This window comes from Triticum aestivum, chromosome 2D (genome assembly GCF_018294505.1).
Source record: "Triticum aestivum cultivar Chinese Spring chromosome 2D, IWGSC CS RefSeq v2.1, whole genome shotgun sequence".
In the NCBI taxonomy this organism is placed as follows: Eukaryota; Viridiplantae; Streptophyta; class Magnoliopsida; order Poales; family Poaceae; genus Triticum; species Triticum aestivum.
In genome coordinates, this window is record NC_057799.1 from 302,205,677 (window position 1) to 302,277,765 (window position 72,089).

At 44.6% G+C, this 72,089-nt stretch overlaps 1 long non-coding RNA gene across 5 annotated transcripts in view; it reads right to left on the reverse strand.

Annotated features, from left to right (window-relative positions):
- Nucleotides 1-70,035: 70,035 nt before the first annotated feature.
- Nucleotides 70,036-72,089, reverse strand: part of LOC123052839 (uncharacterized) — a 3,642-nt gene continuing 1,588 nt past the window's right edge. For 4 of the 5 annotated variants that reach the window (XR_006425119.1, XR_006425120.1, XR_006425118.1 and 1 more), the window contains 2 exons: nt 71,771-72,089; nt 70,036-71,535 (listed from right to left, as the gene is read on the reverse strand). The exon at nt 71,771-72,089 is cut by the window's right edge. This is a non-coding gene — a long non-coding RNA (uncharacterized lncRNA). The remainder of the gene's footprint in view (nt 71,536-71,770) is intronic. The other variant, XR_006425117.1, reaches the window with a different exon arrangement.

Consider the following 72,089-nt stretch of genomic DNA (forward strand, 5'->3'; position numbering starts at 1 on the left):
ATAGATCTGAAAATAAAAGCAAATAAAAATAGATCGCGAAGGCAAATATATTAAAGAAGAGACCTGGGGGCCGTAGATTTCACTAGTGGCTTCTCCTGAGAAAAATAGCAAACGGTGGGTAAACGAATTACTGTTGGGCAATTGATATAACTTCAAATAATCATGACGATATCCAGGCAATGATCATTATATAGGCATCACGTCCAAGATTAGTAGACCGACTCCTGCCTGCATCTACTACTATTACTCCACACATCGACCGCTATCCAGCATGCATCTAGTGTATTAAGTTCATGGAGAAACGGAGTAATGCAATAAGAACGATGACATGATGTAGACAAGATCTATTTACGTAGAAATAGTACCCATCTTGTTATCCTTAATACCAACGATACATACGTGTCGGTTCCCCTTTTGTCACTGGGATCAAGCACCGTAAGATCGAACCCATCACAAAGCACCTCTTCCCATTGCAAGATAAATAGATCAAGTTGGCCAAACAAAACCCAAATATCAGAGAAGAAATACGAGCCTTGATAAGTCTCCAACGTATCTATAATTTTTTATTGTTCCATGCTATTATATTATCTATCTTGGATGTCTTATATGCATTTATATGCTATTTAATATGATTTTTGGACTAACCTATTAACCTAGAGCCCAGTGCCAGTTTCTTCCTTTTCCTTGTTTTTGAGTTTCGCAGAAATGGAATATCAAACGGAGTCCAATTGACCTGAAAATTTACGGAGATTATTTTTGGAAAATATAAAAAATACTAGAACGAAAAGATACCGGAGAAGAGTCCCGAGGCCATCACAAGAGTGGAGGGCGCCCCACTAGGGCGCTCCCCCCATCCTTGTCATCGGCTTATGGGCCCCCTGACTTGTTCCCGATGCCAACGCCTCTTATAAATCCCAAAAACCCCAGAACCGAACCAAGATCGGGAGTTCCGCCGCCGCAAGCCTCTGTAGCCACCAAGAACCAATCGGGACCCTGTTCCAGCACCCTGCCGGAGGGGGAAATCAACACCGGTGGCCATCTTCATCATCCAGGTGGTCTCCATGAAGAGGAGGGAGTAGTTCACCCTCGGGGCTGAGGGTATGTACCAATAGCTATTTTTTTGATCTCTCTCTCTCTCTCGTGTTCTTGATATGACACGATCTTGATGTACCGTGAGCTTTGCTATTATAGTTGGATCTTATGATGTTTCTCCCCCTCTATGTTCTTGTAATGGATTGAGTTTTCCCTTTGAAGTTATCTTATCGGATTGAGTCTTTAAGGATTTGAGAACAGTTGATGTATGTCTTGCATGTGCTTATCTATGGTGACAATGGGATATTCACGTGATCTATTTGATGTATGTTTTGGTGATCAACTTGTGGGTTATGTGACCTTGTGAACTTATGCATAGGGGTTGGCACACGTTTTCGTCTTGACTGCCCGGTAGAAACTTTGGGGCACTCTTTGAAGTTCTTTGTGTTGGTTTGAATATATGAATCTGAGAGTGTGTGATGCATATCCTATAATCAAACCTGTGGATACTTGTGGTGACATTGGAGTATCTAGGTGACATTAGGGTTTTGGTTGATGTGTGTCTTAAGGTGTTATTTTAGTACGAACTCTAGGGCTGTTTGTGACACTTATAGGAATGGCCCAATAGATCGATCAGAAAGAATAACTTTGAGGTGGTTTCGTACCCTAAAATAATCTCTTCGTTTATTCTCCGTTATTAGTGACTTTGGAGTGACTCTTTGTTGCATGTTCAGGGATTGTTATATGGTCTTATTATGTTATCATTGTTGAGAGAACTTGCACTAGTGAAAGTATGAACCATAAGCCTTGTTTCCAAGCATTGCAATACCGTTTTTCCCACTTTCGTTACTAGTTACCTTGCTGTTTTTATATTTTTAGATTACAAAAACCTATATGTACTCTCCATATTGCACTTGTATCACCATCTCTTCGCCGAACTAGTGCACCTATACAATTTACCATTGTATTGGGTGTGTTGGGGACACAAGAGACTCTTTGTTATTTGGTTTCAGGGTTGTTTGAGAGAAACCATCTTCATCCTACGCCTCCCACAGATTGTTAAACCTTAGTTCATCCACTTGAGGGAAATTTGCTACTGTCCTACAAAACTCTGCACTTGGAGGCCCAACAACGTCTACTAGGATAAAGTTGCGTAGTAGACATCAAGTTCTTTTCTGGCGCTGTTGCCGGGGAGGCTAGGTAAGCGGCCTAACACCCCGTCAACTAAGCTCTTTTCTGGCGCCGTTGTCGGGGAGGTTAGTGCTTGAAGGTATATCTTTAGATCTTGCAATCGAATCTTTTAGTTTCTTTTTTTATCACTAGTTTATTCTATAAAAGAAAATTGAAAAATGGAATGGAAGTTCGTATGCTTCATCTTTATAATGTCTTTCGTGAAAATAAGGATTCCGATAATTGTGCCAAAGTGTTAGAAGAACAATGCATTAAAATGTTTGGCACTAAATCTTTGAATGATAAGCATGATCGCAATGTTGTTAGTATGAATTCCTTGAATATCCCTGATGCTAATGATATGCGAAGCCACAAGCTTGTGGAAGCTATGTTTGATGAAGATAATATTTTTAGTCCCCCAAGTTTTGATGGGCAAATTTATTATGATGATAGCGTGCCTCCTATTTATGGTGATTATATTGATGAAAGTGGGTTTGGAAGAGTGTCAACTTTAGGAAGTAGTGATCCCACTATTTTGGAGGGTGTTGAATCTTATTGTGATAATTATGAAAGTGGATTTGGAGAGGTCATGACTTTATTTAGTGATGAATCCACTATTTCGGAAGAGGTTCCAATTGATTATGGGAACAAAGTTGCTATCTATGATGAGTATTGTGATGACATGTATGCTATTAGGAATAATGATAACCATGAAACTTGTCATCATGATTTTAATTTTCAATTGGATTATGCCTCACATGATAGTTATTTTGTTGAGTTTGCTCCCACCACTATTTACGAGAAGGAATTTGCTTATGTGGAGAGTAGTAAATTTTTTATGCTTATGGATCATGAAAGTAATGCTTTATGTGATGGTTATATTGTTGAATTCATTCAGGATGCTACTGAAAATTATTATGAGAGAGGAACATATGCTCTTACATATCTCAATAATATCAAGTTCCCTCTCTATGTGTTGAAAGTTTTGTAGTTATGCTTGTTTTACCTTCCTATGCTAGTTGATTCTTGTTCCCATAAGTTGTTTGCTCACAAAATCCCTATGCATAGGAAATGGGTTATACTTAAATGTTCTATTCATATGCTTCATGATGCTCTCTTTATGCTTCAATTCTTATCTTTTATGTGAGCATCATTGAAATCATCATGCCTGGATGAAAAGGCATTAAAGAAAAGCGCTTGTTGGGAGACAACCCAATATTTACCCCTACTATTTTTTGTGTTCACATGATTAAACTACTGTAGTAATCATGTTTTATAGCTTTTGTTTCAATAAAGTGCCAAGTAAGACTTTTGGGATGATCTATGGTGATAGTTGATTTGATCTTGCTGAAAAACAGAAACTTTTGCACTCAGGAAAACAATTATCATTTTTAACAGAAGCGTGATAAAATACTGATTCTTTTTCTAGAAGATTAATAAACAAATTTCTCAGGTTGTCCTAATTTTTCAAAAAAATTGGAGTTGCAGAAGTATTCGAGAGTTACAGATTACTACAGACTGTTTTGTTTTTGACAGATTCTGTTTTCGATGCATAGTTTGTTTGTCTTATAGTTTATATGGCTTATATTGCTTAATATAAATTGTAGAATTGATAGGGTACAGTAGGCATCATGTGCGAAAAATTATGAATCTTATCTTGACAGTACCTAAGTGGTGATTTGCTTTATTATACTAACGGAGCTTACGAGTTTTCTGTTAAGTTTTGTGTTGTGAAGTTTCAAGTTTTGGGTAAAGTTTTGATGGACTACGGAATAAAGAGTGGCAAGAGCCTAAGCTTGGGGATTCCCAAGGCACCCCAAGGTAATATTCAAGGACAACCAAGAGCCTAAGCTTGGGGATGCCCTAGATGGCATCCCCTCTTTTGTCTTCAATCCATCAGTAACCTTACTTAGAGCTATATTTTTATTCAACACATGATATGTGTTTTGCTTGGAGCGTCATTTTGTTTTGTTTAGATTTTCTTGCTGCTATTTAGAGTAATGTTTTCCATCTTTTATTTCAATAAAAAAGTCAAGTGTAGCCTTTACCATGCTTATTTTGCAAGTCCATATGTTGCTGTTTTAAAAACAGAAAGTTTCTTGTTATGTTTTGAATATTTGCAAATAGTCAGAACATGATAAAATCTTGAAATTTTTACACAATGAGTAACGACAAATTATCTACAGTGTGCTAATTTTTCAGAATTTTTGGAGTTAGAGAAGTATGATTCCTCTTCCATTCTTTACAGACTGTTCTGTTTAGACATATTGCTGTTATGATTACTTTGTTTGCATATGTTTGCTTGTTTGATGATCCTATTTGATGATAGGAGTGTTAAATATGCAGAGGCATTTAGTATGCAATGTCAAATTATAATTTTAGTGATTTTCTACAGTAGAGAATGATATGGTTTTGCATGGATTTATACTAAATTATCTCACGAGTTTTTGTTGAGTTTTGTGTGGATGAAGCTATTAAGATTTAGGGAAACCGCGATATGAGAGGAATTAAGGAGACACAAAAGCTCAAGCTTGGGGATGCCCAAGGCATGCCAAGTGAATATTTCAAGAAGTCTCAAGCATCTAAGCTTGGGGATGCCCCGGTTGGCATCCCACCTTTCTTCTTCAACAATGATCGGTCAGTTTTGGTTGAACCTAAGTTTTTGCTTCTTCACATGATATGTGCTATCCTTGCAATGCCATTTTATGTTGTTTTGATTGCTGTTTGAATAAAGTACTTAGGATCTGAAATTTTATTTATGAGAGAGAGTCTTCACATAGTTAGGTAATTATTCGACTACTCATTGATCTTCACTTATATCTTTTGGAATAGTTTGTCGTTTGCTCTAGTGCTTCACTTACATCTTTTTAGAGCATGGCGGTAGTTTTATTTTGAAGAAATTGTTGAACTCTCATGCTTCACTTATATCATTTTGAGAGTCTCTAAACAGCAAGGTAATTTGCTTAGGTTATGAATTTAGTCCTAATATGATAGGCATCCAAGAGGGATATAATAAAACTTTCATATAAAGTGCATTGAATACTATGAGAAGTTTGATTCCTTATGATTGTTTTGAGATATGAAGATGGTGATATTAGAGTCATGCTAGTGAGTAATTGTGAATTTGAGAAATACTTGTGTTAAGGTTTGTGAGTCCCGTAGTATGCACGTATGGTGAACCGTTATGTAACAAAGTTGGAGCATGAGATATTTTTTTATTGTCTTCCTTATGAGTGGCGGTCAGGGACGAGCGATGGTATTTTCCTACCAATCTATCCCCCTAGGAGCATGCGGGTAGTGCTTTGTTTCGATGACTAATAGATTTTTGCAATAAGTATGTGAGTTCTTTATGACTAATGCTGAGTCCATGGATTATACGCACTCTCACCCTTCCAACATTGCGAGCCTCTCTTGTGCCGCGCAACTTTCGCCGGTACCATAAACCCACCATATACCCTCCTCAAAACATCCACCATACCTACCTATTATGACATTTCCATAGCCATTCCGAGATATATTGCCATGTAACTTTCCACCGTTCCGTCTATTATGACACACATCATCATTGTCATATTGCTTTGCATGATCCTGTAGTTGACATCGTATTTGTGGCAAGGCCACCATTCATAATTCTTTTATACATGTCACCCTTGATTCATCGCACATCACGGCACACCGCCGGAGGCATTCATATAGAGTCATATTTTGTTCTAAGTACCAAGTTGTAATTCTTGAGTTGTAAAGTAAATAAAAGTGCGATGATCTTCATTATTAGAGCATTGTCCCATGTGAGGAAATAAAAAAAAATAAAAAAGAGGAAAGGCCAAAAAAAGAAGGCCCAAAAAAAGAAGAAAAAAGAAAGTGGGAGAAAAAAGAGAGAAGGGGCAATGTTACTATCCTTTTTCCACACTTGTGCTTCAAAGTAGCACAATGATCTTCGTGATAGAGAGTCTCCTATGTTGTCACTTTCATATACTAGTGGGAATTTTTCATTATAGAACTTGGCTTGTATATTCCAACGATGGGCTTCCTCAAATTGCCCTAGGTCATCATGAGCAAGCAAGTTCGATGCACACCCACTTAGTTTCTTTTTGAGCTTTCATAAACTTATAGCTCTAGTGCATCTGTTGCATGGCAATCCCTACTCACTCACATTGATATCTATTGATGGGGATCTCCATAGCCCGTTGATACGCCTAGTTGATGTGGGACTATCTCCTTCTTTTTGTCTTCTCCACAACCACCATATTCTATTCCGCCTATAGTGCTATGTCCATGGCTCACGCTCATGTATTGCGTGAAAGTTGAAAAGGTTTGAGAACATCAAAAGTATGAAACAATTGCTTGGCCTGTCATCAGGGTTGTGCATGATTTGAATATTTTGTGTGATAAAGATGGAGCATAGCCAGACTATATGATTTTGTAGGGATAAGCTTTCTTTGGCCATGTTATTTTGAGAAGACATAATTATCTTGTTAGTATGCTTGAAGTATTATTATTTTTATGTCAATATTAAACTTTTGTTTTGAAACATGCGGATCTGAACATTCATCCCGCAATAGAGAGAATTACATAGATAAATATGTTAGGTAGCATTCCACATCAAAAATGCGGTTTTTATCATTTACCTACTCGAGGACGAGCAGGAATTAAGCTTGGGGATGCTTGATATGTCTCCAACATATCTATAATTTTTTATTGTTCCATGCTATAATATTATCTATCTTGGATGTCTTATATGCATTTATATGCTATTTAATATGATTTTTGGGACTAACCTATTAACCTAGAGCCCAGTGCCAATTTCTGTTTTTTCCTTGTTTTTGAGTTTCGCAGAAAAGGAATATCAAACGGAGTCCAATTGACCTGAAAATTTACAGAGATTATTTTTGAAAATATAAAAAATACTGGAACAAAAAGATACCGGAGAAGAGTCCCGAGGCCACCACAAGGGTGGAGGGTGCCCCCCTAGGGCGCGCCCCCCGTCCTCGTCGTCGCCTCGTGGGCTCCCCTGACTTGTTCCCAACGCCAACGCCTCTTATAAATCCCAAAAACCCCAGAACAGAACCTAGATCAGGAGTTTCGCCACCGCAAGCCTCTGTAGCCACCAAAAACCAATCGGGACCCTGTTCGGGCACCCTGCCGGAGGGGGAAATCATCACCGGTGGCCATCTTCATCATCCCGGCGGTCTCCATGACGAGGAGGGTGTAGTTCACCCTCGGGGCTGAGGGTATGTACCAGTAGCTATGTGTTTGATCTCTCTCTCTCTCTCTCTCTCTCGTGTTCTTGATATGGAACGATCTTGATGCACCGCGAGCTTTGCTACTATAGTTGGATCTTATGATGTTTCTCCCCCTCTACCTTCTTGTAATGGATTGAGTTTTCCCTTTGAAGTTATCTTATCAGATTGAGTCTTTAAGGATTTGAGAACACTTGATGTATGTCTTGCATGTGCTTATCTGTGGTGACAATGGGATATTCACGTGATCTACTTGATGTATGTTTTGGTGATCAACTTGCGGGTTCTGTGACCTTGTGAAATTATGCATTGGGGTTGTCACACGTTTTCGTCTTGACTCTCCGGTAGAAACTTTGGGGAACTCTTTGAAGTTCTTTCTGTTGGTTTGAATAGATGGATCTGAAGTTGTGTGATGCATATCGTATAATCAAACCTATGGATACTTGTGGTGATATTGGAGTATCTAGGTGACATTAGGGTTTTGGTCGATGTGTGTCTTAAGGTGTTATTTTAGTACGAACTCTAGGGCTGTTTGTGACACTTATAGGAATGGCCCAATAGATCGATCAGAAAGAATAACTTTGAGGTGGATCTTCGTTTATTCTCTGCTATTAGTGACTTTGGAGTGACTCTTTGTTGCACGTTGAGGGATTGTTATATGATCTTATTATGTTATCATTGTTGAGAGAACTTGCACTGGTGAAAGTATGAACCTTACGCCTTATTTCCAAGCATTGCAATATCATTTTCGCCCACTTTTGTTACTAGTTACCTTGATGTTTTTATATTTTCAGATTACAAAAACCTATATCTACTCTCCATATTGCACTTGTATCACTATCTTTTTGCCGAACTAGTGCACCTATACAATTTACCATTGTATTGGGTGTGTTGGGGACACAAGAGACTCTTTGTTATTTGGTTGTAGGGTTGTTTGAGAGAGACCATCTTCATCCTACGCCTCCCACGGATTGATAAACCTTAGGTCATCCACCTGATGGAAATTTGCTACTGCCCTACAGAACTCTGCACTTGGAGGCCCAACAATGTCTGCTGGGATAAAAGTTGCATAGTAGACATCAAGGCTATCAGCAATCATGCATATAAGAGATCAAAGAAGACTCAAATAACTTTCATGGATAAAAAGATAGATATCATCATAAATTCAAAGTTCATTGGATCCCAACAAACACACTGCAAAAAGAGTTACATTATATGGATCTCCAACAGACCATTGTATTGAGAATCAAAAGAGAGAGAGAGGAAGCCATCTAGCTACTAACTATGGACCCGTAGGTCTACAAAAGACTACTCAAGCATCATTAGAGAGGAACCAATGGGCATGATGAACCCCTCTGTGATGTTTTCTAGATTGGATATGGTGGTTCTGGAACTTGCGGCGGCTGGAATTGATTTTCGTCGACTCCCCTAGGGTTTCTGGAATATTGGGGTATTTGTAGAGCAAAGAGGCGGTGCGGGAGGCCACCGAGGTGGGCATAACCCACCAGGGCGCGCCTGGGCCTCCAGGCGTGCCCTGGTGTCTTGTGCTCACCTTGTGCTCCCTCTTCGGTACTTCTTTGGCCCACTGGATGTCTTCTGGTCCAAAAAAATCCACAAAAAGTTTCACTACGTTTGGACTCCGTTTGGTATTGATTTCCTGCGGTGTAAAAAACATGCAGAAAACAGCAACTGGCACTTGGCACTATGTCAATAGGTTAGTACCAAAAAATGATATAAAATGACTATAAAATGATTGTAAACATCCAAGAATGATAATATAACAACATGGAACAATAAAAAAATTATAGATACGTTGGAGACATATCAGCATCCCCGAGCTTAATTCCTGCTCGTCCTCGAGTAGGTAAATGGTAAAAACAGATTTTTTGATGTGGAATGTTGCCTATCATGTCATCACATATTCTTTTCTTTATAGTATGGACATTTGGACTTTTATATGGTTCAAAGCAATAATCTAGTTTTGACATGAGAATTTCAATACTCAAGCATATCAACAAGCAACCATGTCTTTCAAAATATCAATGCTAAAATAAGTTATCTCTAGCCCATTATGCTCAATCATTGATCCATTCATGAAACACACTCGCATATTAGCTACACCCAATGCTCAAGTACGATGATAGTGCCCCTTAGTTGGTTCTTTATAAGATAAGATGGAGACTCAAATAAAAATAAAAAATTTCATAAAGTAAAAGAAAGGCCCTTCGCGGAGGGAAGTAGGGATTTGTACAGGTGCCAGAGCTCAAAGCGAAAAAGATAGAGATAAAAACATTTTGGGAGGCACGCTTTTCATGTCAACGAGAACGACCGAGTAGTTCCCAATACTTTCCATGCTAGATATATCATAGGCGGTTCCCAAACAGAAATTAAAGTTTATTCCTTTTTCAACCATACTTTCACTTTCCATGGCTATCCATATAGCCACGGGTGCCTTCCACACCAACACTTTCCAAGGAATTTATTATTTGACAGCATAAAGTAAATTCATTTTTGATTTTAGGACTGGGCATCCCTAATACCTTTGCCTTACTCTCGTGCAATGACAAGTGAATAAACACTCATCTTGAGAATAACATATCTGGCATGGAAATATATTAGCCACCCCTACCGTTTCATGAGCGGTACGAGCATGCAAAAGAGAAATTTATTTTGAAAATTAGAGATGGCACATACAAATTTGCTTAGAACGGTAAAAGAGCACATACAAATTTGCTTAGAACTAAAAATTTACTAACTCTCAAAGAAATCTAAGTGAAGCAAGAGAGCATTTCTTCGAAAATACTAAAGCACACCGTGCTCAAAAAGATATAAGTGAAGCACTAGAGCAATTCCATAGCTCATAAAGATTTAAGTGAAGCATAGAGAGCAATTCTAACAAGTCAAAGCATAATTTTGGCTCTCTCAAATAGGTGTGTCCAGCAAGGGTTCATGACTTTAAATAAAAAATAAAACAAGCAAAGACTCATATCATACAGGACGCTCCAAGCTAAACTCATAGTATGTGACGAATAAAAATATAGCTTCGAGTAAAATACCGATGGTTGTTAGAAGAAAGAGGGGATGCCACTCGGGCATCCCCAAGCTTAGTTGCTTGCTTCTCTTTGGATAATAGCTTGGGATGCCATGGGCATCCCCAAGCTTAGGCTCTTCTTACTCCTTATTCCTTCATCCATCGTAATATCACCCAAAACTTGAAAACTTCAATCACACAAAACTCAACAAAACCTTTGTGAGATCCATTAGTATAAGAAAATAGATCACTACTATAAGTACTGTTGCAAACCCATTCATATTTTATTTTTGCATTATATCTACTGTATTAAAACTTTTCTATGGCAAAAACTCTTCAAAGAAAACCATAGAATCATCAAAACAAGCACACAACACAGAGAAAACAGAATCTGTCAAAAACAGAACAGTCTGAAGCAATCTGGATATTTTGAATACTTCTGAAACTCCAAAACTTCTGAAAAATTAGGAAAACCTGAAAAAAATTGTATATCAATCTTTTGCAAAAAAGAATTGGTATTTTATCACGCTTCTGTTAAAAGTGAGAATTATTTTTGTGAGCGCAAAAGTTTCTGTTTTTCAGCAAGATCAAATCACAACTATCACCCAACATGATCCTAAAGGCTTTGCTCGGCACAAACACTAATTAAAACACAAAAAACACAATCATAACTGTAGCATAATTGTGCAAACACTCAAGAACAGAAAGTAAAAGACAAAAATAAAATTTATTCATTGGGTTGCCTCCCAATAAGCGCTAACGTTTTACGCCCCTAGCTAGGCATAAAGCAAGGATCTGCGTATTGTCATCTTTGTTTCTAGATCCATATGATGCCCTCATGATTGATTCATATGGTGGTCTAATTCTTGTTCTAGGGAAGTGTTTCATACCCTTCCTTAGTGGAAATTGAAATTTAATATTGCCTTCCTTCATATCAATCATGGAACCAATAGTACATAAAAACGGTCTACCAAGAATAATTGGATGATGTCTACTACGCAACTGAAGGAAATATGCCCTAGAGGCAATAATAAAGTTGTTATTTATATTTCCTTATACCATGATAAATGTTTATTATTCATGCTAGAATTGTATTAACCGGAAACTTAGTACATGTGTGAATACATAGACAAACAGAGTGTCACTAGTGTGCCTCTACTTGACTAGCTCATTAATCAAAGATGGTTATGTTTCCTAGCCATGGACAAGAGTTGTCATTTGATGAACGGGATCACATCATTAGAGAATGACGTGATTGAGTTGACCCATCCATTAGCTTTGCACTATGATTGTTTAGTTTATTGCTATTGCTTTCTTCATAACTTATACATGTTCCTATGACTATGAGATTATGCAACTCCCGAATAGCGGAGGAACACCTTGTGTGCTATCAAACGTCACAACATAACTTGGTGACTACAAAGATGCTCTACAGGTGTCTTCGATGGTGTTTGTTGAGTTGGCATAGATCGAGATTAGGATTTGTCAGTCCAATTGTCGGAAAGGTATCTCTGGGCCCTCTCGGTAATGCACATCACTATAAGCCTTGCAAGCAATGTGACTAATGAGTTAGCCACGGGATGATGCATTACGGAACGAGTAAAGAGACTTGCCGGTAACGAGATTGAACTAGGTATGATGATACCGACGATCGAATCTTGGGCAAGTAACATACCGATGACAAAGGGAACAACGTATGTTGTTATGCGGTTTGACCGATAAAGATCTTCGTAGAATATGTAGGAACCAATATGAGCATCCAGGTTCCGATATTGGTTATTGACCGAAGTGAGTCTCGGTCATGTCTACATAGTTCTCGAACCTCGTAGGGTCCGCACGCTTAACGTTCGATGACGATCGGTATTATGAGTTTATGTGTTTTGATGTACCGAAGGTAGTTCGGAGTCCCGGATGTGATCACGGACATGACGAGGAGTCTCGAAATGGTCGAGACATAAATATCGATATATTCGAAGGCTATGTTTGGACACCGGAAGGGTTCCGGATGAGTTTGGGCAGAGTACCGGGGGTTTACCGGAACCCCCCGGGGAGTCAATGGGCCTTATTGGGCCTTAGTGGGAGAGAGGAGGAGGCGGCAAGGTGGAGGGCGCGCCCCCAAGCCCAATCCGAATTGGGTGGGGGGCCGACCCCCCTTTCCTTCCCTCTCTCTCACTCTTCCTTCTTCTCCTACTCCAACAAGGGAAGGGGGGAAACCTACTCCTACTGGGAGTAGGACTCCCCCCTTGGGTACGCCCTATGAGGGCCGGCCCTCCCCTCCTCCACTCCTTTATATACGGGGGAGGGGGGCACCCCATAGACACACAAGTTGACAGTTGTCTTAGCCGTGTGCGGTGCCCCCCTCCACAGATTTCCACCTCGGTCATATCGTTGTAGTGCTTAGGCGGAGCCCTGCGTCGGTAACTTCATCAACATCATCACCACGCCGTCGTGCTGACGGAACTCTCCCTCGGCCTCAGCTAGATCAAGAGTACGAGGGACGTCACCGAGCTGAACGTGTGCAGATCGCGGAGGTGCCGTGCGTTCGGTACTTGGATCGGTTGGATCGCGAAGACGTTTGACTACATCAACCGCATTACTAAACGCTTCCGCTTTCGGTCTACGAGGGTACGTGGACACACTCTCCCCGCTCGTTGCTATGCATCACCTAGATGGATCTTGCGTGTGCGTAGGTAATTTTTTTTGAAATACTACGTTCCCCAACAGTGGCATCCAAGCCAGGTCTATGCGTAGATGTTATATGCACGAGTAGAACACAAAGAGTTGTGGGCAATAATATTCATACTGCTTACCAGCATGTCATACTTTGATTCGGCGGTATTGTTGGATGAAGCGGACCAGACCGACATTACGTGTACGCTTACGCGAGACTGGTTCTACCGACATGCTTCGCACACAGGTGGCTAGTGGGTGTTTGTTTCTCCAACTTTAGTTGAATCGAGTGTGACTATGCCCGGTCCTTGTTGAAGATTAAAACAACACACTTGATGAAAAATAGTTGTGGTTTTGATACGTAGGTAAGAACAGTTCTTGCTAAGCCCGTAGCAGCCACGTAAAACTTGCAACAACAAAGTAGAGGACGTCTAACTTGTTTTTGCAGGGCATTTTGTGATATGATATGGTCGAGACATGATGAGATATAAATTGTTATATGAGATGGTCATATTCTGTAAAGTTATCGGCAACTGGCAGGAGCCTTATGGTTGTCTCTTTATTTCATAAGATGCAAGCGCCATGTAATTGCTTTACTTTATCGCTATGTGATAGCAATAGTTGCAAAAAGCAATAGTTGGCGAGACGACCATGTGACGACACGTTGATAGAGATCAAGATGATGGAGATCATGGTGTCATGCCGGTGGCAATGGAGATCATGACGGTACTTGGGAGATGGAGATCAAAGGCACAAGAGGATGATGGCCATATCATGTCACATATTTTGATTGCATGTGATGTTTATCTTTTATGCATCTTATTTTGCTCAGTACGACGGTAGCTTTGTAAGATGATCCCTTACTAAAATTTCAAGGTATAAGTGTTCTCCCTGAGTATGCACCGTTGCGACAGTTCTTCGTGCTGAGACACCATGTGATGATCGGGTGTGATAAGCTGTACGTTCACATACAACGGGTGCAAGCCAGTTTTGCAGACGCGGAATACTCGGGTTAAACTTGACAAGCCTAGCATATGCAGATATGGCCTCAGAACACTGAGACCGAAAGGTCGAGCGTGAATCATATAGTAGATATGATCAACATATATAGTGATGTTCACCATTAAAAACTACTCAATCTCACGTGATAATTGGACATGGTTTAGTTGATATGGATCACGCGATCATTTAGATGACTAGAGGGATGTCTATCTAAGTGGGAGTTCTTAAGTAATATGATTAATTGAACTTAATTTATCATGAACTTAGTCCTGATAGTATTTTCATAACCATGTTGTAGATCAATAGCTCATGATGTAGCTCCCCGTTTATTTTTGATATGTTCCTAGAGAAAAACTATGTTGAAAGATGATAGTAGCAATGATGCGGACTAGGTCCGTGATCTGAGGATTGTCCTCATTGCTGCACAGAAGAATTATGTCCTTGATGCACCGCTAGGTGATGGGCCTATTGCAGGAGTAGATGTAGACGTTATGAACGTTTGGCAAGCTCGGTATGATAACTACTTGATAGTTTAGTGCACCATGCTTTACGGCTTAGAACCGGGACTTCAAAAATGTTTTGAATGCCATGGAGCATATAAGATGTTCCAAGAGCTGAAATTGGTATTTCAGACTCATGCCCGAGTCAAGATGTATGAGAACTCTGACAAGTACTTTGCCTGCAAGTTGGAGGAGAATAGCTCAACGAGTGAGCATGTGCTTAGATTGTCTGAGTACTACAATCGCTTGAATCAAGTGGGAGTTAATCTTCCAGATAAAATAGTGATTGACAGAGTTCTCTAGTCACTAGCACCAAGTTACTGGAACTTCGTGATGAATCATAATATGCAAGGGATGACGAAAACGATTCCCGAGCTCTTCGTGATGCTGAAATCGACGAAGGTAGAAATCAAGAAAAGCATCAAATGTTGATGGTTGACAAAACCACTAGTTTCAAGTAAAAGGGCAAGGGAAAGAAAGGGAACTTAAATGGATCTCCTCCTCCTCCTCTCCTCTCTTCCACCTGCCTCCTCTCAACCATGGATCTAACCACCGATCATCACCATGGAAGGCCTACTGCATTGGGATTTCAATCCTGGTCTTGCAGTATCAGAACAGGTACGTCGAAGATTTGGAGAAACGGTTCACTTTTCTCCATCTCGCAATACCAAGGAGTTCTTCTTGGTGGTTTCTTTTTCCTCGGCCTCTTTTCCCCTTTTTGAAGATTCTGTGAGTGTGGCTTTGCAATGATGTATTGGTGGACATCCCAAGGGGTTTAAGGTGGTTAAGCTCAGTGACAGATCTTTTCGCTTTTCTGTGGCCGGTAACAAAGTGGGTCATTTCATTCATGGGCTCAAAGATCGTATTTGGCCGGATTTTATATGTCATTTTCATCTATTCAATGGTCGTGTCAATGGATACAAACATTTTGATCATCAATGGCATGCTGATGAACATCTGGAGCCCATTGCTGCGCGCAGCCCTATGGCCATTCGATACAGCCAACCGGTCTTTCAGGACACGTCGATCAATCCAGCCTCTACTAAGGAGCTTAGCAAATTTAATCTCACTCCTATAGCCTCCATGAATTTTCATGACAAGAACAGCAATGAAGCCTCGTGTTCTTCCTCATTGCCGTCGTGCATGATCGAGCCGATAGTGGAGGAGAATATTTCGGACCGCATTAATGGGGACAATCAATGTGCCTCGGACCTCTCGGGATTTTCTGAGCATTCAATTGTGATTGGTAGTTTTCGGTTTTCTAATATCACCGATTATCCACAATGCCGCAAAGCTTCCTTACTTCTGCTCTCCGATATGCACCGCCACATTCGTCCTGGCCACCGATATTATCTAAATCTCATATTGCTGATTTGTCGCGTGCGGGATATTCTCAAAAGGAAGTCTTGAATATTGCCAAGAATTGGGGACAACTATGTGCTAAATGCTTACAATGGGGACATAATAAGAAATTTTGCCATGCACGGCTTATTTGCCTTACGTGTTCTGCGTCGGGGCATAAATGCCATAACTGTCCTTCCAAAGTGAGGTCTATGCCTCTTACTACTTCAGTTATGGATGCTAATCTGCAAAATCCGGCTGCGGCTGACCGGCATCGGCAACAAATCAACACCCCCCTTACAATCACTCCAACCTGCCCCCACTCGCCCGAATAGCCGCATCACCTCAACCGTCCGATGCAATATCTGTGGCTACTATGGGCATCTGGCCACCTCTTGCTGGCGGCGACGGTGGGCCCAGTGCTGGCAATGGAGACCAAAAACCCTCTCGGCCGCCGCAGACTGCTCGCATTCCACCGCTCCGCCCGCCCTGCTTCCCAATGAGGCAGAGCTCTCTGCTTTAGCTGCTCCGCCACCCACCACCGATCTCATCGCCTGTCCTGTGCCCTTCACCACCCAAACCACCATGGCCAACTACCCGGTGAATCCCATTCCCTTTCTGCCGCCCGGCTGGTCGATAGAGCCAGGGTCGGCGGACCGCAAGGTCCGCGCCGACATGGCCGTCAACCCCATCCCTCCGCTCAACAATAGCTTCTTGTCCATTGCGGAGGCGAGCAGATTCGTGCCATTGCATCTCCGGGAGGGGCTCCGCGACACCATTGAGGGTCTTCTGCATGAAGCAGGTCTGCACACCACAGAAGCATCTGACCATCCCCTGGGTATCACTATGTTTGCATTTGCCAACTCCTTCATCAGAGATACTGCAGTAAACACTACCTTCCAGCTTGATGATGAGGATCTGGTAGTTTCCTTTGTGCGCCACAATGCGGCTTTGAACATGCGTAACACCACCTATGGGCCAGAGGTTTGGTTAATGTACATCGGATTTCCTAATGACTACCAGACGGACTTTTATCTGCAACATTCTGTTGATGACTATGGCCGTCTTGTCTCTTGGAACAACCCCAATATCGACCGTCGTGTTGTGCTGATCAAAGTCAGGGTTATTCATATGCGTCTGATCCCTAAGAGCATCGTCGTCCGTCAGTTGGGAGGGGACCGCGCTTGCTGGACTGCTGTAGTGTTCATTCTTCAGGGAGCAGACTAGAACGCCCATGCTCCTGAAGTACCTGCTGCAGATGAAGAACCACCGCCCGCTAGTGGTGTGCCTCACCCCATGTTTGGGGACGGCCTTACTACTGAGCAGCTCTACCAGCAGCAATTACAGAACTGGCTGATTCAGAATGGTGTTGCTAATGAAAATGGACCTCACAATGCTGCCCATCAAGATACTCCTCAACACGCTCAGTGGGATGCTTGGCCTGAACCTCCTGTGCCTCAAATGCCTGCAGCCCTGGTCAACTTTCAGGCCTGGTTAGCGGCTCAGGGTCTGCGTGTTCAAGATGGCATTCTCCCTGAAGACAACATTTCAGACAGTCTTAACTCTGCTTGGACTTCTAGCTCTACTAGCAGCACTACTAGGTCAGTCCAATCTGCTGATGGCCCTGTCAATACTCTGCTGGTGACCCCTACTAGGCATGACGTAATTGCTGTTGACATTGCTATTTCTGCTGATAATCTTCGTGTTAGCATCTCTGTGGAAGGTAATGATCTGACCAATGTGCTTATGAATGACATAATTCCCCGCAACACACGGCATATCTCTCTAGCTCTATTTTGTCTGTCGTCGCTGCCTATGGCCCCTAGAGCTCTGGGTATGGATTGCCCCCGCTTGCTCTGCAAACTGCTGTTCCTGTCACTAAATTCCAAGTGGGAACTGCTGATGCTCTGATTTCAGTTCGTCTCTCTTCACGTATTCTGAACATGCCCCCAAGGCCATCTTCAGTGCAGATCTCAGAGCTTTTGTCTGATGAAGAAGCCCCTACTGAAGAAGCTGTTTTGCACCCACCGCTTACTGTGTCTCTGTCTGCTGTGGAGGAACATATTGAGCACCCTCCTGAAGATGTTCCTCACTCTATTCTGCCTACCTTGACTGACCAACGGGTTAATAATGCCGAGGTTGCTCCTGGAACTGCTGACGCTCTTGTGCAGCAGGAGGAGGATGCTGCTTTGGCGCCAACTGAAAGTTCAACTTCTGGGCCTCTTGCTCTGTCTCAACCTTTTGAGGCATCTGATTTGGGCTTGGCCCAAGTGCTACCAGATCCAGGCCCATCTCCTGCTTGCGCCCGTCTCTCCAAGTTTCAGGTTCCATTGGTCAGTACTGAAGTTAGGCGCAGTACTCACTCCACTAGATATGATGGCTTCAGAGTGCCACAGATTTCAGATATTCGAGCTCCTGTTTCCAAGGTCAAGCCAAGACAGGCTCCATCTGCTGCTTCAAGCTCCTCTGCGCCTCCACCTGTCTAGCCCCCTCCACCCACACCTCTTCGCATTATGCAGGAGATCGGCATCAACCGTTGTGCTGTCCCTCCTTCTGAGCTCACGAAAGAGGCGTTGCTGGCTGCTCCAATCCCTGACGATCAGGCAGGGACTGATGGGGAGGACGCTACCTCCTTGGAGTAATTTCCTGGTTTTTTCATTATGCCCCTTTTGCGTAACTGGAATGTACTCTGTTGGAATATTCGCGATTTAAATTCGGACAAAAAACTCCTGGCTCTCTCTAATGCTATCTCTGTTAGTGGTTGCGCCATAGTTTGCCTTCAGGAAACTAAAAAACCTCTTGTTGATCTGGCATTTATTAAAACCTGTTGCCCTAAGAGATTCGACAAGTTTGCTTTTGTTCCCTCTCGTGGTGCCTTGGGTGGTATCCTTACTATTTGGAACAACTCTGTCTTCTCTGGTGATGTGATCATCTCGAATGACTTTGTTTTGGGTGTCAAATTCACCAGCACAATTCCTGCGCAGTCATGGTCTCTATATAATGTTTATGGACCATGCACAGGGCCGGCCCGCGAGGATTTCATTCAGTGGATGTATGATATGGATATTAGCTCAAATGATGATTGTCTTTTCCTTGGCGATTTCAACTTCATTCGTGGCCCTGAGAAACGCAACAAACCTGGTGGCGACCCCAATTACATGTGCACTTTCAATGATATTATACGTAAACACAACCTAATTGAATTACCACTCAAAGGGCGTCTGTATACTTGGAGCAATGTGCAACAAGATCCTTTGCTAGAACAAATCGACTGGTTCTTCACTTCTCTGCACTGGACGCTTGCCTACCCAAACACAATTGTCAAACCTCTTTGCAAGCCGGTTTCAGATCATACTCCTTGTGTGGTAAGCATCGAGACAAAAATCCCCCGTGCCAAACTTTTCAGATTTGAAGCATATTGGTTACTGCACCCTGGATTCATGGATGTTGTTAAGAAGGTTTGGGCTCGGCCTGTCAACTCCTCCAATGCGGCCATGGTACTTTGCCGCAAATTCAAGCTCCTGCGTCAAGAGCTCAAAATGTGGAGCAAGAATATCTCAAGATTGTCGGTGGCAATCGAGAACACAAATAAACGCTCAATGAGCTGGATGATCTAGAAAACATAAGACCTCTCACCAACCCTGAATGCAACTTTCGTAAGATCATCAAAAATCACCTCCTCGGGCTGTTGGACTATCAAAAGCAGTATTGGAAAAAACGTTGCACCATACGCTGGGTTAAATTCGGTGATGAAAATACCAAAATTTTCCAAGCAGTTGCCACTGAGCGGCACAGGAAGAATAATGTGGCTATACTCCAAACTGATGATGGCATGATGGTAGAGGATCATATGGGTAAAGAAGCTTTGTTGTTTCATGCATACACGGAGCGGCTTGGTACGTCCAACCCTACACAGATGCGCTTTGATCTTCCTGCTCTTATTCAACAGACTGCAAACCTTGATCACCTCACTGATCCATTTACAAAGGAAGAAATTGATGGGGTTGTCAAAGAAATGCCATCAGATTGTGCCCCGGACCCAGATGGTTTTAGTGGTTTATTTCTTAAAGCTTGTTGGCAAATTATCAAGGAAGACTTCTATACGCTGTGCGCTCAATTCCACGCCGGCGATCTTAATCTCCAAAGTATTAATGACGGACAAATTACTCTCATCCCCAAGAATGGATCACCAACCACAGTTAATGACTATCGCCCGATCACCTTGCTTAACTGCTGTCTCAAGCTTATCACTAAGCTGCTGGCCAATCGTCTGCAAAAGGTGATTCTACGTATCATTCATCGCAACCAATATGGTTTCATCAAAGGGCGGTCCATCCAAGATTGTTTGGCTTGGACATTTCAGTATATCCGTCAGTGCCAGGCCTCCAAAAGACAGATTGTGCTTCTGAAGCTAGACTTTGCTAAAGCCTTCGACACCATTGAACATGAAGCAATGATCAACATTATGAAACACATGGGTTTCAATGACAAATGGTTGACTTGGATCAGAACGATCTTCTCCTCGGGACGCTCGTCTATTCTGCTCAACGGGGTGCCGGGCTGTCAGTTTCACTGCAGACGTCGCGTCAGACAGGGAGACCCCTCTCGCCCCTCATTTTTGTCCTCGCTGCGGATCTTTTGCAATCAGCTATTAATGATGCCTTCAGGAGAGGTCTGATTCATCTTCCGTTCCCCTCCAATGGTAATATGGATTACCCGATCGTCCAATACGCTGATGACACGATACTTCTCATGCATGCGTGCCCTAGACAAGCTGTGATCATCAAGAACATTCTATCCGATTATGCCCAGTCCATTGGCTTGAAGATTAACTTCCATAAGTCCACATTGATACCTATCAACTTGGACCCCCAAATGGCTGCAGATATTGCCTCAATCTTCGGATGTTCTATTGGATCCATGCCCTTCACCTACCTGGGCCTGCCCCTAGGCACCTCCCGACCAACACTTCTTGATTTTATGCCTCTGGTTAGCAATGTGGAACGAAATCTTTCTTCCACGCTCTCACTCATGTCATACGCTGGGAAGCTCACACTGCTCAACACCACAGTCACGTCTCTACTCATTTATGCTATGTGTACGCTCAAGTTCCCACCTAAACTCATTGATATACTGGATAAAATCAGGAGAAGATGCCTCTGGGTCAAAAAAACTGATCAAGGTGAGAAATCGAACTCACTTGTTGCCTGGGACATGGTTTGTAAACCGAAGAAGAAAGGAGGGCTTGGTGTGATAAACCTCAAGATCCAGAATGAAGCTCTTCTCTTGAAGTTCTTACACAAGTTTTATAAGAAGCTGGATATTCCCTGGGTGCAACTTACATGGGACACATACTATGACCAGAAAATCCCACACGCTGTGGATCCGGTTGGCTCTTTCTGGTGGCGTGACATACTTAAGCTCACACTGACGTTTCGCGGGATTTCTCATGTTAATATTGTGTGTGGCTCCACTGCCCTCTTTTGGAAAGATCTCTAGGCTAAACAACTGCTACTGGACTCACATCCTCGGGCTTACTCGCATGCAATCAATGAAGATATTTCTGTCCGTGATTTCTTGGGGAGCACGTCTCTTCGAATGGCCTTTGACCTACCACTCTCCCCCCAAGTGTTTGATGAGATCCAGCACATTCAGACGATCGCTTCATCATTCCAACCTATGACCTCTGCTTCGGATGTCTGGAGCTATGTTTGGGGCAAAACTATTTACAGATCAACGGACTACTACCAATTCTTCTTTCGGGAGGTCCAAGCTCATAAAGTTTTTGACTGGCTTTGGAGGTCTAAATGTACTATGAAGTTGAAAGTCTTTGCATGGCTTCTCCTCCACGACAGGCTGAACACCCGGAATATGCTGAAAAGATGCCATTACAACATCGGTGACGACCACAACTGTCTGTTGTGTGGGCGCAACATCGAGGAATGGAACACATGATTTTGACGTGCACGTTTAGTAAGCGATGCTGGCGAGCCCTGGATATCAATTGGGAACCTTTTAGCGATAGGTTGCATGCTATTGAAGACCAAAAAACAAACGACCCTATGCCCATGCTGTTTGAAAAATTTGCTGTGGCGGCGTGGAGCATTTGGAAGGAACGAAACAACAAGCATTTCAGATCAATTGATCCTTCCTTCCGATCGTGGCTAGATAGATTCAAGAAAGAATTTGAACTTCTGCATCATAGGGTCAAAGAGGCAAATAGGCCTCTCATACTGGATTTTGTAAACTCTTTACAGTAGACCCCTCTTTCTATCTTCTTCTGGGTGGGACCCAAAGTGGTCTAACCTACCCCCGCCCCCCCATGATGTAAATACTCACCTTGTACAGATCCTTTACTTTAATATATTTACACAGTAGGAGCCTTTCCTACTGTTTCTGGTCAAAAAAAAGAAAGGGAACTTCAAGAAGAATGGCAAGCAAGTTGCCACTCCCATGAAGAAGCCCAAAGATTGACCCAAGCTTGAAACTGGGTGCTCCTACTGCAATTGAAATGGTCACTGGAAGTGGAACTGCCCTAGATACTTGGCGGATAATAAGGATGGCAAAGTGAACAAAGGTATATTTGATATACATGTTATTGATGTGTACTTTACTAGTGCTTATAGCAACCCCTCAATATTTAATACTGGTTCAGTTGCTAAGTGTAGTAACTCGAAACGGGAGTTGCAAAATAAACAGAGACTAGTTAAGGGCGAGGTGATGATGTGAGTTGGAAGTGATTCCAAGGTTGATGAGATCACCATCGCACACTCCCTTTACCTTCGGGATTAGTGTTGAACCTAAAATAAATGTTATTTGGTGTTTGCGTTGAGCATAAATATGATTGGATCATGTTTATTGCAATACGATTATTCATTTAAATCAAAGAATAATTGTTGTTCTATTTACATGAATAAAACCTTCTATGGTCATACACTCAATATAAATGGTTTATTGAATCTCGATCGTAGTGATACACATATTCATAATATTGAAGCCAAAAAATGCAAAGTTAATAATGATAGTGCAACTTATATGTGGCACTGCCGTTTAGGTCATATTGGTGTAAAGCGCATGAAGAAACTCCATGCTGATGGACTTTTGGAATCACTTGATTATGAATGACTTGATGCTTGCGAACCATGCCTCATGGGCTAGATGACTAAGACTCCGTTCTCCGGAACAATGGAGTGAGCAACTGACTTATTGGAAATAATACATACTGATGTATGCGATCCGATAAGTGTTGAGGCTCGCGGCGGGTATCGTTATTTTCTTACCTTCACAGATGATTTGAGCAGATATGAGTAAATCTACTTGATGAAACATAAGTCCAAAACATTTGAAAAGTTCAAAGAATTTCAGAGTGAAGTGGAAAATCATCGTAACAAGAAAATAAAGTTTCTACGATCTGATCGCGGAGACGAATATTTGGGTTACGAGTTTGGTCTTCATTTGAAATGATGTGGAATGGTTTCGCAACTCACGCCACCTGGAACACCACAGCGTAATGGTGTGTTCGAACGTCATAACCATACTTTATTAGATATGGTGTGATCTATGATGTCTCTTACCGATTTATCACTATCATTTTGGGGTTATGCATTAGAGACAGCTGCATTCACGTTAAATAGGGAACCATCTAAATCCGTTCAGATGACATCATATGAACTGTGGTTTGGCAAGAAACCTAAGCTGTCATTTCTTAAAGTTTAGGGCTGCGATGCTTATGTGAAAAAGTTTCAACCTGATAAGCTCGAACCCAAATCGGAGAAATGCGTCTTCATAGGATACCCAAAGGAGACTGTTGGGTACACCTTCTATCACAGATCCGAAGGCAAGATCTTTGTTGGTAAGAATGGATCCTTTCTAGAGAAGGAGTTTCTCTCGAAAGAAGTGAGTGGGAGGTAAGTAGAACTTGATGAGGTAATTGTACCTTCTCTCGAATTGGAAAGTAGCTCATCACTGAAATCAGTTCCAATGATGCCTACACCAATTAGAGAGAAAGTTAATGATGATGATCATGAAACTTCAGATCAAGTTACTACCGAACCTCGTAGGTCAACCAGAGTACGATCCGCACCAGAGTGGTACGGTAATCCTGTTCTGGAAGTCATGTTACTAGACCATGATGAACCTACGAACTATGAGGAAGCGATGATGAGCCCAGATTCCGACAGATGGCTTCAGGCCATGAAATCTGAGATAGAATCCATGTATGAGAACAAAGTGTGGACTTTGGTGGACTTGCCCAATGATCAGCAAGCCATTGAGAATAAATGGATCTTCAAGAGGAAGATGGACACTGATAGTAGTGTTACTATCTACAAAGCTCGACTAGTCGAAAAGGGTTTTTGACAAGTTCAAGATGTTGACTACGATGAGATTTTCTCACTCGTATCCATGCTTAAGTCTGTCCGAATCATGTTAGCAATTGCCACATTTTATGATTATGAAATTTGGCAAATGGATGTCAAAACTGCATTACTTAATGGATATCTTAAACAAGAGTTGTATATGATGCAACCAGAAGGTTTTGTCAATCCAAAAGGTACTAACAAAGTGTGCAAGCTCCAGCGATCCATTTATGGACTGGTGCAAGCATCTTGGAGTTGGAATATACGCTTTGATGACTTGATCAAAGCATATAGTTTTATACAGACTTGCGGTAAAGCTTGTATTTACAAGAAAGTGAGTGGGAGCACTACAGCCTTCTGATAAGTGTATGTGAATGACATATTGTTGATCGGAAATGATGTAGAATTTTCTGGAAAGCATAAAGGAGTGTTTGAAAGGAGTTTTTCAAAGAAAGACCTCAGTGAAGTTGCTTACATAATGAGCATCAAGATCTATAGATCAAGACGCTTGATAAGATTTTTCAATGAGTATATACCTTGACAAGATTTTCAAGTAGTTCAAAATGGAACAGTTAAAGAAGGAGTCCTTGCTTGTATTGCAAGGTGTAAAGTTGAGTAAGACTCAAATCCCGACCACGGTAGAAAATAGAAAGAGAATGAAAGTCATTCCCTATGCCTCGGCCATAGGTTCTATAAAGTATGATATGCTGTGTACTAGACATACACTGGTACAACGACGTCCTAAACAAACGGTTTAAAACCCCTTTCCGTGACGGCATTTGGAACCGTCGCCAAGTGAGTGTGGGAGATAGGGGGGTCCTTCCCACACGACCCAGAAATCGTCGGGGATAGGCCCTCGTGGGACCCAGGCTGGGGCCATGTGCGATCCGGCGAGGCATGGAAACCCAATCATTTCCGTCGGTATGTACATCCCACACGGTAAATCCCAGAAATCATTTCCGTAGGTATGTACATCCCACACGGTGAATCCCAGAAATCATTTCCGTAGGTATGTACATCCAACACGGTGAATCCCAGAAATCATTTCTGTAGGTATGTACATCCCACACGGTGAATCCCAGAAATCATTTCCGTAGGTATGTACATCCCACACGGTGAATCCCAGAAAATCATTTCTGTAGGTATGTACATCCCACATAGTTCTTTGTGTGGAAACGTTTGTGCAAGGTGGCCTAACGCAAATAGTTCACTGCCGGAAGCCATGTGTGATTGTTAGTTGAGCGAACACGCCTACTTTCTAGAAACCGTGCGGGTTGTTTGAGTTCATCGCCCACAGTGTTGTCTGAGTAACCGTTTGCAATAGAAAACCCCAATAAGCAGGGTAATTAGCGTATTATTGATAATCCATGTACTAATCAAACTGATATTTCTTCAAAAACACGCCAGATATTTCATATCTGTATAAAAGCAACCAGGATTTCATAATCGAATTACATCAGATAGCTTCGGCACTCAGTTACGCCATTACACAACAGCACCAAGTTTCACATGCAACATCAAAAACCTTTGGAAAGTAGCATCATACACGGTAAATAGACAGATGAATCTCATCTGGGAAACTGCAGAAGCGGAAGGAAAGTATTGAGCCTTCAGTGATGTTGAATGTCCTTGCAACTTTAGGCCAGTGGCTATGGATAATTGCCCGCCCAACCTTCGTCCTCTTCAGCAAGACTTCAATATTGTACCGTGGGTGTTGAATGAATACCTTCCTCGCCTCTTGACCATGCAGGTGGTTTGAGAGGTAATCATCGGTGAACTGCTTTGAAAAGTACTGAAAACAAAGCTATACATAAATCGCTGTTGTAAATTTTGAAATGGCGCAAGGGGTAAAAACAAGGTAAAAGAGTTGGTACCATCCTATAGTTGACTGATGTCTTCTTCATTGTGCAAACAAAGATCTTGCTGTTATTCGTCGCAAGTTTCTTCATCCTAACAATCTTTTTGAGTTTCTTGACTTGACTGATATTCATGGACATCTCATTTCCCCATATGCAAAATGGGTCGAATAGTGGGTCTAAGCCTCTGACAGCAGGACCTACATGTGCAAGACCAAATTGTAAGAAACCTAAATATTAGAATGATTCCTGCAACTGCACAATAATGTGCTATTAGCCAAAGGACCATGCTTGAACAAACCTCGATGGTAAAACGCAGTGTCTCCCATTGTTTCCCTGCAACACACATAAGGAAGATCTTGATCAGGTTAACTGAGAGTTGCCATACTATCAGTAGAATATTTATTGAGTACAACCAAATTCGATTGGTGTCACATGTATAACAATACAAAATTGTACCCACAACAAATGAAAATCAAATTGCAGAACTGAACCAAACAGTTAAATGGACAACAGACCAAATGAACCAAAATAGTTAACTGAGCACGACATTGGAGAATAGAAACATGTACTAGAAGATAAGACAGTTAACAAAACAAAGAATGCTTGAGAACAGTACTACGAAATGTAGCAATTGTTGGACCAAAGTGTTACCTGAACATTACATTTCAGAGGACCAAACTATTAACTGAACATCAGATTGCATATTAACATTAGAGAGGACAAATCACTAGAAGGCACTGGCGGTGGCCTAGAGAAAACATCACGAACTGTATTTTAAAGTAGACAACCGCGTGGCGGTGTCGACGGTGGCCTCAAAGACGAGGTGCTCCTCCAAGATCTGGCGGTCGACACGCATGTCAGCCATAGCGACCTCATTCGCGCGTGCGGCCGCATGCTACTCATCTCCATGTTATACTGCGTGTAAAATGGCTGTGGGCGGCGCTTAATTGGAGGAGGGGGAAGTGATTTTGGTGGAAGGTGTCGCTCCGTCAGTCGGGGCATGTGGGACGGGAAAGGAGGAGGATGGTGTGGGTGGGGTGTGGATTACCTGACCATATCGACGAGGCGCGTAGCAAGCAGAAGGGTCGGCGGCGAGGAGGCCGCGCAGCAAGAAGAAGGGTCGCCGGTGAGGAGGCGGCGCTGCAAGAAGAAGGGTCGCCGGCGAGGAGGCGGCGCTACAAGAAGAAGGGTAGCCGGCGAGGAGGCGGCGCTGCAAGAAGAAAGGTCACCGACGAGGAGGCTGAGCTGCCAGTAAGCAGCAGTGAAATTTTGAACTTGGAAAGCAAGGAGGAATAGTGGAAATGTGGCTTTTGGTAGGAGGGAGGGGGCGGGGAAATAGATATTTCCGCGGTGGCAAAAAAAATTCGCTCGGTGCCGCGAGAAACTGGGGCGCAAGTGTGGTTCAAGCGGGGACGGTGGACTGTAGACGAGGAAGCTTCCTGCGTAAGCCAGACAAGACGGTGCGCCAAGATATTTTATATCGCATCCCACACGTTTCTTTCTAGTAAACTGTTTGTGTATACCTGATTTTTTCATTATGTTTTGAAAAACAAAATGGTGTTACGGAGGGAAAGGATGGTGTTTGAATTGCTAGAACATTTACGTACAGTGAACATGCAACTAGTACATGAGTGTCGTGTTTAAATTTGGAATTATTCTGGGTTCGTTTGGCATTTTTATGCATTAATTGAGTTTCTGGGCATTTACTGTGCATAATTCAAATTTGAACTACAAGCACATGCTCCAATGCACCAAAGTTTGCTGAAAAACCACATGTGTGTGTTTGGGTGAATTTATAGGTCCCATGCAAGAAATGGGAATAAAATCCAAACATCTGGGTGTCGTGGCTCGGCCGGAATGATTGAGAAACTTGGTTTTTTAATTCCTGTAAATCCAAAACACGGCTGAAAATCATGAAACTTGGCATCGTGTCATGACATGGCACCAACATGCTGCAGTAATTTTTTTGGCCGAATTGGGACAAGCTTTGGTGTAAGCTTCTTGCAGACCGGAGCTTCCCTCAAGAAGGCTCCTGGTTCCGAGAGGGAACGTGTCACCTCCGTGTGTGAAACGACATACATACACTGCCTTCTCCCGCCTTAATTTTTTTACACAGGCAGATTAGACCAAATAGAAGTATCGTGCTAAATTTTGGAATTATTCCGTGTTCGTTTGGCCTTTTTTATACATTAATTGAGTTTCTGGGCGTTTAATGTACATAATTCAAATTTGAACTACAAGAACGTGCTCCAGTGCACCAAAGTTGTTTGAAAAATCACATGTGTGTCCTTGGGTGAATTTCTAGGTCCCATGCAAGAGATGGGAGTGAAATTCAAACATGTGGGCGTCGTGGCTCGGCCAAAAAGATTGAGAAACTTGGTTTTTTAATTCCTGTAATTCCAAAACACGGCTGAAAATCATGAAACTTGGCATGGTCTCATGACATGGCACCAACATGCTGTGGTAATTTTTTTTTGCCGAATTGGGACAAGCTTTGGTGTAGGCTTCTTGCAAACCGGAGCTTCCCTTAAGAAGGCTCCTGGTTTCGAGAGGGAACGTGTCACCTCCGTGTGCGAAACGACATACGTACACTGCCTTCTCCCACCTTAATTTTTTTACACAGGCAGATTAGACCAAATAGAAGTATCGTGCTAAATTTTGGAATTATTCCGTGTTCGTTTGGCCTTTTTTATACATTAATTGAGTTTCTAGGCGTTTAATGTGCATAATTCAAATTTGAACTACAAGAACGTGCTCCAGTGCACCAAAGTTGTTTGAAATATCACATGTGTGTCCTTGGGTGAATTTCTAGGTCCCATGCAAGAGATGGGAGTGAAATTCAAACATGTGGGCATCGTGGCTCGGCCAAAAGGATTGAGAAACTTGGTTTTTTAATTCCTGTAATTCCAAAACACGGCTGAAAATCATGAAACTTGGCATGGTCTCATGACATGGCACCAACATGCTGCGGTAATTTTTTTGGCTGAATTGGGACAAGCTTTGGTGTAGGCTTCTTGCAAACCGGAGCTTCCCTCAAGAAGGCTCCTGGTTTCGAGAGGGAACGTGTCACCTCCGTGTGCGAAACGACATACATACACTGTCTTCTCCCGCCTTAATTTTTTTACACAGGCAGATTAGACCAAATAGAAGTATCGTGCTAAAATTTGAAATTATTCCGTGTTCGTTTGGCCTTTTCATACATTAATTGAGTTTCTGTGCATTTAATGTGTATAATTCAAATTTGAACTACAAGCACGTGCTCTAGTGCACCAAAGTTGTTTGAAAAATCACATGTGTGTCCTTGGGTGAATTTCTAGGTCCAATGCAAGAGATGGGAGTGAAATTCAAACATCTGGGCGTCGTGGCTCGGCCGGAAATATTGAGAAACTTGGTTTTTTAATTCCTGTAATTCCAAAAGACGCCTGAAAATCATGAAATTGGCATGGTCTCATGACATGGCACCAACATGCTGTGGTAATTTTTTTGGCCGAATTGGGACAAGCTTTGGTGTAGGCTTCTTGCAAACCGGAGCTTCCCTCAAGAAGGCTCCTGGTTCCGAGAGGGAACGTGTCACCTCCGTGTGCGAAACGACATACGTACACTGCCTTCTCCCGCCTTAATTTTTTTACACAGCCAGATTAGACCAAATAGAAGTACCGTGCTAAATTTTGGAATTATTCCGGGTTCGTTTGGCCTTTTTTATACATTAATTGAGTTTCTGGGCATTTCATGTGCATAATTCAAATTTGAACTACAAGCACAGGCTCCAGTGCACCAAAGTTGTTTGAAAAATCATATGTGTGTCCTTGGGTGAATTTCTAGGTCCCATGCAAGAGATGGGAGTGAAATTCAAACATCTGGGCGTCGTGGCTTGGCCGGAAAGATTGAGAAACATTACTGCAGGATGGTCCAAACGCGACACTACGATCAGAGACGCTTCGACGAAACTGTGTGCGATGCCATAATTGCAAACGGTGGTGTAAAAAACCGTCAAAAAGGTGCAAAACGTTTGCGATGACAGATGCATCAAACACGGTTCAGAATTTAGTTGCGTGTGCGATGCAGGGCATACGGTTCAGCTCAGGTTTGGGATGAGGAGGCACAAAAGAAACGGGCAGCCAGATGGAGGCGTGTGCGATATACGGCATACAGTTCACTGGGATGAACTGTGTGTGATTAGGCAACACAATGGAAACGGTTCAACTGAACAAGATGTGTGTGATACGCGGCAAACATGTTCTTAATCTGAAATGTGTGCGAAGACCAATAATAACACAGATGATTGCTGCTAATAAACCATGTGAATTGCTCTGTCTACAGTAGAATAACATGTATATATATATAACTAAAATAAACATCCAATTACATAAGTGACTATACAAATCATTCGCACACACCTCAATAAACAATTGCATGCATTCTAAAGTAGGAGAAACGATCGTCTAGTCATCTACTTCTTGTGACGCTCCCGCCACTGCTATGTGGCTCGATCCCTCGTCTGGGTCAGGAAGAAGACAATTCCTCATGTCAACGATCCGCCTGTACATCTCGTAGCTTGTGTACGCGTCCATGGCCACCTACTTGACATGTTGTTCATCCAGTCTCTTATGCGACACACTGTGCTAGGCGTTCTTGTCCTTATTGCTCTCTTGCTTCATCTTCGCGTAGTAGGGGTCGATGATGGCCGAGGTGAGGTCAACGAGGGAGTTTAGTTTGCTTTTGTCGCTGCCCCAGACCTTGTAGTGGTGCTGGATGTTGACAAGATTCGGGCATTTCAAGTCGGAAACCTTGAACGCTTTTAGATCGTTGGTGGTGTCCACCGTAGCGAAACTGTAGTTGGAGCTGTTGGTAAACCTGGAGAAACGCTCACAAGGCCTTGTGGCAAGGTGGAAGTGGTAGACGAGGACGTCATGTCGCACGCACAACTGGGCGACAGAAACCTTCTGATCGTGCCCGGCACGACCAATGGTGTACTCGAGGTCGAAGCCGACCACTCGGTACTTGTCCTCGGCAAGGAACTGCTCCATAGTTTGGATGGAGCTCTCCATCAAGATCGGATCGTTCGTGTACACCATCGAGAGGGCCTTCCCCCTCACGTGGGTGTCCACTACATGATGTGTGGTGAACTGCCCGCCGTTGTCGTCGTCGGCCGCTGGGAGCGCCATCGGAGCCACGGGGAGCGCCATTGGAACCGCTGGATGTCCTCTCTGCATGTGTCCTCGTGGGTGTGCTTATTGTGTCGTGTGAGACGAGAGATGAATGTAAATGGCCGCAGGAATAAAAGGGGCCGGGCGGCGTGGATTCTCGGCGCGTCCGCATGGCAGTTTTTGCAGCAGGTAACTGCATCGTCGCGCCGCGCCCGGCGCAACCGCTTGCACACGAACGTGCATGATCGTGCGCCGGCCCAAAACACTGGCAGCGCGCGTGGAGGGATGATGGAAGAGCACCCGGAGGGACGCGAGAGCAGAGCGCGCGCGGCGGGACACGAGCAGAGCGCGCCGCGGCCGCCTGAACCGCAAGCAACCACACGCATAGAGCAGTTGAACACGCAGGAAATGGTCGCCTACAAGCTGGCCGACAGTTGCGTCGCTGTGTAGAGAGCGGCCGTGTGGTACCACCTCCGTCTAGTCTATAGTCTCCTTTATATTCCGTGCCATACTTTTCCCTCAAATTTAACCAACAAAATGTTAATGCATGTTTTAAAAATTATATAATTGGAAACTATGTTCAAATACAAATCCAACTATATAATCTTTGGCGACATGCATTCGTATTTTATTAGTTAAATCATACTTATAAACCAGGACGGTGGTATAGTAGGTAATTAAATCGCAATTTTTTTTATTAACCGTATGTGTACATTGCCTTTCGTCCTCCTCTCGTACGTGTTGTCACCCCGCTGCCGCAGACGGCTTACAGCGCAAGCTTGCGCAGTGCGCGGGGGCGTTCTTTTTGCCAAACAGTGGCGCCAATGAATCGTCGGTGGGCCCGTTCCCGCGCAACCTCGCAGGTTCCCGCGCAAGCTTCCCGCCCGACTCGGTGAAATCCCCCAAAATCCCAATGCTTACCGACCTGCTATAAAAACCCTCACGGCCGGCGAGTCCTACGTCGCATTTTCCCCTCCATCCCTGTAGCTTATCTCGTCTGCTTCTCCCACATTCGCCAATGGCACCGGTCTGTCGTCGTCGCTCAGCCACTCCGCCATCATCAGAGGACAGCTCCAGCTGGGAGGCTACACCGCGGCGGCAGCGCAGTCCCCGGCGTAGTGTAGTGCGCGTGGCGTCCCTGTTGGGTGTGGGCGGAACACCCATCACACGCTCCGCCGCCGGTGCCCGTCGGCAGCCGTTGCCGGCCGCCGTTGCCGCCACACCACCGTCGAAACCCAGGGGCATCGCCCGCTCTGCCGCCACAGCCCGAAGGCGGGAGATGGCCGTCGTGGCCGCCCCCCCACTGCCGTCCACTATGGCCATCACCCGCTCCACCACCGCGGCCCAAAGGCGGGAGGTGGTGGTCGTGGCCGCCACCCCGTCGTCGGCCGCCATGGCCGCCAGCCCACCGTCGATCGCCGGGGTCATCACCCACTCCGCCACCACCGCCCGAAGGCGAGAGGCGGAGGTGGATGCCCGCATGTGGGACAGCGACCTTGCGTGCTACACCAAGTTCCCGCGGGAGGAGGAGGAGCGCCTCGTCGAGCACGCAAAGAGCCTTACCGCCACAGTGGCCGTGGCACATGCCGTCTCAGAGGCGAGGAATCAGGAGATCTACGAGGAGAACCACCACTTCGAGAGGGGTCGTCTGGAGCGGCAGAGGGCGTTCGAGGCGAGCGTCGCTGAAGCTGCTTTAGCGGCAGGCACCACATTGCGGTTGCCCAGCTCGTCGGTAGGCTCCTCCTCCTCTGCCTCTTACTGAGCGCGCTCGGCAGAGGAGAGGTAGCCGGAAGTAGTACAAGGCCCCTCCGCAGTAGTAGTAGTATTTAGGGGCTATTTTGTTCAGTTCATCTGACTATAGATGTGGTGGAACTATACAACGCACTTAAAATTAGCTAGTATATATAGTTGAACAAGCTATTTCAGTACGTGGTTGGCAATAATTGGGGAAAAGTTTGGTCGGTTCAACTGTCGAGTTGAACTGTTTGTATAAATTAAGAATGACTGCTTAATCTATGAATGAAATCTATGCTTAATTACTGAATTTTAGTTGCAAAAATGAGATACTGCTAGTGATTTTTAGCTTCATATTTTGACAAATCGCAGTGTTATAAGGATTGACAAATCTTACCAAATTGTTTGTACGTGGTTGCACACGGGTCATCCAAAACAACCGTTTGCGTTGAAGGGATGCACAAATCCAGCGCTGCTCTCACTTTGCATACGGGTGTTCTATCTAAAACGTTTGCGATCAAGAGCTGCCGAAATCCTGCTCGGCACGTTTTCTCTTGGCTTCCTGGGGAAGCTGTCGGTTTGCATACGGGTGTTCTAACTAAAACGTTTGCGATGAGTGTTTTATATTTAAAAGCAAACTAAACTGCAGCTTGGGCGCCATTAATGGAGAGGATGCGAGCAAGACGGGCGGCCATGGAAGTCAAAGGGCTCGCTTCCCAGTGAGCCTACGCAGCGTACAGCTCGCACGCTTCCGGGTGAGCCTGCGCACTCAAGGACAACTTGCACGCCTCTCGGTCAGCCTGCGCACCGGACGGCGCTCGCATGCCTCCCGTTCAGTCAAGGTCAAGCAGCTGTCCGCACGGCACCTCCTACAGCCATTAAAACCAAGACACGTGGCGTCATGTGAAAGGTTAAAAGAATTTTGGATTTACTAGAATTTAAAAACCAGGCATCTCAATGTTTTGCCGACAATCAATGGTGCCCTGGTGTTTGAAATTCATTCCCATTTCTTGCATGGGACCTAAGCATGCACACAAGGACACATATTTGATTTTTCAACCAATTTATATGCACTAGAGCATGTCCATGTAGTTCAAATTTAAATTATGCACATAAATGCATTGAAAACTCAGTTAATGCATAAAAATGTCCAAATGAACCCCGACAAATCACAAAAATTCACACAACACTCATGTTGTTCTATGTTGACACAAGAAAAAAATTGAAAGCAATAAGATGCAATGGATATTGTTTCGTCCCCAAAGGTGGGACGTTCCCTACCGAAAACCATCATGCTTGTTGTGAGAAGCTCCGGTTTGTGAGAAGCATATAACCAAACCTGCCCCAAATGGGACAAAATTTGTACCACGGCATGTTGATACCGCTCCATGATAGCATACCAAGTTTCATGAAATTCAGACGAGTTTTAGATTTACTAGAATTTAAAAACCAGGCATCTCAATGTTTTGCCGACAATCAACGGTGCCCCGGTGTTTGAAATTCATTCCCATATCTTACATGGGACCTAAGCATGCACCCAAGGATACAGATTTTATTTTTCAACCAATTTATATGCACTGGAGCATGTGCATGTAGTTCAAATTTGAATTATGCACATAAATTGCATTGAAAACTCAGTTAATGCATAAAAATGTCCAAACGAACCCCGAAAAATCACAAAAATTCACACAACACTCATGTTGTTCTATGTTGACATGAGAAAAAAATTTGAAAGCAATAAGAGGCAATGGATATCATTTCGTCCCCAAAGGTGGGACGTTCCCTACCGAAAACCATCATGCTTGTTGTGAGAAGCTCCGGTTTGTGAGAAGCATATACCCAAACCTGCCCCAAATGGGACAAAATTTGTACCACGACATGTTGATGCTGCTACATGATAGCATGCCAAGTTCCATGAATTTTAGACGAGTTTTGGATTTACTAGAATTTAAAAACCACGTATCTCAATGTTTTGCCGGCAATCAACGGTGCCCCGGTGTTTGAAATTCATTCCCATTTCTTGCATGGGACCTAAGCATGCACCCATGGACACAAATTTGATTTTTGAACCAATTTATATGCACTGGAGCATGTGCATGTAGTTCAAATTTGAATTATGCACATAAAATGCATTGAAAACTCAGTTAATGCATAAGAATGTCCAAACGAACCCCGAGAAATCACAAAAATTCACACAACACTCATGTTGTTCTATGTTGACACGAGAAACAAATTTGAAAGCCATAAGATGCAATGGATATCGTTTCGTCCCCAAAGGTGGGACGTTCCCTACCGAAAACCATCATGCTTGTTGTGAGAATCTCCGGTTTGTGAGAAGCATATACCCAAACCTGCCTCAAATGGGAAAAAAATTGTACCACGGCATGTTGATGCCGCTACATGATAGCATGCCAGGTTCCATGAATTTTAGACGAGTTTTGGATTTACTAGAATTTAAAAACCAGGCATCTCAATGTTTTGCGGCAATCAACGGTGCCCCGGTGTTTGAAATTCACTCTCATTTCTTGCATGGGACCTAAGCATGCACCCAAGAACACAGATTTGATTTTCAACCAATTTATATGCACTGGAGCATGTGCATGTAGTTCAAATTTGAATTATGCACATAAAATGCATTTAAAACTCTGTTTATGCATAAAAATGTCCAAACGAATCCCGAAAAATCACAAAAAATCACACAACACTCCTGTTGTTCTATGTTGACACGAGAAAAAAAAATTGAAAGCAATAAGAGGCAATGGATATCGTTTCGTCCCCAAAGGTGGGATGTTCCCTACCGAAAACCATCATGCTTGTTGTGAGAAGCTCCGGTTGTGAAAAGCATATACCGAAACCTGCCCCAAATGGGAAAAAATTTGTACCACGACATGTTGATGCCGCTCCATGATAGCATGCCAAGTTTCATGAATTTCAGACGAGTTTTGGATCTACTAGAATTTAAAAACCAGGCATCTCAATGTTTTGCCGGCAATCAACGGTGCCCCGGTGTTTGAAATTCATTCCCATTTCTTGCATGGGACCTAAGCATGCACCCAAGGATACAGATTTTATTTTTCAACCAATTTATGTGCACTGGAGCATGTGCATGTAGTTCAAATTTGAATTATGCACATAAAATGCATTGAAAACTCAGTTAATGCATAAAATGTCCAAACGAACCCCGAAAAATCACAAAAATTCACACAACACTCATGTTGTTCTATGTTGACATGAGAAAAAAATTTGCAAGCAATAAGAGGCAATGGATATCGTTTCATCCCCAAAGGTGGGACGTTCCCTACCGAAAACCATCATGCTTGTTGTGAGAAGCTCCAGTTTGTGAGAAGCATATACCCAAACCTGAACCAAATGGTACAAAATTTTTACCACGGCATGTTGATGCCGCTACATGATAGCATGCCAAGTTCCATGAATTTCAGACGAGTTTTGGATTTACAAGAATTTAAAAAGCAGGCATCTCAATGTTTTGCCGGCAATCAACGGTGCCCTCGTGTTTGAAATTCATTCCCATTTCTTGCATGGGACCTAAGCATGCACCCAAGGACACAGATTTGATATTTGAACCAATTTATATGCACTGGAGCATGTGCATGTAGTTCAAATTTGAATTGTGCACATAAAATGCATTCAAAACTCAGTTAATGCATAAAAATGTCCAAATGAACCCCGAAAAATCACAAAAATTCACACAACACTCATGTTGTTCTATGTTGACATGAGAAAAAAATTTGAAAGCAATAAGATGCAATGGATATCGTTTCATCCCCAAAGGTGGGACGTTCCCTACCGAAAACCATCATGCTTGTTGTGAGAAGCTCCGGTTTGTGAGAAGCATATACCCAAACCAACCCCAAATGGGAAAAAAATTGTGTAACACCCTGAGAATCATGCTACAGTAACCCCCTGTGATTAAGCTAATCATATTGCTAAACAGGGCTAGATCACATTTGAACCACACCCTTGTCAAACTCCTAGTTCAAACTTCAATTAAATTTAAAAGTGGAAAATAAAAGTTTTCAAAAATTCAAACAAAAATGTTCAGTGGGTGCTAAATAATACACTGGTAATTATGGTGGAGGAAACACATTTTTATAAAATACCTAATTACTTTTAAAAGAAATAAAACAGAAAAGAAAATAAACAAATAAAAGAGAAAACAGAAAACAAAATAGTCAAAAGAAAAAAAGAGCAGGCCTCCCCCCCACTGGACCCGCGGCCCAAACCCCCCCCCCCGGCCCAAGCTGGGCCGCCACCCGCGCCCCGGCCCAGCCCACCTTCCCCCGCGTCCCCTTCCTGTTCCCCCGACCGGGTCGGAACAGGGGAGCGTCGCCGCCGAACCTCCTCGCCGGCGGTGAACCCCGCGAGGGGATAAGGGCGCCAGCCCCCGCGCCTCCTCGGGTCTCTCTCCCACTCACCCCGCTCACTCTCGGCCCCTGCGCCTCCCTCATCCCCTCTCCTTCGCGCCGCTCCGTGCTCCCCCCCATCATCCCGAGCGCCTCCGTCGCCGTCCGCCGTCGCAACCGCGGCAACCAACCTCGCCTCGCCTCGCCAACCTGTCCAGCAGCTCCGCCGTCGTCGGCTTCCTCGTCCCCGTCCACGAGCGCAAGCCGGGGAGCACCGCAGGCAGCGGATCGAGCCGCCCCCTTCCGCCTCGGGCGTCGGTGACCGCCGTCGTCTCCGGCCACCTCTGCGCTCCTAAGCTGTCGCAGGCTTTACGTAGCCGCTCGGTGAGCTCCTCCCTCCCTCCATTCTCCTCCTCGCACTGCGTGAGCCTCCCTAGCTAGCTCGTCGCCGTTGCTTTGAGCTCGCCGCCGCATATCACCTCGCCGCCGTGGCTACCGTGGCCTGAGCTCGCGTCCGAGCTCGTAGTCAAACTCCTGGAGCTCCCAGGAGCCCAACGAGCCCACGCCCGTGCCTCCCCGTGCCTCCTAGCATAGCCTCCGTTGAGCGCCTGAACGCGCTGCCGCCTGCGCTCGTCGCCGGCGTGCCTCCGGTGACCAAATGGTCACGGGCCAGCGCCCGTTGCATTCGCCTCCTAACGCACGTCCCACCTAGCCTCTCCGTTCGCTCGCTAGCATGCTGCGTCGCCCTTTCCTCTGGCGTCCGACTCCGGTCGTCCGCCGATGAGCTCGCCGCGCTCGATTCCGGTCACCCCTGCCGCCACAACCACCACCGTTGGACGCGGCGCAGCCGTAGCTTTCGAACGCGACCAAAAACTCCCTGAACGGTGCCCTGTACGTGGATTCCGGCGAGGTCCCGAGCGCCTCCGCCGTGTTTTCGGTCGCCGGCGTTGCTCCGGCGCCGGCCGCCGACGTGGCACACCTGGGGCCACCCCTGGGTCACTGCCAGTGGCCCCCACGGGCCCAGTTGACTGGGTTGACCCAGTCAACTGCTGACTGGGCAGGCCCAGTCACTGACATGCGGGCCCCGCCGCAAAAATTAAAAAGAAAAGAAAAAGAAAATGTTTTATAAATAAAAATAATTAGTTTAATTAATCTCTCACTGACATGTGGGGCCCATCCCTCTAATTATACTGTTAGATTAGTTTAATTAAGTATTAGACTAACAGAGGCTGACATGTGGGTCCCACTGGACCCACCTGTCTGGTTTGACTGGTCAGCCGACCTGTTGACCTGCTGACGTCAGCATTGCCTCATGCTGACGTCATAATTCATTTTTGCTTAATATAAATAATTCCAGAAATTCAAATAAACTTTGAAAATTCATATCTTTTAAACCGTAACTCGGATGAAAATGTTTTCTATATGAAAGTTGCTCAGAACGACGAGACGAATCCGAATACGCAGTCCGTTCTTCCACCACACCTCCCTAACCTATCGAACTAGCAACTTTTCCCCTCCGGTCCGTCTGTCCGAAAATGCGAAACATCGGGAATACCTCCCGGATGCCCCCCCCTTCACCGGTACCACCTACTGTCGCGTTAGGACACCCCTAGCACCGCTCATTGTCATGTCACGCATCGTCATGCTTATGTTTGCATTGTATTTACTGTTTCTTCCCCCTCTTCTCTCCGGTAGACTACGAGACCGACACTGCTGCTGCCCAGTTCGACTACGGAGTTGACGACCCCTCCTACTTGCCAGAGCAACCAGGCAAGCCCCCCCTTGATCACCAGATATCGCCTACTCTCCTCTATACTGCTTGCATTAGAGTAGTGTAGTATGTTACTACTTTTCGATATCCTATTCTGATGCATGGCCTATCCTTGCTACTACTGTTGATACCTTTACCTGCAATCCTACATGCTTAGTATAGGATGCTAGATTTCCATCAGTGGCCCTACATTCTTGTCCGTCTGCTGTGCTACACTATCGGGCCGTGATCACCTGGGCGGTGATCACGGGCATATACTTATATACTATATACATGACACATGTGATGACTAAAGTCGGGTCGGCTCGTAGGAGTACCCGCAAGTGGATCTTTGTGGCGGAGCGACAGGGCAGGTTGAGACCGCCTAGGTAAGAGGTGGGCCTGGCCCTGGTCGGCGTTCGCGGATACTTAACACGCTTAACGAGATCTTGGTATTTGATCTGAGTCTGGCCATTTGGTCTATACGCACTAACCATCTACGTGGGAGTAGTTATGGGTATCCCGGCGTCGTGGTATCAGCCGAAGCCTTCGTGACGTCAGCGACTGAGTGGCGCGCGCCGTGTTGGACCGCTTTGACGTAACCGCCGTGATCGTGTGGGTTGCTAGGTCTGCTCGCGGCCGCGTTCGCAACGTGCAGGTGTGCATAGGGCGATGGGCCCAGACCCCTGCGCGCTTAGGATTAGACCGGCGTGCTGACCGCTCTGTTGTGCTTAGGTGGGGCTGCGACGCGTTGATCTTACGAGGCCGGGCATGACCCAGAAAAGTGTGTCCGGCCAATTGGGATCGAGCGTGTTGGGTTATGTGGTGCACCCCTGCAGGGAAGTTTATCTATTCGAATAGCCGTGTCCCTCGGTAAAAGGACGACCCGGAGTTGTACCTTGAGCTTATGACAACTAGAACTGGATACTGAATAAAATACACCCTTCCAAGTGCCAGATACAACCCGGTGATCGCTCTCTAACAGGGTGACGAGGAGGGGATCGCCGGGTAGGATTATGCTATGCGATGCTACTTGGAGGACTTCAATCTACTCTCTTCTACATGCTGCAAGATGGAGATGTCCAGAAGCTTAGTCTTCGACAGGACTAGCTATCCCCCTCTTATTCCGGCATTCTGCAGTTCAGTCCACTGATATGCCTCTTTACACATATACCCATGCATATGTAGTGTAGCTCCTTGCTTGCAAGTACTTTGGATGAGTACTCACGGTTACTTTTCTCCTTTTTTTCCCCTTTCTATATCGGATTGTCGCAATCAGATGTTGGAGTTCAGGAGCCAGACGCCACCGTCGACGACGACACCTACGACACTGGAGGTGCCTACTACTACGTGCAGGCCGCTGACGACGACCAGGAGTAGTTAGGAGGTCCCAGGCAGGAGGCCTTGCCTCTTCGATCGTTGCTACTTTTGTGCTAGCCTTCTTAAGGCAAAACTTGTTTAACTTATGTCTGTACTCAGATATTGTTGCTTCCGCTGACTCGTCTGTGATCGAGCACTTGTATTCGAGCCCTCGAGGCCCCTGGCTTGTATTATGATGCTTGTATGACTTATTTATGTTTTAGAGTTGTGTTGTGATATCTTCCCGTGAGTTCCTCATCTTGGTCGTACACATTTGCGTGCATGACTAGTGTACGGTCAAATCGGGGGCGTCACAAATTGTACCACGACATGTTGATGCCACTCCATGATAGCATACCAAGTTTCATGAATTTCAGACGAGTTTTGGATTTACTAGAATTTAAAAACCAGGCATCTCAATGTTTTACCGGCAATAAACGGTGCCCCGGTGTTTGAAATTCATTCCCATTTCTTGCATGGGACCTAAGCATGCACCCAAGGACACAGATTTGATTTTTGAACCAATTTAGATGCACTGGAGCATGTGCAGGTAGTTCAAATTTGAACTATGCACAAAAAATGCAGTGAAAACTCAGTTAATGCATAAAAATGTCCAAACAAACCCCGAAAAATCACAAAAATTCACACAACACTCCTGTTATTCTATGTTGACGCAAGAAAAAAAATTGAAAGCAATAAGAGGCAATGGATATCATTTCGTCCCCAAAGGTGGGACGTTCCCTACCGAAAACCATCATGCTTGTTGTGAGAAGCTCCCGTTTGTGAGAAGCATATACCCAAACCTGCCCCAAATGGGACAAAATTTGTACCACGGCATGTTGATGCCGCTCCATGATAGCATGCCAAGTTTCATGAATTTTAGACGAGTTTTGTATTTACTAGAATTTAAAAACCAGGCATCTCAATGTTTTGCCGGCAATCAACGGTCCCCCGGTGTTTGGAATTCATTCCTATTGCTTGCATGGGACCTAAGCATGCAACCAAGGATACAAATTTAATTTTTCAACCAATTTATACACACTTGAGGATGTGCATGTAGTTCAAATTTGAATTATGCACATAAAATGCATTGAAAACTCAGTTAATGCATAAAAATGTCCAAACGAAGCCTAAAAAATCAAAAAAATTCACACAACACTCCTGTTGTTCTATGTTGACACGAGAAAAAATTTGAAAGCAATAAGAGGCAATGGATATCGTTTCGTCCCCAAATATGGGACGTTCCCTGTCGAAAACCATCATGCTTGTTGTGAGAAGCTCCGGTTTGTGAGAAGCATATACCCAAACCTGCCCCAAATGGGACAAAATTTGTACCACGGCATGTTGATGCCGCTCCATGATAGCATGCCAAGTTTCATGAATTTCAGACGAGTTTTGGATTTACTAGAATTTAAAAACCATGCATCTCAATGTTTTGCCGGCAATCAACGGTGCCCCGGTGTTTGAACTTCATTCCCATTTCTTGCATGGGACCTAAGCATGCACCCAAGGACACAGATTTGATTTTTCAACCAATTTATATGCACTTGAGCATGTGCATATAGTTCAAATTTGAATTATGCACATAAAATGCATTGAAAACTTAGTTAATGCATAAAAATGTCCAAACGAACCCTGAAAAATCACAGAAATTCACACAACACTCATGTTGTTCTATGTTGACACGAGGAAAAAAAATTGAAACCAATAAGAGGCAATGGATATCGTTTCGTCCCCAAAGGTGGGACGTTCCCTACCGAAAACCATCATGCTTGTTGTGAGAAGCTCCGGTTTGTGAGAAGCATATACCCTAACCTGCCCAAATGGGACAAAATTTGTACCACGGCATGTTGATGCCGCTACATGATAGCATGCCAAGTTTCATGAATTTCAGACGAGTTTTGGATTTACTATAATTTAAAAACCAGGCACCTCAATGTTTTGCCAGCAATCAACAGTGCCCCGGTGTTTGAAATTCATTCCCATTTCTTGCATGGGACATAAGCATGCACCCAAGGACACATATTTGATTTTTTGAACCTATTTATATGCACTGGAGCATGTGCATGTATTTCAAATTTGAATTATGGACATAAAATGCATTGAGAACTCAGTTAATGCATAAAAATATCAAAACGAACCCCGAAAAATGAAAAAATTCACACAACACTCATGTTGTTCTATGTTGACACGAGAAAAAAAATTGAAAGCAATAAGATGCAATGGATATCGCTTCGTCCCCAAAGGTAGGACGTTCCCTACCGAAAACCATCATGCTTGTTGTGAGAAGCTCCGGTTTGTGAGAAGCATATACCCAAACCTGCCCCAGATGGGACAAAATTTGTACCACGGCATGTCGATGCCGCTCCATGATAGCATGCCAAGTTTCATGAATTTCAGACGAGTTTTGGATTTACTAGAATTTAAAAACCAAGCATCTCAATGTTTTGCCGCAATCAACGGTGCCCCGGTGTTTGAAATTCATTCCCATTTCTTGCATGGGACCTAAGCATGCACCCAAGGACACTGATTTGATTTTTCAACCAATTTATATGCACTGGAGCATGTGCATATAGTTTGAATTTGAATTATGCACATAAAATGCATTGAAAACTCAGTTAATGCATAAAAATGTCCAAACGAAGCCCAAAAAATCAAAAAAATTCACACAACACTCCTGTTGTTCTATGTTGACACGAGAAAAAATTTGAAAGCAATAAGAGGCAATGGATATCGTTTCGTCCCCAAATATGGGACGTTCCCTGCCGAAAACCATCATGCTTGTTGTGAGAAGCTCCGGTTTGTGAGAAGCATATACCCAAACCTGCCCCAAATGGGACAAAATTTGTACCACGGCATGTTGATGCCGCTCCATGATAGCATGCCAAGTTTCATGAATTTCAGACGAGTTTTGTATTTACTAGAATTTAAAAACCATGCATCTCAATGTTTTGCCGGCAATCAATGGTGCCCTGGTGTTTGAAATTCATTCCCGTTTCTTGCATGGGACCTAAGCATGCACCCAAGGACACAGATTTGATTTTTCAACCAATTCATATGCACTGGAGCATGTGCATGTAGTTCAAATTTGAATTGTTCACCTGAAATGACTAGAAAACCAATTTAATGTATAAAATGTTCAAACGAACCCTGCATAATTCCAATTCTTTTACGACACACATATAGTTGCATGTTCACTCTAGATAAAAGGTCTAGCAATTCAAACACCGTCCATTGCCGCTGTGACCCTATTATGTAATTCAAATCAAGATGAAAAATCAAGTAGATCGCACACAGTTTATTATCGGCAACCGTGTGAGATGTAGTACAAAATATCTTGGAGCACCGTCGGTGTATAGTACGCCTATGGCTTATGCGAGAAGGTGCGTCGGCTACTGTCCACAGCCGGCATCTCAAGCACACTAGCTCGCTCCCCAAATATCATTTCAATCATCGCCGGTGAAAGATGGGCACGTGGACCCGCGTCGTGAGGCCGACTTTGGTGGCCCACTCCGGCGAGAGCGCGCCCGCAGCCGCCATGCGCGTGCTAACAAGGTGCATGAGCGCGGCCGCAATTTGCGACCAGGCGGCAAAGGCAACCCAAACAGCCGCTGTTGCTTCTCAGGTGGCGGCAGCAACATCTGCCTCGGGGATAGCAACTGGCGAGAGTGGCACAACAGCTGTCCGTTCCGCAGCGGCGGCTTTAGCCCTGATGGAGGCCGCCCACGACGATGTCGAGGCCGCCCATGCCCAGCTCCTGGCGGTCACCGCACAAATCGAACGAAGCTTCTCCGACAACGGTCGGCAACCGACGGCCGAAGAGCTAGCAATCGCCGAGAGCGTTCGAGCAGCTGTCCGTTTCTGAGCCCGTCCAAGCCCAGATCGCGTCCGCCCATGCCCAGCTCGTGGCGGCCTTTTCCAAAGAGATGGCGGATGCGAATGGCGAGATGCTTGCCGAGTATGGTGCGATGGATGCCATGAGCCCCTTCCCCAGGAGACCGTCGGGCGCGAGCTGGACATGGAGGTGGCGGCGGAGATCGACAAGCACCAGCCATAGTAGTACTCTTTGTTTTGTTTAATTAAGAGTGCCAGTCTTTAATTTTTTAGAGTAATGTTTATGTCAGCTAGCTCTGTTTAATTGCTGAACTTGCTCGATTAAGAAGTGTGGGTGTGCTGTAGTCTCCTTTGTGTAGCCAAATTATGCAATGACGTGGATGACCACTGTAACCATGGAAATTAGAACCAAAACTTTTGACGTTCAAACTCATCACACAAGGGTTAAGCTATCTGAATCGTTTGTGATGTCCACATATCGTACACAGTTCTGAATAAGGGACCGTGTCTGATGACACTTTGCGCGCCAGTTTTTTGGCTGAAGCGATTCCAAATTTTTGGCTTCCGCGGAAATATCTACCTCCCTGCCACCTCCCCCTTACCAAAAAGCCACATTTCCCCTCTTTCCGCCTTCCTTTTCAAGTTGAAACCTTCACTCCTTGCTTGCAGCACCGCCTCCTCCTCGCCGGCGATCCTCCTTCACGCTGCTCGGCCTCCTCTATCCAGGCGGGTAATCCACACCTGACCCCCATCCTCCTCCTCCTTCCACATCCCACATGCCCCGACCGCCGGCGCGAGCGTGACACCTTCCACCCAAATCACCGACCCCTCCACCAAATAAGCGCATGCCTAAGCCATGGTGCACACAGTATAGCCAGGACCTCAAGGACATTTGGCAGCGAAGAAGCAAATCGCGGCTGCACGCGCGGATGAGGTCACGATGGCTGCCATTCGTGCCGACCCCCGGATCTTGAAGGAGCACCTTGCCAATTGCTAGCTACGCCGGTTAAGCATGCTCGGTTTACCCGTTGCGTGTGCTGCTCCTGCCTTTCCTTCACAAATTCTAGTGAATTGTGCTATCTAATTTCACCATGCAATATGTTGCTCTAGTGTATATGTTCTATATGTCATGCAGTGTGGTGCTCACTTATTAACTGTTTTGTTAATTAGTTGTCGTCTTCAGTTAACTGTTTGGTTCAATTCTGCAAATGTGATGTTCAATTCTTCAGGCTGCAATTTTGTATTGTCTGCCATGTGAGAAATAAATCAAATTTATCTTTACAAAATTGTGGGTGCATTCTGTTATTGTACACCATGTGAGGAATAAACTGAATTTGGCTGTAGTAAATACATGAGAAACAAATACAATTGATACAATTATCTGTAGTTAACTATTTGTTTAGCTCTTTGATCTTCTATTAGGAGTATGTTATATTGTGCAATGTGGTGCTCAGTTAATGTTTGGTTCATTTGTTGTGGTGTTTAGTTAACTGCTTGGTTCAATTCTGCAATGCGATGTCCAATTGTCGTGAGTAGAATTTTGTATTGTTGTGCATGTGAGGAATAAATCGAATTTCGCTGCACTTAATACATGAGAAACATATACAAGTGCTATATTTCCTAGTTCTTAATCATGCTTGGTTTGGGTAAATGGGTTTTCCGTGTGGCTTCAATTAATCTGATGAATCTGCAATGTGCTTATTTTTCATCAACATATTTTACTGATAGCATGCGAACCCTTACTTAACCTGATGACTAACTACCTTATATGTGTTGCAGGGAAACAATGGGAAGCACTGAGGTTTACAATCGAGGTTAGCACGTGCATGGCCCGTTGTCTAATAGCACATTATTTTGCAATTGCAGGAACCATTCTAATATTTTGGTTTTTAATAATTTGGTCTTGCACATGTAGGTTCTGCTGTCAGAGGTTTTGACCCACTGTTCGACCCTTTTTGCATATAGGGAAATGAGTTGTCCATGAATATCAATCAAATCAAGAAACTCAGAAAGATTGTTAGGATAAAGAAAATAGCCAGATTAGACCAAATAGAAGTACCGTGCTAAATTTTGGAATTATTCCGAGCTCGTTTCGCCTTTTTTATACATTAATTGAGTTTCTGGGCATTTAATGTGCATAATTCAAATTTGAACTACAAGCATAGGCTCCAGTGCACCAAAGTTGTTTGAAAAATCACATGTGTGTCCTTGGGTGAATTTCTAGGTCCCATGCAAGAGATTGGAGTGAAATTCAAACATCTGGGCGTCGTGGCTCGACCGGAAAGATTGAGAAACTTGGTTTTTTAATTCCTGTAATTCCAAAACACGCCTGAAAATCATGAAACTTGGCATGGTGTCATGACATGGCACCAACATGTTGTGGTAATTTTTTGGCCGAATTGGGACAAGCTTTGGTGTAAGCTTCTTGCAAACCGGAGCTTCGCTCAAGAAGGCTCGTGGTTCCGAGAGGAAACGTGTCACCTCCGTGTGCGAAACGACATACGTACACTGCCTTCTCCCGCCTTAATTTTTTTTCAACAGCCAGATTAGACCAAATAGAAGTACCATGCTAAATTTTGGAATTATTCTGGGCTTATTTCGCCTTTTTTATACATTAATTGAGTTTCTGGGCATTTAATGTGCATAATTCAAATTTCAACTACAAGCACATGCTCCAGTGCACCAAAGTTGTTTGAAAAATCACATGTGTGTCCTTTGGTGAATTTCTAGGGCCCATGCAAGAGATGGGAGTGAAATTCAAACATCTGGGCGTTGTGGCCCGACCGGAAAGATTGAGAAACTTGGTTTTTTAATTCCTGTAATTCCAAAACACGCCTGAAAATCATGAAACTTGGCATGGTGTCATGACATGGCACCAACATGCTGCGGCAATTTTTTTGGCCGAATCGGGACAAGCTTTGGTGTAAACTTCTTGCAAACTAGAGCTTCCCTCAAGAAGGCTCGTGGTTCCGAGAGGGAACGTGTCACCTCCGTGTGCGAAACGACATACGTACACTGCCTTCTCCCGCCTTAATTTTTTTACACAGCCAGATTAGACCAAATAGAAGTACCGTGCTAAATTTTGGAATTATTCCGGATTCGTTTGGCCTTCTGTATACATTAATTGAGTTTCTGGGCATTTAATGTGCATAATTCAAATTTGAACTACAAGTACATGCTCCAGTGCACCAAAGTTGTTTGAAAAATCACATGTGTGTCCTTGGGTGAATTTTAGGTCCCATGCAAGAGATGGGAGTGAAATTCAAACATCTGGGCGTCGTGGCTCGGTTGGAAAGATTGAGAAACTTGGTTTTTTAATTCCTGTAATTCCAAAACACGCCTCAAAATCTTGAAACTTGGCATGGTCTCATGACATGGCACCAACATGCCATTGTAATTTTTCTGTCCGATTTGCGACGGCCCACACATTAACAATCAACAAAGTCATTTGGAACATGTGTTGTCACGTTACAAATCGGAAACACAAGTATTATTGAAACCGTGGGTGTTCGACTTACCAATTACGCGCGGCCACGCGTCCCCCTTTTTTTATTGGCTAGGAGGTACCCTGCGGGGTAGCTATTTGAGTACGGGAGGCGTGCGATCAGACCCCTACGCGTGCTCATCGGGAGGAGAGCCCTTTGACCGCTACCTACCGCGCACCTCCCTCCCAACGTCTCCATTAATGGTGCCCGAGCACCTGTTCTACGGCGTGGCTATATGTCTCACTGGACTGAGATTTAAGAGAGAAAAATGAAAATCTCAAAAGAAAGTTTTGCACGAATCTTGATGTAAGATCCGACGGACCTATATAGCATCGACGATGACTTATAGAAAGCATGATGAATATAAGGACGATGACAGTGGATAATAATTGTCTTACATATTTAGAAACATAATAAAAAAAGCCACATGCGGCAACGCCCGAAATACACAAGGGCAAAAAAAGAAGGAAGACAACGATCTGGCTCGCTGATCTCTACTTTCTTGATGCGTAGCTGCAGGTAGCGGGAACTAGTCTCTGCGGCGAGCGGCGACGAGCTCTTTCTTGTCCCCAAGATGTTGCTTGAGAGCATCCGCGGATTCCTCCACCAGCCTTCTGCGCTCGATGCGCAGCATGGCATTCTCGTCCATAAATTTCTCGACGATGACGCCGGTGTTGGGGATCGTTGCAGAAATTAAAAAAATTCTACGCATCACCAAGAACAATCTATGGAGTCTTCTAGCAACGAGAGGGAAAAGAGTGCATCTACATACCCTTGTAGATCACGAGCGGAAGCGTTCAAGTGAACAGGGTTGATGGAGTCGTACTCGTCGTGATCCAAATCACCGATGACCGAGCGCCGAACGGACGGCACCTCCGCGTTCAACACACGTACAGTTGAGGAAGACACCAGCAAGGGGAGGGAGAGGTTGATGGAGATCTAGCAGCACGACGGCGTGGTGGTGGAAGCAGCGGGGATCTCGGCAGGGCTTCGCCAAGCTCAGCGAGAGGGAGAGGTGTCACGGGAGGGAGAGGGAGGCGCCAGGGGCTTGGTGTGCTGCTCCCATGCGCCTCCCCACTATATATAGGGGTGGAGGGGGCTGGTTTCTTGCCCTCCAAGTCCATTGGGGCGTTGCCAAAGGTGGGGGAGAGAAATCCCATCATTTCCCTTCCCCACCGATTGTTATCCCCCTTTTTTAGGGATCTTGATCTTATCCCTTCGGGATATGATCTTATTCCTTCTAAGGTGGGATCTTGGTGCGCCTTGACCAGGGGTGTGGGGCCTTGCCCCCACTACCCACGTTCATGTGGGTCCCCCCATGCAGGTGGGCCCCACTTCGGAACCTTCTAGAACCTTCCCGGTACAATACCGAAAAATCCCGAACATTTTCCGGTGGCCAAAATAGGACTTCCCATATATAAATCTTTACCTCCGGACCATTCCGGAACTCCTCGTGACGTCCGGGATCTCATCCGGGACTCCGAACAACTTTCGGTTAACCGCATACTAATATCTCTACAACTCTAGCGTCACCGAACCTTAAGTGTGTAGACCCTACGGGTTCGGGAGACATGCAGACATGACCGAGACGACTCTCCGGTCAATAACCAACAGCGGGATCTGGATACCCATGTTGCCTCCCACATGTTCCACGATGAACTCATCGGATGAACCACGATGTCGAGGATTCAATCAATCCCGTATACAATTCCCTTTGTCAATCGGTACGTTACTTGCCCGAGATTCGATCATCGGTATCCCAATACCTTGTTCAATCTCGTTACCATCAAGTCACTTTACTCGTACCGTAATGCATGATCCCATGACCAAACACTTGGTCACATTGAGCTCATTATGATGATGCATTACCGAGTGGGCCCAGAGATACCTCTCCGTCATACGGAGTGACAAATCCCAGTCTCGATTCGTGCCAACCCAACAGACACTTTCGGAGATACCCGTAGTGCACCTTTATAGCCACCCAGTTACGTTGTGACGTTTGGCACACCCAAAGCACTCCTATGGTATCCGGGAGTTGCACAATCTCATGGTCTAAGGAAATGATACTTGACATTTGGAAAAGCTCTAGCAAACGAACTACACGATCTTGTGTTATGCTTAGGATTGGGTCTTGTCCATCACATCATTCTCCTAATGATGTGATCCCGTTATCAATGACATCCAATGTCCATAGTCAGGAAACCATGACTATCTGTTGATCAACGAGCTAGTCAACTAGAGGCTCACTAGGGACATGTTGTGGTCTATGTATTCACACATGTATTACGATTTCCGGATAACACAATTATAGCATGAACAATAGACAATTATCATGAACAAGGAAATATAATAATAACTATTTTATTATTGCCTCTAGGGCATATTTCCAACAGTCTCCCACTTGCACTAGAGTCAATAATCTAGTTACATTGTGATGAATCGAACACCCATAGAGTTCTGGTGTTGATCATGTTTTGCTCTAGGGAGAGGTTTAGTCAACGGATCTGCTACATTCAGGTCCGTATGTACTTTACAAATATCTATGTCTCCATTTTGAACATTTTCACGAATGGAGTTGAAGCGACGCTTGATATGCCTGGTCTTCCTGTGAAACCTGGGCTCCTTGGCAAGGGCAATAGCTCCAGTGTTGTCACAGAAGAGAGTCAGTGGGCCCGACGCATTGGGAATAACTCCTAGGTCGGTAATGAACTCCTTCACCTAGATTGCTTCTTGTGCTGCCTCTGTGGCCGCCATGTATTCCGCTTCACATGTAGATCCCGCCACAACGCTTTGCTTGCAACTGCACCAGCTTACTGCCCCACCATTCAAAATATACACGTATCCGGTTTGTGACTTAGAGTCATCCAGATCTGTGTCGAAGCTAGCATCGACGTAACCCTTTACGACGAGCTCTTCGTCACCTCCATAAACGAGAAACATATCCTTAGTCCTCTTCAGGTACTTCAGGATATTCTTGACCGCTGTCTAGTGTTCCATGCCGGGATTACTTTGGCACCTTCCTACCAAACTTACGGCAAGGTTTACATCAGGTCTGGTACACAGCATGGCATACATAATAGACCCTATGGCCGAGGCATAGGGGACGACACTCATCTTTTCTCTATCTTCTGCCGTGGTCGGGCATTGAGCCGTGCTCAATTGCACACCTTGCAATACAGGCAAGAACCCCTTCTTGGACTGATCCATATTGAACTTCTTCAATATCTTGTCAAGGTACGCACTTTGTGAAAGACCAATGAGGCGTCTTGATCTATCTCTATAGATTTTGATGCCTAATATATAAGCAGCTTCTCCAAGGTCCTTCATTGAAAAACACTTGTTCAAGTAGGCCTTTATGCTTCCCAAGAATTCTATATCATTTCCCATCAACAATAAGTCATCCACATATAATATGAGAAATGCTACAGAGCTCCCACTCACTTTCTTGTAAACACAGGCTTCTCCATAAGTCTGTGTAAACCCAAACGCTTTGATCATCTCATCAAATCGAATGTTCCAACTCCGAGATGCTTGCACCAGCCCATAGATGGAGCGCTGGAGCTTGCATACCTTGTTAGCATTCTTAGGATCGACAAAACCTTCCGGCTGCATCATATACAATTCTTCCTTAAGAAAGCCGTTAAGGAATGCCGTTTTGACGTCCATCTGCCATATTTCATAATCATAGTATGCGGCAATTGCTAACATGATTCGGACGGACTTCAGCTTTGCTACAGGTGAGAAAGTCTCATCGTAGTCAACCCCTTGAACTTGTCGATAACCCTTAGCGACAAGTCGAGCTTTATAGATGGTAACATTACCATCCGTGTCCGTCTTCTTCTTAAAGATCCATTTGTTTTCTATCGCTCGCCGATCATCGGGCAAGTCTGTCAAAGTCCACACTTTGTTTTCATACATGGATCCTATCTCGGATTGCATGGCTTCAAGCCATTTGTTGGAATCTGGGCCCGCCATTGCTTCTTCATAGTTCGAAGGTTCACCGTTGTCTAACAACATGATTTCCAGGACAGGGTTGCCATACCACTCTGGTGTGGAACGTGTCCTCGTGGACCTACGAAGTTCAGTAGTAACTTGATCCGAAGTACCTTGATCATCATCATTAGCTTCCTCTCTAGTCAGTGCAGGCACCACAGGAACATCTTCCTGAGCTGCGCTACTTTCCGGTTCAAGAGGTAGTACTTCATCAAGTTCCACTTTCCTCCCACTTACTTCTTTCAAGAGAAACTCTTTCTCCAGAAAGGACCCGTTCTTGGCAACAAAGATCTTGCTTTCTGATCTGAGGTAGAAGGTATACCCAATGGTTTCCTTAGGGTATCCTATGAAGACGCATTTTTCCGACTTGGGTTCGAGCTTTTCAGGTTGAAGTTTCTTGACATAAGCATCGCATCCCCAAACTTTTAGAAACGACAGCTTAGGTTTCTTCCCAAACCATAATTCATACGGTGTCGTCTCAACGGATTTCGACGGAGCCCTATTTAAAGTGAATGCGGCAGTCTCTAAAGCATAGCCCCAAAATGAGAGCGGTAGATCGGTAAGAGACATCATAGATCGCACCATATCCAATAGAGTGCGATTACGACGTTCCGACACACCATTTCGCTGAGGTGTTCCAGGCGGCGTGAGTTGTGAAACTATTCCACATTTCCTTAAGTGTGTGCCAAATTCGTGACTCAAATATTCCCCTCCACGATCTGATCGTAAGAACTTTATTTTCCTGTCACGTTGATTCTCAACCTCACTCTGAAATTCCTTGAACTTTTCAAAGGTCTCAGACTTGTGTTTCATTAGGTAGACATACCCATATCTACTCAAGTCATCAGTGAGAGTGAGAACATAACGATAGCCACCGCGAGCCTCAACACTCATTGGACCGCACACATCAGTATGTATGATTTCCAATAAGTTGGTTGCTCGCTCCATTGTTCCGGAGAACGGAGTCTTGGTCATCTTACCCATGAGGCATGGTTCGCACGTGTCAAATGATTCGTAATCAAGAGACTCCAAAAGTCCATCTGCATGGAGCTTCTTCATGCGTTTGACACCAATGTGACCAAGACGGCAGTGCCACAAGTATGTGGGACTATCATTATCAACCTTACATCTTTTGGTATTCACACTATGAATATGTGTAACACTACGTTCGAGATTCATTAAGAATAAACCATTAACCAGCGGGGCATGACCATAAAACATATCTCTCATATAAATAGAACAACCATTATTCTCGGATTTAAATGAGTAGCCATCTCGAATTAAACGAGATCCTGATACAATGTTCATGCTCAAAGCTGGCACTAAATAACAATTATTGAGGTTTAAAACTAATCCCGTAGGTAAATGTAGAGGTAGCGTGCCGACGGCGATCACATCGACCTTGGAACCATTCCCGACGCGCATCGTCACCTCGTCCTTTGCCAGTCTCCGTTTATTCCGCAGCTCCTGCTTTGAGTTACAAATATGAGCAACCGCACCGGTATCAAATACCCAGGAGCTACTACGAGTGCTGGTAAGGTACACATCAATAACATGTATATCACATATACCTTTGGTGTTGCCGGCCTTCTTGTCTGCTAAGTACTTGGGGCAATTCCGCTTCCAGTGACCACTTCCCTTGCAATAAAAGCACTCAGTCTCAGGCTTGGGTCCATTCTTTGGCTTCTTCCCGGGAACTGGCTTACCGGACGCGGCAACTCCCTTGCCGTCCTTCTTGAAGTTCTTCTTACCCTTGCCTTTCTTGAACTTAGTGGTTTTATTCACCATCAACACTTGATGTTCCTTTTTGATCTCCACCTCCGCTGATTTCAGCATTGAATATACCTCAGGAATGGTCTTTTCCATCCTCTGCATATTGAAGTTCATCACAAAGCTCTTGTAGCTCGGTGGAAGCGACTGAAGGATTCTGTCAATGACCGCGTCATCCGGGAGATTAACTCCCAGCTGAGTCAAGCGGTTGTGTAACCCAGACATTTTGAGTATGTGCTCACTGACAGAACTATTTTCCTCCATCTTACAACTGAGGAACTTGTCGGAGACTTCATATCTCTCGACCCGGGCATGAGCTTGGAAAACCATTTTCAGCTCTTCAAACATCTCATATGCTCCGTGTTGCTCAAAACGCTTTTGGAAGCCCGGTTCTAAGATGTAAAGCATGCCGCACTGAACGAGGGAGTAATCATCAGCACGCTGCTGCCAAGCGTTCATAACGTCTTGGTTCTCTGGGATGGGTGCGTCACCTAGCGGTGCTTCTAGGACATAATCTTTCTTGGCAGCTATGAGGATGATCCTCAGGTTCCGGACCCAGTCCGTATAGTTGCTGCCATCATCTTTCAGCTTGGTTTTCTCGAGGAACGCGTTGAATTTGAGGGCAACGTGGGCCATTTGATCTACAAGACATATTGTAAAGATTTTAGACTAAGTTCATGATAATTAAGTTCATCTAATCAAATTATTCAATGAACTCCCATTCAGACAGACATCCCTCTAGTCATCTAAGTGAAACCTGATCCGAGTCAACTAGGCCGTGTCCGATCATCACGTGAGACGGACTAGTCAACATCAGTGAACATCTTCATGTTGATCGTATCTTCTATACGACTCATGCTCGACCTTTCGGTCTTCCGTGTTCCGAGGCCATGTCTGTACATGCCAGGCTCGTCAAGTCAACCTAAGTGTATTGCGTGTGTAAATCTGGCTTACACCCGTTGTATTCGAACGTTAGAATCTATCACACCCGATCATCACGTGGTGCTTCGAAACAACGAACCTTCGCAATGGTGCACAGTTAGGGGGAACACTTTCTTGAAATTATTGCGAGGGATCATCTTATTTAAGCTACCATCGTTCTAAGCAAATAAGATGTAAAACATGATAAACATCACATGCAATCAAATAGTGACATGATATGGCCAATATCATTTTGCTCCTTTTGATCTCCATCTTCGGGGCGCCATGATCATCTTCGTCACCGGCATGACACCATGATCTCCATCATCATGATCTCCATCATCGTGTCTTCATGAAGTTGTCACGCCAACGATTACTTCTACTTCTATGGCTAACGTGTTTAGCAATAAAGTAAAGTAATTTACATGGCGTTATTCAATGACACGCAGGTCATACAAAAAATAAAGACAACTCCTATGGCTCCTGCCGGTTGTCATACTCATCGACATGCAAGTCGTGATTCCTATTACAAGAACATGATCAATCTCATACATCACATATATTTCATTCATCACATCCTTTTGGCCATATCACATCACAAGGCATATGCTGCAAAAACAAGTTAGACGTCCTCTAATTGTTGTTGCATGTTTTTACGTGGCTTCTATAGGTTTCTAGCAAGAACGTTTCTTACCTACGTAAAACCACAACGTGATATGCCAACTTCTATTTACCCTTCATAAGGACCCTTTTCATCGAATCCGATTCGACTAAAGTGGGAGAGACAGACACCCGCTAGTCACCTTATGCAACAAGTGCATGTCAGTCGGTGGAACCTGTCTCACGGAAGCGTACGTGTAAGGTCGGTCCGGACCGCTTCATCCCACGATGCCGCCGAAACAAGATAAGACTAGTAGTGGCAAGAAAGTTGACAACATCTACGCCCACAACAAGTTTGTGTTCTACTCGTGCATAGAAACTACGCATAGACCTAGCTCATGATGCCACTGTTGGGGATCGTTGCAGAAATTAAAAAATTTCTACGCATCACCAAGAACAATCTATGGAGTCTTCTAGCAACGAGAGGGAAAAGAGTGCATCTACATACCCTTGTAGATCACGAGCGGAAGCGTTCAAGTGAACGGGGTTGATGGAGTCGTACTCGTCGTGATCCAAATCACCGATGACCGAGCGCCGAACGGACGGCACCTCCGCGTTCAACACACGTACAGTTGGGGAAGACACCAGCAAGGGGAGGGAGAGGTTGATGGAGATCCAGCAGCACGACGGCGTGGTGGTGGAAGCAGCGGGGATCTCGGCAGGGCTTCGCCAAGCTCAGCGAGAGGGAGAGGTGTCACGGGAGGGAGAGGGAGGCGCCAGGGGCTTGGTGTGCTGCTCCCATGCGCCTCCCCACTATATATAGGGGTGGAGGGGGCTGGTTTCTTGCCCTCCAAGTCCATTGGGGCGTTGCCAAAGGTGGGGGAGAGAAATCCCATCATTTCCCTTCCCCACCGATTGTTATCCCCCTTTTTTAGGGATCTTGATCTTATCCCTTCGGGATATGATCTTATTCCTTCTAAGGTGGGATCTTGGTGCGCCTTGACCAGGGGTGTGGGGCCTTGCCCCCACTACCCACGTTCATGTGGGTCCCCCCATGCAGGTGGGCCCCAATTCGGAACCTTCTAGAACCTTCCCGGTACAATACCGAAAAATCCCGAACATTTTCCGGTGGCCAAAATAGGACTTCCCATATATAAATCTTTACCTCCGGACCATTCCGGAACTCCTCGTGACGTCCGGGATCTCATCCGGGACTCCGAACAACTTTCGGTTAACCGCATACTAATATCTCTACAACTCTAGCGTCACCGAACCTTAAGTGTGTAGACCCTACGGGTTCGGGAGACATGCAGACATGACCGAGATGACTCTCCGGTCAATAACCAACAGCGGGATCTGGATACCCATGTTGCCTCCCACATGTTCCACGATGATCTCATCAGATGAACCACGATGTCGAGGATTCAATCAATCCCGTATACAATTCCCTTTGTCAATCGGTACGTTACTTGCCCGAGATTCGATCGTCGGTATCCCAATACCTTGTTCAATCTCGTTACCGGCAAGTCACTTTACTCGTACCGTAATGCATGATCCCGTGACCAAACACTTGGTCACATTGAGCTCATTATGATGATGCATTACCGAGTGGGCCCAGAGATACCTCTCCGTCATACGGAGTGACAAATCCCAGTCTCGATTCGTGCCAACCCAACAGACACTTTCGGAGATACCCGTAGTGCACCTTTATAGCCACCCAGTTACGTTGTGACGTTTGGCACACCCAAAGCACTCCTATGGTATCCGGGAGTTGCACAATCTCATGGTCTAAGGAAATGATACTTGACATTTGGAAAAGCTCTAGCAAACGAACTACACGATCTTGTGCTATGCTTAGGATTGGGTCTTGTCCATCACATCATTCTCCTAATGATGTGATCCCGTTATCAATGACATCCAATGTCCATAGTCAGGAAACCATGACTATCTGTTGATCAACGAGCTAGTCAACTAGAGGCTCACTAGGGACATGTTGTGGTCTATGTATTCACACATGTATTACGATTTCCGGATAACACAATTATAGCATGAACAATAGACAATTATCATGAACAAGGAAATATAATAATAACTATTTTATTATTGCCTCTAGGGCATATTTCCAACAGCCGGTCCTCTTTAACAAGGCAGTGGTCTGCTCCTACTGCTCCGCACTTCCGACGATCTTCGCCCTCAGCAGGTCGCGCTCGCCCGGAACTTCACATTGCTCTCATTTAGTTGCCGGATGACGTTGGTACACTGTTCAAACGAGGCTTTCAGGTCATCCTCACACCTCTCCCACCTGGAGATCTGATCCATCTTCCTAAGGACGAGGGCACGCACGCGCCTGTAAGAGTCCTCGTCTGCCCGCGAGGCATTTTCCCAGGCTGCCGCGGCGCGGGAGGACATCTCTGTTGCATTCGCAGTGCGGCGGGACATCTCTTCTGCTTCCGTGGCACGGCCGGACCAGTCTGCTGCATCGACAGTGCGGCAGGTCCTCTGTGCTGCTTCAGCACCGCGGCGGGACCTCTTTGCTGCTACGGCCGTGCGGCGGGACATGTTGGATGCTTTCGCGGTGAGGCGGGACATTTCTCGTGCTCCCACTTCCAGACTCGCCTCTCCCTGGTGGCAATCTCTCGACCCAGAACTCACGCTGGCCATGGCGGACGCAAGGGAACGATGATGAATGACTTGTTTGTTTTTGACTTTTTGTGGATGAGTTGAGGAGGAATGTGCAGTCATCTTGGAGTAGTAGTATTTATAACCGCGTAGTAATACGCTCCTAAGTGGGAAACCGTTTAGGTTTTGATCGGTGTGAACAGGTTTGCAATTTGGAATGTGACGGGACGCGGCCTCCCTATTCTTGTAAAAACAATTGTGACGGGACGCATGCTCAAACTTTACTGACAGTTATAAGTGCGGCACTATTTCCGGAAGGCGTAACGTGGGCACATACGCCTTCTCGGCCGCGTACGTGGCGTTTGCACCATAGGGTGCACCGCGATAGGCAATGTCAGCACACATCTTGTTCCAACAACCGTGCGCGCTCGTTATTACCATCGCGCACACTTCTTTTAATTGAATGGGTGTGCCTGTCTAGCGCACACACATTGATCTATCTAACTGTTTCAGTTTGTTGTGGCTAATCGCAAACAGTTCATCCATGTGAAGTGTATGCCATCAATCAATCGCAGACACTTTGATCTGGCTTACCCATTTCTCTTCTGTTGCCTAATCGCAAACATTTAATCCTTCTGAAGCGTATGCTCTCAATCACACACACCTTGATCTGGCTGACCGCTTCTTTTGTGTTGCCTAATCACAAACAGTTCATCCGAGTGAACCGTATGTTGTATATCGCACACACGTTCATCTGGCTGCTCGTTTATTTTGTGTTACCTAATCACAAACAGTTCATCCGAGTGAACCGTATGCTCTATATCGCACACTCCTTCATCAGGCTGCCCATTTCTTTTGTTTCGCCTCATCTCAAACAGTTCATTGGACTGAACCGTATACCCTGGATCGCACACGCAACTAAAATCTGAACCGTGTTTGATGCATACTCCATTGCAAACCTTTTGCACCTTTTTTGACGGGTTTTTTAATCCCCGTTTGTGATTGATGCATCACACACAGTTTCGTGAAAGGGTCTCTGATCGTAGTGTCGCGTTAGCAGCATCCTGCAAGTGATATTATGTACCTTGCGATGAGTTTGGCAAGGGGTACAATAGTGATCCAGGAGTAGATCACTGGACAACGGTCAAAATTATCCTTAGAAAACTAAGGAAATATTTCTCGGTTATGGAGGTGACAAAGAGTTCGTCGTAAGGAGTTACGTCAATGCAAGCTTTTACACCGATCCAGATGACTCTGCGTCTTAATCTGGACACATATTGAAAGTGGGAGCAATTAGCTAGAGTAGCTCCGTGCAGAGCATTGTAGACATAGAAATTTGTAAAATACATACGGATCTGAATGTGGTAGACCCGTAGACTAAAACTTCTCTCACATGAAAACATGATCACACCTTATTGCTCTTGGGTGTTAATCACATAAGCGATGTGAACTAGATTATTGACTCTAGTAAACTCTTTGAGTGTTGGTCACATGGCGATGTGAACTATGGGTATTAATCACATACAGATGTGAACTATTGGTGTTAAATCACATGGCGATGTGAACTAGATTATTGACTCTAGTGCAAGTGGGAGACTGAAGGAAATATGCCCTAGAGGCAATAATAAAGTTGTTATTTATATTTCCTTATACCATGATAAATGTTTATTATTCATGCTAGAATGGTATTAACCAGAAACTTAGTACATTTGTGAATACATGGACAAACAGAGTGTCACTAGTGTGCCTCTACTTGACTAGCTCGTTAATCAAAGATGGTTATGTTTCTTAGCCATGGACAAGAGTTGACATTTGATGAACGGGATCACATCATTAGAGAATGACGTGATTGACTTGGCCCATCCGTTAGCTTAGCACTATGATCGTTTAGTTTATTTCTATTGCTTTCTTCATAACTTATACATGTTCCTATGACTATGAGATTATGCAACTCCTGAATATCGGAGGAACACCTTGTGTGCTATCAAACATCACAACATAACTGGGTGACTATAAAGATGCTCTACAGGTGTCTCCGATGGTGTTTGAGTGGGCATAGATCGAGATTAGGATTTGTCACTCCGATTGTCGGAGAGGTATCTCTGGGCCCTCTCGGTAATGCACATAACTATAAGCCTTACAAGCAATGTGACTAATGAGTTAGCCACGGGATGATGCATTACGGAACGAGTAAAGAGACTTGCCGGTAAGGAGACTGAACTAGGTATGATGATACCGACGATCGAATCTCAGGCAAGTAACATACCGATGACAAAGGGAACAACGTATGTTGTTATGCAGTTTGACCGATAAAGATCTTCGTAGAATATGTAGGAACCAATATGAGCATCCAGGTTCCGCTATTGGTTATTGACCGGAAGTGAGTCTCGGTCATGTCTACATAGTTCTCGAACCCGTAGGGTCCGCACGCTTAACGTTCGATGACGATCGATATTATGAGTTTATGTGTTTTGATGTACCGAAGGTATTTCGGAGTCCCGGATGTGATCACGGACATGACGAGGAGTCTCGAAATGGTTGATACATAAAGATCGATATATTGGAAGGCTATGTTTGGACACCGGAAGGGTTCCGAGTGAGTTCCGGCATTTACCGGAGTACCGGGGGTTTACCGGAACCCTCCGGGGAGTCAATGGGACTTATTGGGCCTTTGTGGGAGAGAGGAGGAGGCGGCCAGGTGGAGGGCGCGCCCCCCCAAGCCCAGTCTGAATTGGGTGCCCCCCCTTTCCTTCCCTCTCTTTCCCTCTTCCTTCTTCTCCTACTCCAACAAGGGAAGGGGGGAACCTACTCCTACTGGGAGTAGGACTCCCCCCTTGGGCGCGCCCTATGAGGGTCGGCCCTCCCCTCCTCCACTCCTTTATATACGGGGGAGGGGGGCACCCCATAGACACACAAGTTGAAAGTTGTCTTAGCCGTGTGCGGTGCCCCCTCCACAGATTTCCACCTCGGTCATATTGTTGTAGTGCTTAGGCGGAGCCCTGCGTCGGTAACTTCATCAACACCGTCAACACGCCGTCGTGCTGACGGAACTTTCCCTTGGCCTCAGCTGGATCAAGAGTACGAGGGACATCACCGAGCTGAGCATGTGCAGATCGCGGAGGTGCCGTGCATTCGGTACTTGGATCGGTTGGATCGCGAAGACGTTCGACTACATCAACCGCGTTACTAAATGCTTCCGCTTTCGGTCTACGAGGGTACGTGGACACACTCTCCCCGCTCGTTGCTATGCATCACCTAGATGGATCTTGCGTGTGCGTAGGTAATTTTTTTGAAATACTACGTTCCCCAACAGCAACCTTCCTCTTGTAGACTCGTGTTGGGCCTCCAAGCGTAGAGTTTTGTAGGACAGTAGCAAATTTCCCTCAAGTGGATGACCTAAGGTTTATCAATCCATGGGTGTAGGATGAAGATGGTTTGTCTCAAACAACCCTGCAACCAAATAACAAAGAGTCTCTTGTGTCCCCAACACACCCAATACAATGGTAAATTGTATAGGTGCACTAGTTCGGCGAAGAGATGGTGATACAAGTGCAATATGTATAGTAGATGTAAGCTTTTGTAATCTGAAAATATAAAAACAGCAAGGTAACTAGTAACAAAAGTGAGCAAAAACGGTATTGCAATGCTGGGAAACAAGGCCTAGGGTTCATACTTTCACTAGTGCAAGTTCTCTCAACAATGATAACATAATTAGATCATATAACAATCCCTCAACGTGCAACAAAGAGTCACTCCAAAGTCACTAATAGCGGAGAACAAACAAAGAGAATATTGTAGGGTATGAAACCACCTCAAAGTTATCCTTTCTGGTCGATCTATTGGGCTATTCCTATAATTGTCACAAACAACCCTAGAGTTCGTACTAAAATAACACCTTAAGACACACATCAACTAAAACCCTAATGTGACCTAGATACTCCAATGTCACCACAAGTATCCGCGGGTTTGATTATATGATAGGCATCACACAATCTCATATTCATCTATTCAAACCAACACAAAGAACTTCAAAGAGTGCCCCAAAGTTTCTACCAGAGAGTCAAGACGAAAATGTGTGCCAACCCCTATGCATAAGTTCACAAGGTCACAGAACCCGCAAGTTGATCACCAAAACATACATCAAGTAGATCACGTGAATATCCCATTGTCACCATAGATAAGCACATGCAAGACATACATCAAGTGTTCTCAAATCTTTATAGACTCGATCTGATAAGATAACTTCAAAGGGAAAACTCAATCCATTACAAGAAGGTAGAGGGGAGAAACATCATAAGATCCAACTATAATAGCAAAGCTCGCGGTACATCAAGATTGTGCCAAATCAAGAAAATGAGAGAGAGAGATCAAACACATAGCTCCTGGTACATACCCTCAGCCCCGAGGGTGAACTACTCCCTCCTCGTCATGGAGAGCACCGGGATGATGAAGATGGCCACCGGTGATGGTTTCCCCCTCCGGCAGGGTGCCGGAACGGGTTCCCGATTGGTTTTTTCGTGGCTACGGAGGCTTGCGGCGGCGGAACTCCTGATCTAGGTTTATTTCTGGGGGTTTCTATATTTATAGGAATTTTTGGCGTCGAGAACAAGTCAGTGGGGTCCATGTCTCACCGACAAGGGTGGAGGACGCGCCCGGGGGGTAGGGCGCGCCCTCCAACCTTGTGGTTGGCTCAGGACTCTTCTGGCCCAACTCTTTTGCTTCGGGGGCTTCTTCTGGTCCATAAAAGATCACCATAAATTTTCGGCTCGTTTGGACTCCGTTTGATATTCCTTTTCTGCGAAACTCAAAAACAAGAAAAAATAGGAACTGGCACTGGGCTCTAGGTTAATAGGCTAGTCCCAAAAATCATATAAAATAGCATATAAATGCATATAAAACACCCAAGATGGGTAATATAATAGCATGTAACAATAAAAAATTATAGATTGTTGGAGACGTATCAAGCATCCCCAAGCTTAATTCTTGCTCGTCCTCGAGTAGGTAAATGATAAAAACAGAATTTTTATGTGGAATGCTACTTAACATTTTTATCAATGTAATCTTGTCTATTGTGGCAAGAATATTCAGATCCATAAGATTCAAAACATAAGTTTAATATTGACATAAAAACGATAATACTTCAAGCATACTATAAAGCAATTACATCTTCTCAAAATAACATGGCCAAAGAAAGCTTATCCCTACAAAATCATATAGTCTGGCTATGGTCCATCTTCATCACACAAAATATTCAAATCATGCACAACCCCGATGACAAGCCAAGCAATTGTTTCATACTTTTGATGTTCTCAAACTTTTTCTACTTTCACGCAATACATGAGCGTGAGCCATGGACATAGCAGTATAGGTGGAATAGAATATGGTGGTTGTGGAGAAGACAAAAAAAGAAGGAGATAGTTTCACATCAACTAGGCGTATCAACGGGCTATGGAGATGCCCATCAATAGATATCAATGTGAGTGAGTAGGGATTGCCATGCAACAGATGCACTAGAGCTATAAGTTTATGAAAGCTCAAAAAGAAACTAAGTGGGTGTGCATCCAACTTGCTTGCTCACGAAGACCTAGGGCAATTTGAGGAAGCCCATCGTTGGAATATACAAGCCAAGTTCTATAATGAAAAAATCGCACTAGTATATGAAAGTGACAACATAGGAGACTCTCTATCATAAAGATCATGGTGCTACTTTGAAGCACAAGTGTGGTAAAAGGATAGTAGCATTGCCCCTTCTCTCTTTTTCTCTCATTTTTTTGTGTTTTTTGGGCCTTCTCTTTTTTTATTTGGCCTTTTGTCCATGTACTAAAGTTTGGGCTCTTTAGTATCCCATACTTGTGCACCGGCAGTCATAGCCACACCCGCGGTGAGGCCTGAAGGGGGGCGACCGAGAACAAGATACAAGACAAAGAAGAAGAAGCCGAACCAGAGACTAGAAGAGAGAGGACGAGCTGGACCCCCCGCAAGATCCTTGCCGGGACGGCTTGCGAGACCCTGGCAAAATCCTTGCCGAGATGACTTACAGAGCAGTAACAAGAGCACCACCCTTGTGGTTGAGAGCTCTGACACCATCGACAATGTTAAGGCCAAGATCCAGGGGCGCGCGTAGTGGCGTGCAGATCTTTGTGAAGGCCAAAAGACGAGGCTCCGGCAAGATCTTTGCCGGAGACGTCTGCGAGGCCCCGACAAGATCCTTTCCGGGGGCATAGGCAAGACCACGGCAAGGCTCCGCCACCCCGTCACCGCTCCAGCGCAGTGGCCGGCCCGCCGGCCTGGCAAGCACCTGCGTGGTGGCATGCTGATCTTCATGAAGACCCTGCCACCTCTCCAGCGCAGCAGCTGGCCAACCAACTTGGTACTGCATGCCTCGTCGGCGTGGACACGTGTCAAGATGGGGCAGGGCGGCGACGGATGGGACGGGCTCTATTCCCGCCCCCGATAAAGCTAGAGGGCACGTAAGCGGCACATTTAATGCGTTTGTCCTAAGACGCCAGTGATAAACATAGGCACTGTAGCAACTTTATACCTCCTGTATGCCACTGTGGCAGCCCCTTGGACATATAAAAGGAGGCCCACGACGTACTGGAGGGGGAGATGGACTTTTGAACCTCTCAACCCAGCTTGCATGCGAGCAGCAAGCCGAAGCTCAAGAACACAGAATACACAACCAACCAGGACTAGGGTCTTACGCTTCTCAGCGGCCCGAACCTGGGTAAAAATCCGTCGTGTTGATCATTAGATCCGCTCTTTGCACCACCCGTCTTCCCTCCCGAACCGTAGAAGGGATCCACGTGATCCCATAGGTGTTGCTCACGCCGACATCTTTGGCGCGCCAGGTAGGGGGCGAGAGTTCTGCAAACCCGATCTAGGGGTTAGCGCGTCATTCCCTCGATCACCATGGCTCCCAAGAAGAAGGGGACCATGGCGGTCGGTCTGTCTGGAGCCGTGCTTCCTATGGGCGGCGCGGCGACCTCCGAGGCACCCCCGCCGGCGTCCGCACTGCGGTCCTCCCAGGTCGTATGCGACAAGCAACACCGCGATGTTGGTGGCCCCGGACGCCGTCGCGGGAAGAGCCACAACATCATTCCCGAGATGCACAAGGCCAGCGAGCACTAATGAGCCGCCAATGCTCCATATTCCTATTTTCTCTTCTTTCTTTTTCACAAAGGACAGAAGGTTCCCTCGCGTACAAGTTTGCCGGGGGAATAGAGAGTGTGGACGCCAACAGGCGACGCCAACAGGCGACGCTCGAGGTGGCATCTTGCGAAGAAGAATACAACAACAAAAAGATAAGTCACGGGACTTTGAGTAAATTTCTTTTAATATCAGGTTTATTTTCCTCGAATGGTCTCGGTTCTTGTATAAGGAAAACCTGCACGCGAAGGAACCTTATCGGATTTGGTTGCGCCCTTGCTCCGTTTCGAGTCTGCTCAACGGCTCAAGTGGCTGCACTAGAAATGGCAAGGTGCCTTGCCGGCAGTGGCACCCCCAACAGGCTGCTAAGGATCCATCCTCAAAGCGCTCACGGATAGGGTGCGCGCACCGGCGAGCCTTTCCCAGTAACGCGTAGGATGTGTATCGTACAAGGAGGAATCATGCGAGGGAGATAACATGCACTCAATCCACAAACATAGCAAGTTATATTGCAATAATAGTTGACGCAGCTCTAATTTAAGTGGCATTGTTTTGGGTACGGATCCATGGCAGCAAGGGGAAACGGAGCGCCTAGTCCCGGCGCTGACCTTCCACCCTCGTGACATGATAACCCACAAGTATAGGGGATCAATTGTAGCCTCTTTCGATAAGTAAGAGTGTCGAACCCAACGAGGAGCTAATGGTAGAAAAAATATTCCCTCAAGTTCTATCGACCATCGATACAACTCTACGCACGCTTGACGTTCGCTTTAGGTAGAACAAGTATGAAACTAGAAGTACTTTGTAGGTGTTGTTGAATAGGTTTGCAAGATAATAAAGAGCGCGTAAATAAAAAGTAGGGGTTGTTTAGGTAAAGAAGCAATAAAGTAAATATAGCGAGTTGTGCAAAAGTGGTGGTAGGAGTTGCGAAATTGTGCCTAAGCAATTGACTACTTTACTAGACCGATAGCAAGTTTTATGTGGGAGAGGCCACTGCTAGCATGTCATCCCCGACTTGGAATTCTATGCACTTATGATTGGAATTATTAGCAAGCGTCCGCAAGTACTAACGTTCATTAAGGTAAAACCCAACCATAACATTAAGATATATTGGTCCCCCTTCAATCCCGTATACATCAATTTCTATGCTAGGTTGAAACTTCTGTCACTCTTGCCCTGCAATACATAGTCCTATCAACATACAACTAACCCTATGGTGTGATCCACGCACGCGCTCATATGAAATCAATCATAGCAATTCATCGACCACCGATAGGACAACGAAAATCTACTCAGACATCATAGGATGGCAACACATCATTGAATAATAATATGAAGCATAAAGCACCATGTTCAAGTAGAGGGTACAGCGGGTTGCGGGAGAGTGGACCGCTGTAGATAGAGGGGGGGGGGAGGTGATGGAGATGTTGGTGAAGATGGCGGAGGTGTTGGTGAAGATCGCGGTGATGATGATGGTGGCCACGGCAGCGTTCCGGCGCCACCAGAAGAGAGGGGGAGAGGGGCCCCTTCTTCTTCTTCCTTGAGCTCCTCCCTAGATGGGAGAAGGGTTTCCCCTCTGGTCCTTGGCCTCCATGGCATGGGAGGGGCAAGAGCCCCTTCGAGATTGGATCTGTCTCTCTGTCTCTCTCTGTTTCTGCGTTCTGGTATTCTGCCCTTTCACCGTTTCGTATATATATGGAGATCCGTAACTCCGATTGGATTGAAACCTTCGCCGAGATTTTTTTCCTGAAAATTAGCTTTCTTGCGGTCGAAGAAGAGCAGCAACCGCCTTACGGGGGGGCCACGAGGGGGGCAGGCGCGCCCCCATGCCTCGTGCCCCCTCGGGCACCGTCTCGCGTTGATTCTTCTTTCCATATTCTCCAAATATTCCAAAAATATTCTCCGGCCGTTTTTATCCCGTTTGGAATCCGTTTGATATGGGGTTTCTGCGAAACATAAAACATGCAACAAACAGGAACTGGCACTGGGCACTGGATCAATATGTTAGTCCCAAAAATAATATAAAAAGTTGCCAAAACTAGTAAAAGTTATAGAATATTGGCATGGAACAATCAAAAATTATAGATACGACGGAGACGTATCAGCATCCCCAAGCTTAATTCATGCTCGTCCTCGAGTAGGTAAATGCTAAAAAAAAGATAATTTTTGATGTGGAATGCTACCTAGCATAAAGAAAGCTCATCCCTACAAAATCATATAGTCTGGCTATGCTCCATCTTCACCACACAAAGCATTCAAATCATGCACAACCCCGCTGACAAGCCGAGCAATTGGTTCATACTTTTTAACGCACTTCAGCCTTTTCAACCATCACGCAATACATGAGCGCAAGCCATGGACATAGCACTATAGGTGGAATAGCATATGATGATGGAGGTTGTGTGAAGAAGACAAAAAAAGGAGAAAGTCTCACATTGACACGGCTAATCAACGGGCTATGGAGATGCCCATCAATTTATGTCAATGTGAGGAGTAGGGATTGCCATGCAACGGATGCACTAGAGCTATAAATGTATGAAAGTTCAAACTGGAAACTAAGTGGGTGTGCATCCAACTTGCTTGCTCATGAAGACCTCGGGCATTTGAGGAAGCCCATCATTGTAATATACAAGCCAAGTTCTATAATGAAAATTCCCACTAGTATATGAAAGTGAAAACTCAAGAGACTCTCTATATGAAGAACATGGTGCTACTCTGAAGCACAAGTGTGGTAAAAGGCTAGTAACATTGCCCCTTCTCTCTTTTCTCTCATTTTTTTTTCTCTTCTTTTTTCCTCTTTTTTTTTCTTTTGGTGGGCTTCTTTGGCTTTTTTTTATTTGGGCTTCTTTGGCCTCTTTTATTTATTTTTAATGTTCGAAGTCTCATCCCGACTTGTGGGGGAATCATAGTCTCCATCATTCTTTCCTCACTAGGGCAATGCTCTAACAATGATGATCATCACACTTTTATTTACTTACAACTCAATATTACAACTCGATATTAGAACAAAGATATGACTCTATATGAATGCCTCCGGCGGTGTACTGGGATGTGCAATGAACTAGCATAGCAATGACATAAAAAAACGGACAAGCCATGAAAACATCATGCTAGCTATCTTACGATCATGCAAAGCAATATGACAATAAATGCTCAAGTCATGTATATAATGATGATGGAAGTTGCATGGCAATATATCTCGGAATGGCTATGGAAATACCATAATAGGTAGGTATGGTGGCTTTTTTGAAGAAGATATAATGAGGCTTATGTGTGATAGAGCGTATCATATCACGGGGTTTGGATGCACCGGCGAAGTTTGCACCAACTCTCGAGGTGAGAAAGGGCAATGCATGGTACCGAAGAGGCTAGCAATGATGGATGGGTAAGAGTGCGTATAATCCATAGACTCACATTAGTCATAAAGAACTCATATACTTATTGCAAAAGTTTATTAGCCCTAGAAGCAAAGTACTACTACGCATGCCCCTAGGGGGATAGATTGGTAGGAAAAGACCATCGCTCGTCCCCGACCGCCACTCATAAGGAAGACAATGAAAGAACACCCCATGCTCCGACTTCGTTACATAACGGTTCACCATACGTGCATGCTACGAGACTTGCAAACCTCAACACAAGTATTCCTCAATTTCACAATTACTCAACTAGCACAACTCTAATATCACCACCTTTATATCTCAAAACTATTGCAAGAAATCAAACATATCATATTCAGTGATCTACAAGTTTTATGTAGGATTTTATGACTAACCATGTGAATGACCAATTCCTGTCATCTCTCTAAATAGATATAAGTGAAGCAAGAGAGTTTAATTCTTTCTACAAAAGATATGCCCACGCTCTAACAAATATAAATGAAGCAAAAGAGCATTCTACAAATGACGGTTTTCTATGTGAAGAGAAACAGGCAATCCAAACTTCAAATGTTATAAGTGAAGCACATGAAGCATTCTATAAAGCCATAATCAAAAGATATAAGTGAAGTGCAATGAGCATTCTATAAATCAACCAAGGAATATCTCATACTAGCATGATGCATAAAAGAAAAGTGAAAACTAAATGCAAAAGACGCTCCAAGATTTGCACATATCGCATGAACGAAACGAATCCGAAAACATGCCGATACTTGTTGAAGAAAGAGGGGATGCCTTCCGGGGCATCCCAAGCTTAGACGCTTGAGTATCCTTGAATATTTACTTGGGGTGCCTTGGAAATCCCCAAGCTTGAGCTCTTGCCTCTCCTTCTTCTCCTCACATCGAGACCTTCTCGATCATCGAACACTTCATCCACACAAAACTTCAACAGAAAACTCGGTACGATCCGTTAGTATAATAAAGCAAATCACTACTCTAAGTACTGTTGTAAACAAATTCATATTTTATTTTTGCATTGTAGCTACTGTAATATAACTTTTCCATGGCTTAATCCACTGATATAAATTGATAGTTTCATCAAAACAAGCAAAATATGCATCAAAAACAGAATCTGTCTAAAACAGAACAGTCTGTAACAATCTGAACATTCACCATACCTCTGGTACTCCAAAAATTCTACCAAAATTAGGAAAAATAAAAAATTTGTATAGAAAGACAGTGCAAAAACAATAAGAACCATTTGACGTTGCAGTAAAAAATGTAAAATCACACAGTACAGCCAAAGTTTCTGTCCTGCACCGCACAAACCAACAAGCATTGTAAACATCCTAAAGGCAAACTTGGCACATTATTTTTACTAGTAAAAATGCCCGTGCGTTGCAACGGATATAAACAAAAAAATGTATGTGGTGAATTTTTATTGAGCAAAACTGTATTAAAAATACTTAAAAGCACCAAATGTGATTTTTTAAAACAGGTACATATCATTAACGAGTACTTTTGAGTATTTTGCAATAGGAGAGGCTTTTGAGTATTTTTGAGTATTTTGCAATAGGAGAGGCAACGGGTGTAAGCCTCTCCTGAAAGTCTAAGCCTCTCCTATTGCAAACCCTGAAAGTCTAAGCCTCTCCTATTGCAAAACCATGTAAGTTCAAGTAGGCTTTTCTTTACTTTGCTTGCAGGGGCATCAATAATTTGTTTTTTAACTTGATCTTCCATATCATTATCCAACCTCTCAACCTGTTTGTCTTTGTCTTATTTTTCAGATTTGTTTCGGTGGTTGCAAGAACATCACTACTCATTTACCAAAACTAGAGCCTGCTTCTTTGAGCATCGCATTGTTCTCATCTTCTCCTTGACAATGTTGTGCAGCTGCCTGGTTGGATCTAGCCAATTAAGCTCAAAAGTTGATTCTTTCTCTTCATTAGGCCCAGCAGAGTTAGGAAGGAACCCGACCACAGTCTATATCACGTGCTCGTCAAATCAGCAGGGAACTCACCTAGCGATGCCAACCTGAGCCTCTGAATCTCCTGCTCCTTCTCGTCACACATAGAAGGCAAGTAAATAAGCACGAGAAGAGAAGCATCATCTTGGCGAGTAGGCCCCACGCTGACCTCTCTTGTACGTTGCTGAGCAGGCACTTGCCTGTAGATCATGGCATGTAGAGGCGGCAGCGACGACTGCATGTACTGTGGCATCGGGGGTGGGATCGCTCCCTAGTGTTTGATGATTGGCATGCCTAGCACGCGCCTCTGTGTCCGTCGTCTCCAATGATCCTGCCCCTTTGTTGGCTCATGCGCCGCTGTAGTCGGTGTCGACTTGCTTCTCTCATTATGCTCCTCCAAGGCGGCGCCCTTCTTAGAAGAGACGTAAGTGGCTGCTGCCGCTCGCCTGCACAGCAACCGGACTTTGAGCCTGAGGCGTGCCTGCGTTGCTTGCGACAGAGCTTGGAGACGATGTGTGCCCCTGATGCACCAGAATGTTGTCGTTGTTGTTCTCAGGCACCACCAGCTCAGGGACAAGTACGCCTTCAAATTCGAATCTGGCGTCACCGTAAAAGAGGAATATGCTAGAAACTCTCACTTTAGTCTGAAACATTTGACTGTTTATTAGATAGGAACATGCAATGTTGAACTGGAATTTAAATGTTTTGGTTGCAAGTTAACTCGGGACCACTCTTGTTGTCAGATATTTGTGATGTGAGTAAAACCATTGTACTACATATATAAATTGCATCAATACAGTTTATTTTACAAAAGCACACAATACAGTAATTTAGGATATAGACCAGAGGTTTCTATAGAATCTAAGCATTTAAAAGGAACATATTTTCACTCATGCTGCCATAACAATTTGACAATAAGAACTACATTTTCGGCAATATAATCGAGAAATTATCAATCGCTAAGACCCTAGCTAGAACCCAATAATGATTTATAACAAGGATGGTCAAGCAAGAACAAGATCAACACCATCTTTGAAGTTTCGTCAAGCATGTGATGTACAGCAACCAACAATGGTGGAGCAAAGTGAGTTGTACCTGAATAGTGCCCGACCGAAGCGACTCAGTGTGAGATTTCGTAGCCACAACCATGGCAAGCGTGCACAGCCTCACCATGAGAGAGAGAGGGCACCAAAGCCATTTTGGCTCAAATAGGATGAAGGTGTTAGTGGTAGGAGAAGGATATGCCCCTGGTCGTTGCGTAGACAGCTCTGTGCATGCAAATACAATACAAAAAATTGTTGAAATTGTCAGCTGAATAGCAAATTCAGTTAGAATTTCGTGTCAACATAAAACCCCAATTTAATGGGATCAAGAAATCTTCTTTTTACAAAAATAATAAACGTAAGCGCTAGAACAATAGTTGTACCTAAATAAAGTTTATAGATGCACATGAATAGATCCACACGAACAGAGCCAAACGAAGGGTCGAGTCAGTAACCTCACCATGATCCGAGATAATTGCTATCCATCTGGAGGCGACTCCATCATTGCTATGGAGTAGAGCTACAGAACCGCAGAACAATATCTCTCCTCATGAAAACCGGGGTGAGAAGAACATGTAGAGGAGCATCATATTAGGTCACATAAGGTGCGATGTCAGGCACGCCAGCAGCCGGCAATGGCATAGAGAAGAAACATAGCAGAAGCAACTGAGCGAGGATGTAGTGGATCAATGGGAAGGTCAACGCAGCAGCTTGGACCAATTGAATTGATGGCCATTAGATAGGTCGGTGAAAGAGAATTGGGTGGCGCTTGGCTAGGG